The sequence below is a fragment of the Phaseolus vulgaris genome, chromosome 8 (assembly GCF_000499845.2).
Source record: "Phaseolus vulgaris cultivar G19833 chromosome 8, P. vulgaris v2.0, whole genome shotgun sequence".
Classification (NCBI taxonomy): Eukaryota; Viridiplantae; Streptophyta; class Magnoliopsida; order Fabales; family Fabaceae; genus Phaseolus; species Phaseolus vulgaris.
The window spans coordinates 16,029,323-16,090,270 of record NC_023752.2 but is presented as its reverse complement, the minus strand read 5'-3'; the positions used below and the strand labels follow the sequence as shown (position 1 = coordinate 16,090,270).

Genomic DNA, 60,948 nt, shown 5'->3' with positions numbered 1-60,948 from the left:
ATAGATTCAAATGGTTGGTTATTGTTTGTTACTTTGAAAGAAAGGTGTGTAGTTATTTATATTGATGGTACTTGAAGGAGAGATTACAAAAAAAAAAAAGTTTTCTATCAATTGGAATTTAATTTATGATCATAAATTCAAAGTTAGCAATACTGTAATTAAATCTAAGCCATGGCACAAACAGATTTTGTCATATAAACATGAGATATATTCAGTTTACTCAAAAACATTAATTAGTCAAATACTTACCAAATATTCAAGTATTTTAAAAAAAGTGTATGAAGGTTCTGAACTTGGTAAGAAACAGAGCATGTTTTTTTTCAACTTCAGCCACATAGAGAGCAAGTTGATTGTATCCCTTCGTGAAGAAGGACTTTACAATAATGACTTGGGTTTACTTTTTTAAATTGAAATCCAAAGTTATGTTTTTAAGAAATTTAAAACCCAGTTGAAACTCAAAATGGTTGTGTTTTTTAAGAAACTTGGCAACTGTATCATCATTGAAACATAACTATGTTGACACTGTTCTATGTATTTATCACCTACAACAGAGTTAAATATATTGAAAGCGAAAGAAAAGTACAAAACCTGTGGGACATAAAACCATACAATGAATTTTGATTTTAACATGTCTAAAATATTTTCTTTGTCTCTTCAAATTTTAAAATTATTATTTTTCACATCCTACATTCACTTTAAGAAATAAAAAAGCATTTCTCTTATAACTGTTTCAAAATTTTATAGAACTTTTACACATTTACAGTATACCACTTTAAACTATCATAAAACTATATGAAAGATTCAATTATTTAAAAAAAATTATTATTATAAAATTTAATATCTGATACTTCAAATTTCATTAATATCTATCAATGTTTTTAAAAATAATGTTACCATTTCATTTCATTTCGGATTTAGGATTTAGATTACTAATGATTTAGTTGGGTGACCTCTAAAGATTCAATTTACTCCAAATAAAAATATATTTATAAGTTGTCTAAAACAAAATATTTATGATATAAAGTTAATCAAGAGGAAGATCTCAGATTATCAAGTAAAACAAATTCTGATTAAACAGTAATGATTGAGATAAAGAACCATTCCAAAACTATTGTAAATGTTTCTGATTCATGGATATGTTTTATTTGAGTGCATGCCTTGCTGCAGAGTACAATGTGGTCAAGTTCTAAAACAACAACAAGTGAAAAATGAACAGAACCCCCCACTTGTATATCCCAAATTATTACAGTTAAAGTTGCAATTGTCGAAAGACACGCATGGTCCAGCACAGTCTATCCATGGACTCATCATCACAGGTTGCCCTGTCACAAGAACAAACTTCAAATCATTTTTTTAAATATTAAGGAGTGATTAGAACAGGATTCTCCCTACTGATATATTATAAATTGATCTCTAATCTAAAAAGATCTTTACAGAAAGAAATAATTTCAGATCATTCAAATGGGATTTCAGATTTTCAATTATGAACCATGCACAACCTATGACACTATAAAAGACCAGTTCAGAACTGCATTCATATAAAATTTGCTTATATCACTCTCTCTTCAATCAAAATTTGTAAGCATACACACACATACACATGAGATCTAAATCAGATTTTGAATTCTTACCTGATGTCAGGACCAAAGCAGAACAGAAAATTCCCAAAAGAACAAGTTGAAAGAAGAAGACCATTTTGTGAAGATTTCTGGTATGAATTCTTTCTTCTTCTTTGCTTTTTATATTGAAACTCTAATTTTTGTCTCAATATGTAACAATAACAAAATGATGAAGTAAAACCTAAGTTAAATAATAAATTATTTAATTTATATAATATATATATATATATATACACTCCAATTGAATAATAAACTTAAAACGTGTACACTCATTAAATACAATTATTCTTTTTATTTCTCTTCATGTATATTTTAAGGGTTTTTCCATTAGTTAAGAAATGTAATAGTTTTTCTTAATTTTAATAAAATAGTTATGAAATATTTTATTCTTTTATTCTGATCTCAGACATGTGTAAATTATTTCAAAACTGAAAGACGCATAAAAGTATAATAAAAAAATTTATAACCATATTGTTGAAATTCTAAAATAAAAGATAAACTAATAATTTATTTTAAAGATTTGAGACAGATAAAAGAAACGGAGGAAACCGATTATTATTATTATTAAATATTATATACATTTATTACATATTTGACATTTTATACAAATTATTAATTACTGAAATTATTACTTTCTCAGTTGCCAGCTAAAAATAGTCATTACTTCAATATTAATTAATATAAAATTTAATGCTTGAAATGTGTATCAAAGTATTGCGTGTGTCTATACATTTTTTACTACTGATTTTTATTACCATATTATTATTTGAAATATTAGTTTATAAAAAATATTTTGATGTAACAAAATATTCAATACTATTATTATAAGCTTCAGTTTTTTTAAGTTTATGTATTAAAATTAATACAATCATTCTTGGGTAATTGTACTTTCATATATATATAGTTATATAAACTGAATTTTATTAAATACAAATTAAATATAAAATGAATAAATCTTATATAACTAATGGAATCTTCTATAAGAAAATTAATTAATTAATCTAGTTAGTAAAGTTAAATTCGTTAAAAATTTACGTGTTTTTTTAAAAATTATTCCTAATATATATGAAACAAAATATTTTTTTTTAATTATTTTATTATTTATTTAAGACTTAAATATGATTTAAGTTCCTACAATGTCTTTTTTTAGTCCTCACCAAATAATTAAGATAGCAATTAAATTTTAGAATTAAAATAACTAACTATTTTGACTATTTGTAATATATACAACCATTTATTATCTCTCCATAAATAATATTGTACTTACTTTTTTAAAATAAAAATGATTTAAATATGCATTTCGTCTCTGATAAATTAATAAATTTTGTTATCTCTAATAATTTTTTTATTTTTTCGTCACTATTTTTTTGGGTTCCAGATTCGATTTAATATAATATAAAATATTAATATAAATTAAAATTTATGATACCAAAAGTATTATAGAATGAGTTTATAACTTTAAAAATAATATAAATTTTGTTTTAATGTTAAAAAAATAAATATATAGACATAATGCAGAGCAGAGCAGCATCGATGTGGTATTTTTTGAAATGAAATAAGGTTTTTATTTAGAATTGATAATATGGAAATGCATTTCCTTGTCATCATTCAAAATTAGAATAAAAGAAGAAAAAAAATAATACTTTGACACCGTTACCTTCAGTTGCTACTTAAATAAATTATTATTTTATTTAAAAATAGTATTTTTTTTACTATTTTCGATGTCAAACAAACTTTATTTAAAAAGGGATGAATAAGATAAAGACAGGAACTTATGTACGAAATGAATGTGTGGGTGTTTAGTTAGTGGGACGGAGTGGTCCTATTCTAAGACTTTTTCTCTTACTTACTTTCATTTAACAACTTCTATATTAATAAAATATTAAATTAAATTATTTAATTAAATATCCAAATTGAAAGAATTAAGATTAAATATTCAAATTGGTTTATCAAAGAAGAGGTGCTCTATTACGTTTTGATCAAGAATGAATTTGACGTAAATGAGTCTTTCAAAAACTCATTTGCATATAAGTTATTTTTTGGATATTTGATACGTATATGTAGCTCTTTTTGTATTTGATACGGAAGAACTTACATAGAAAAAAAAATGGATTTTCAATAATCAATTTACATCAAAATTTAATATCAGAAACATATCACCGTCAATCTTTCACGAATTAATTTGAATATTTAGTAAAAAAATTATTTTAAGTGGTAAAAGTAATAATTTTTAAATATTTAGAGCAAATGATTTTTTTAAACTAAAAGTATATTTAAATTTGATTAGAATTACCCATGCCGATGGAAACATTTGAAAAAAGTATAATTCTAATTGCAAAGACTTAAATATTAGAATTTATATTAAAAAGTGATGATTTCTTTAAGTGAAGACATAATCTTGAGATGGGAGCACAATAAATTTAATCAATCTTTTAAAAATAAAATTTGGTAAAGATAAAATTTGTCTCAGTTTAAATTTGTGAGGCTATTCGCATCGAATAACAAGTGTTACTCCATTTAACAACTTTTACAATGAGTATTAGGATTTAGGGTTATTGTTCATGAATGAGATACATTAATGGAAACATTTGATCCCTCAACAAATATTAGAGGAAGTTAAATGATTGCAAAAGTGATTTATAACATCAATGAAATTGACTGGTTGCACCAGGTCGGTATTCTCCAATTCCTAGCAAGTCCTGTAAAATTATAGCAAACAACCTCTTCATTTCAACCATCCAAAGGAAGCAATTAAAGAAACAAAAAAGAAAAGAGGATGGCACAAAAACAGAAACTAGATTAAAACAACTGTTACTTGTGGAAGATTTTCATCGTTTTTTAGTGTCGTTAGAAACCAGGGAATGAAATGGTGAGAAATAGTAACGCGAAGCATACTAAGAGATCAAGCATCTAAGTATGTCAAACATAAACCAAGGACCTAACTAACAACTACAAGCAAATAAGCCAATTTTCTATTAAAACTCCAAATTCTTCTCACTCAATTGCTCCTTTTTTTTTTCTCTAATCTCATTTAAAATAAGGAAAGGAAATATGTTATGAAAAGAACGCCAAGAAATATAGAGTTAAAATTAATTGGCAAGAAATATAGAGAAAAGACCTTACTACCTACCTGGAAGTAGAATCAGGATAATTTCATTCTTGTTAGTTAATATTGACCACTTCCAAAATTATTTAACTGTTTTTTAATATTATTTATATTACACAAAACTTCTGATTCACCATTTTCTCTTCAAATTTTGTTATTTCTCCCATTCTTCTCTCTTATCCTTAGTATAACTCTTTCTAATAATTTTGCCTAATGCATGGCCCAAATTTTCTAAGCATGGCACTGAGAAAGACACCAACATTTGCGAACCAAAGATCACAAGTCATACCGCTCCCCTCCCATAAAGCATAAAAAAACATCTGAGGAAAGAAACACATTTTGGATGCAAGTCTATATAGCTGTGCCAATTGCAGATGGACATGGATCATTCTAGTACTTGTTTGCAAGAAATTTCTGTACAAAACTTCTAGAGAAAGAAAATGAAATCAACTCTGCGCCTGAACAGATAAATTTAGGATTGTTGGCTTTTGAAGTTAGAGAACAATTGGAGTAAAATTTTGTTGTGCAGTATTGGTTATAGGAATCTTGTACAGCAACCATACCATTTTTTTTTAAGTTGTGTTGTTGAAATTGTATAATAAATACAAGTAGACACAACACTTCAGATAAAATATTAGATCTTTTTATTAATTGTATCTTTACATATTTATATATCTTATTATTTAAGCATATGTTATATTTTTAATGTTTATAAATTTTACAATTCACAATATAAGCTTTCCAATATACCACATTTTATCTCGATTCACTCGATTCAGCTACAATATATTTGGTAATAACGACTTTTATGTATGTGTAAGCTTTTCAATATAGTACATTGTATCTCGATTCAACTACAATGTGTTTGATAATAACGACTTTTATGTATGTGGTCAAAAGTCGTCTGTCACAAACCCTTTCTTTAAGAGTTAATTGGTACGTGAATTTTTTTGTTCGTTTATAGGAAAACACGACTTCACCGGATAAAAAGGAAGAAGGCACGACTTCTTTATATATAAAAATATTCTTATTGTCCATTTGTGACACGGGAATGGTGCTTCAATAAATTGTTTGTGGGAACTGAAGATGATGGATTTAGAAGTTTGAGAATGGTGGTGGTGCATGACTCGTGGCTTGACGTGTACGGGTGCAAAAGTTTGAGGATGAACTTGTAGTTATGGGTGAAAGAGTGTGACACGCGGCAAAGAATCTTCCAGGTAGTCAACCCTCAACCATCCAATGCATCGCTACCTACTTGCTACTTACTCTACGCTATAACATTCTCCTAACATTTTAAAACATAAATATATTTTACCAGACTAATTATATTATTTTTTATAAATAAAGAAGTCTTAGCTTAATTTCACGATTTTTTATTTAATCACAGTTGAATCGAAATAATGAATCAGAAAAATATAATATGATAAAAGCGGCGTACTTGACAAGCTTTGTTTTTTGCTCTAGTCTCTGCAGTGCTTGGAACATCATGATTTGGCTTCTGGAATCTTTTTTCACGTCGATCACAAGAGCCCCATCCATCCGAGAACCTGCCGCCCCTGATGTAATGAAAATCAACAGAAACAGCAGAAACTGGTGACAAAAGACATAATTTAGAAGATATATGAATTGAAACAACCAAACGAGACACATACTGCATGAGCGCACGAATCACAAACTCAGCACGCTGAACATTGCGATTCTCATCAAACTCAATATTTTTGTCCCTGATTTCATAAGAAATATTGAAGTAACAAGATATCTTTCTCCAACCTAAAAAAAGACATGCCCTGCCATGTTGCATCAGTTGAATCATTTTCACTGTTAAGAGAAGAGAAACTATGTTTACCTGACTTCTTAATGAAAGGATTCCCCGAAATCAAAGTGTAATCAGTTTTCTCCAAAATCTGAACATCGAAGCAACAATGAATTGATTAGGTAAATCCTTCTGAGTGAAGAAAAAAGAAAAAAACAGCATCTCGGGCAACTCTCATATTTTCATATATTTGTGTAAATTTACTATAATGTTATGATATCCAATATGGAGAATATAGATACTATTGCGTTGCTATATGCAAAACTATGAAATTTATTACACCAACTAAAAGCAAAACTCAAACTTGGAGCATCAGGTAACAAGGAATAATCAAAAAATATTAAAAGGATATCAAAGACTATCCTTGAAGTTATCCATATTCTCCTACCCAATAAGTTATGGAAGTAATAAAAACATGTTCCTCAGCAGCTAGGACTAGGAAATCCAAATAAAGAAAGTGGCTAATATCATGCAATGATTTTTTTTTAATCAGCAATAATCATGCAATGATTTGATTTGTTCAGGATAACCACAGATGTTAAAAAGTGTCAAAAATAGGAATCAACCATGAAAAGACTGACATGATTTGTTCATGGCAGACAAAAGACAGAAAGTACGGGAAAAATTCCTTTCTTATAATCTAATTTGATTCTAAGCACTCTTGGCAATAAATAGTTCAAAAAACTGAACATAGCAAAAAAGAAATATTAGTAAAACTTACCCAATTATTAATAAAATTCTCAATGCATTGATAATTGTACAGTGCAGGTCAATATTTCTTAAAACTGCTTCTCAATGTTCAGACACAAAGTTCGCATTAATCCAAAGCTAATCTAGTGATAAAAAAACTAAAGATATCAAAGATAAATAAATTTCAGATAAGCAAATTCACTTCTTCACTACAAATATAAGGTCAAAGTTTTCCATTATAAACAGCATATTATAGGTATAGGTTCAAGCTGAAAACCACTACACAGGGCAGTAGCCACAGACCTACTGATACTCCTGAAACAATGAAACTAAAGGAAACCATAAAGTAAATGATTCATGTTATCCTTTGATTTAGAAAAAATTTGTATTACCAAGTGTTAAATTTAATGACCAAACCAAATTCAGAGCAACCACTCATTTAATGATTCATTTTCAGGACGAGGTAAGAAATACAAAGGCCAAGACATGTCCTGACGGTGCTGTGAGCAATGTTATGTCCTCCTATATAACCCCTAATAATATGAGGGAACCAACAAAAAGCACATGACGCACCCTATTTTCCATCATTTAACCCAAAATACAAACAATCAAATAAATAAAATAAAATCTCATGTAATGGAACTCTAAAAACACGGCTAGTTACACTGTCTACTTACTTCACCACCCCATACGATGTTTCTTTACATGTTTCTCATTACCTATTACATGGTCGACAATTGAACAGCTAAAGATGGATGAAATGTAATGGATTAGAATTGTGAAAGAAGTAAAATGATCATTTCATCATTTAAATATTTTATTGTTGAAGCAGTCTTCTATTTTTTTTAAAGTAAACAATTTGTAAAGATATTCACAAACAACAAATTAGTATCACCTCATAAATCGAAATTCGTATCATCTCATCTCAAAATTAAATAAAATAAATTCTATTAATTTTGTTCCATTCTACTGATTTTAAGACAAAAGTTTGATTTTGCTAATACTATCATTGTATAGATATTTAAATTGTCAAAACTAATTAAATCTCCTTAATCCTCATATGCGACTGTAAAATTGCTTTTCCTATAAAATAAATCAATAATTATAAATTCTATTACTATCCATAAGTGAATGAAAGAGTGCACTGTGATGAACACACTCGTATTAAATTCTAAAAACAAGGGACAAAAAGAATCACTCAGTCCATTCCCCTCAACCACAAGTTCCATGCTTCAAATCTTTCTTCACTTAAAACTTACATACAGTTAATGATCTTATTGTTTTCTTATCACAATTAGAGTTTCACTTTTAAACATAAACTTCAATTCTGAACAGAGTAACATCTCCTACATCTAAGTTTCCACAAAACCAAAACACGAACACTGAAACAAAGTTATCGAGACAATTACCCCCATAGCAGTATTCTGGTACTCCTTAAACAACGAAACCGAAGGAAACATTCCAAGCAAGCTATTCCCGACGCCGTTCTCCTTCTCCTCCGCCTCGTTCCTCACGAAGAACCGCCGCGGCGAGACCTCCGTGTAGCAGCTCAGCTCCTGCGCATCCGGCGACGAGAATTCCTTCGGCGGCGGCGTCCTCTGCACGCTCCTGATCAGCGCGAGCGGGCTGCTCTCTTCGGAGGCACACAACCTCGGGGCCTTCCGCGGCGGGCGGTAGGGCCACGGGTCTTGCACCACCTCGCCGCTGTCGCCGGAGTCGCGGAGGAGCTTCCGGAACTTAGACGGCGGCGGGCAGGGGTAGGAGATCGGGGAAGGGGGCTGGCGCGTTGGGAACTTGGCGGTGGCGAGGGCCTTTATCTTGGAGGAGGAGTGTGAGGCGGAGGCGGAGTCGATCATGGCCCAAAGTGCGGCGTCGTCGAGATCCTTGTCGTCGACCACCACAGGGTACGTTAGCGGTGAGGACATTTTGGGAGAGTTAGGGTTTTGAATTGTGCAAAGGAGGAAAATAGGTTTGAGCTAGGGTTTCTCTGTGAGGTTCAGATTTGGGAAGTTGGAATCGGAGTGAAGAAAATGAAGGTGCATTTTCGGGTGTCTGAAAGAATGCGAATTTTGTGAACAGTAGATGGTAGCAGGCGGGAGGCGCAATTTGAACCGGCGTGGAGAAAGAGGAAACGACGTCGTGCCCTTTGAGAAAAAAAATAACTTTCATTTACTTCGTTTACAAAATTAAATATGTAATTAAACTTAACCATGGTAGACTTGTTCAACTTTAAATAAAAATGTTGAAATAATAGTTTTAAAATAAGTTATTTGAGAAATTGATAAGATTTATTTATTAAAAAACTCTTTGTTATCAAATAGTAAAATAATCATACTAGACAATTTCTTTTAATTTATTTAATTTATTAAGAATCACTTATTTTAAAAAATAAGCACAAATACAAAATTATAAATATGAAACTTCTTAACTATTAATTCCCTACTTTGCTGTTTATTTTCCCTATTTATATTTTGTATTTTCTTGTCATTTTTTTAGATTTACTTTGAAGTTGTTAATGCATATTTGCTCTTTCAATATCTCTCTGTCTCCTGTTACATTGGGCTCATGTCACATGTTCAATTAATATTCTATCAATTGTGTTTTATATGCCTATTGAAGTGCAAAGTTATGAAGTGAACATGAGAGTCATAAAAAAGGGTTTGAACGGAGGCCTTAGGTAATATAGTAGACAAATATGTCATGTGTAACAGCTGTAGAAAAAAAAAAAAAAAAAAAGGAAAGAGACCTCTACCATTTATCCTTTCTCTCTTCTCTCTTTATTTTCTTTTTTATACCATATCTATTTCAAAATTCTTTTTTATACCATATCTATTTCAAAATCTGATCACGTCATGTTTAGGAGTCAAGGTACATTTCTACTCAATTAGATATTTCTCTCAACTTGATTAAACTCATACTAAAATTTGATAATTTTTGGATAACTTGCTCTAGGTTTCTAAATTTTGGAGTGACTCTCCTCTTTGAGGTAGAATTTCTATTAGAATAAGGAATTTCAAGTAAGAGAAGCTAATTTTAGCTTTCAATAGTACCCTAGGCTAGAAGATCTGAATGTGGAGGGGACGTTGTCCCAATATTCAATTTATCTTGCAGGGATGTTGTTTGTTTATATATTGTGTTGTTTGTTTATATATTATTTGAAAGTTAAAAATATTATATTTTTATGGTTTAGTATTTTAAGTGTTATTTTTTTTTTGTTAAATAGGATTTTAGAGGTTGTAGATTGCATTTTGAGTGATATTGTATGATGAAAATGGTATGAAATTGAATTCATACATTTTGGATAATGTATGGACGAATGTTTGTTTGTGTATTAAGTATTGATGCATGTGTGATATCAGAGATTTCCGAGTTTTATTGATGATCTAAGTCACATAGACTAAGATATCAGGTGGTGAGAAGGTGGTGAAAGAGTTCATGCACACCGTGACATATGAGATGCACGACTTGTATTGTATTGAACTTACCCTTGTCCTTTTTCTTGGATTCGCTGGTAATCTTTGGATCAGGTGTTAGTCTCTGGTATGACTTACTTAATACGGGTCTTCCGGAAGACATTAGTTGTTATTATGTTTGTTGAATATCTTGGATGTGTAGATCCATATGAGACTTATGTGATCTTTTATATTGGGATTTGAAGAAGATTGAATAATCCTTAAATTAATTGATTTTCTCTTTGATTGAATTGTGTATATTATAAAAATTTATTTTCATTAGCTTACCCTTAGTTTTCTTGATGTGTTGTGAATTGCGATGATTGTACTATGTACACGAGTAGTTGATCATACAGGAGTTGGAGGTTCCGGAGGGCTTTAGGATGTAGTTTTGAACCTTATATTGTTAATATTAATATTTCTATAAGTCATAATCTTATAATAAAAATATTTTTAAAAACTCCAAATTTATATAAAAATCACTAGAACTTGTATTGTAATTATTAGATTTTTTTTTAGTGTTACATCATGAATTAAATATTCATATTATCATAATAATAGTATCTTGTGCGTCTGAATGAAATATTTTATATAATAGGTTATCAATAAAAATAATGTATTAAGTGAAATAGTTTTTTTTAACTGTTTTTCTCAATTTTCATAAAAAAATTCAATGAGGATCATAAAAACAAAGAAAAAATAGATAAATATAACATGTTATTTATCATGTTCTACTCTAACAAGGTTTAGTTTAATCTCTTCATTATATGAGATTTTTTTTTACTATCTCAAGTAATAATAGAAATATTTTTCATTACCTCTTTAACCTATACTAGCATTAATTTTTATTAAAAATTGAACTTTAAGTCTAATTCCAACACACACCCCTCACATTGGTTGAGATTTGTCAACTTGTGGATGATTATATATTTATGGTTGATCCGATAAGAGGGGGTGACCTAATAAGACTAATAAACTTTCATTAGGATAGACTTTAAATATCTATAGTACCACATTAAGAAGTGAATTTAAGTCTAACTCAATTTTATAAAACTGACTTATAAGATGAAGTTTACATATAAGATGAAGTTTACATATACTTATATATTATGAAATATTTTATCTCTAATCATATAAGATCTCCAACAATTTCTATTTTAAGCTTAACAAACCAATAGTATTATATATTACCCCGATATATATAAGGATTGAAAGAGGTTTCTTAAACTAAGACTCATCACAACCTTGCCAGCTCGGTGATTATACAACTCAAAAACAAGAAAGAAATGGAGTTTGAATATAAGTACAACATACAACCACTCAAATTACTTCTTTATTTTTTTGTTTAAAAACACTTCCCTAATATATGTAAAGGGATGAAGCCTAAAAGTAAGAGTTTGTACGTACCAAGAATTAGAAAGATGAAAAGGATGACAATATCTATTTTTCCAAGACTATTTTGGTGTAGTCCTTGATGTGTCTTGATGTTAATGCATTATAGAGTTTCATATCAATTTTACTAAATTTTCATGTTTCAACAATAGTAATCTTCACAAAAAAGTTCCATCAAAATTATTGAACACGTAGAGACACATGTTTCTAAATAAGCTTGTTGTGCTTATAGTAACTATTTTGAGTGGTCATTATGTTTAATTCTAGTAAGTTCTTTTATTACTACAACGGATTCATGTCTTCTTTTAAATTCTTATATTGTTTTAACATCGTACTTGAATAGATACATTTGATTCAAAAGGTTTGTCATAATTGAACATATGGTGATTTGAGTATAAAAAGCAAGTCTAGTTATTAACATAGGAGCTAGAAACCTCAACGTTTGTTGCTTTTCACGTTTCCCTTTTTTTTTCAATTTTATTAGCCATTTGTGTACGTCATTCTATATTATTTTGAATCAATAATTATAAGTGATGGATTTAGTCATAAATTTATTTGTGTTTGAAATTTGAAACAAATGGTAATAATAAAGATACCAAAATCTTTAAAATTTTACAAGTTACTAACCACTATGAAATATTCCACTAAATCCTTTCGTTACGCTTTTTTTAAACAAGTTGTTAATAAATGTCGATGAAATCAAAATAACTATTTTCATGTTTATCTTTCATTATAAGTTATTATAGATTTTTTGTGCGTATTATATTTCAAGGTTATCACAAAACTTGTATAGTTAAGATGGTTTTACTCTCTTTCAACTTTTTTTTATTGGAACTTAAGTAATAATAACGTGTCATAGAATTTTAATTATTTATTATTACTGCTATTATAATAATAATAATAATAATAATTATTATTATTATTATTATTATAAGATTGTGTTAAAAAAGTTTAAGCTCTTTGAAATAATATACATTTTCCATCAATATTTTTATTATTTTCTTTTTTTAATATGCAATTTTTATTATTTAAAATTTAAACCATTGTTAGGCAACTATCAGACACACTCATCAGTTTGAGATTCAGTTTAGATCTAGAAAAAGAACTCATTGGATGGTTCTAGATATGGTGTCGCTGTGATGAAAGCAAGACTTTGGAACTTGCATATCCACGTTTTCACCTTTCTCCTCCTTTTATAATGGTCTCTTTCTTTTTCAATGATCTTCTCCTTTTTCGATGGTCATTCCAAATCTTGTGGAATGACTCCTCTCTTCTGTAGATTCAAGTATTCCTTCTTCATCTATAAATAGGAGTCTCTAGTTGCTCCAAAAACACACATTTTTTTTCATGTTCTCTCTTTTCTACTTTATCCAAAATACACTTATTTGTTTTTCTCTTCTCTTATATTTCCAGTGTCCTACGTTCTTTTACTCTTAGTCGTTTAGAGTTTACTTGCTAGTTCTAAGATTCTTAGTTTTATCTGAGAAGTTTTTGTTGTATCTTAGGCGACTTACGCAACACACCACAAATAAATCCTTACAGACAATGATAATCTATGTCTCATCTCGACCTGTTCGTGTTTTCAACCTTATTTTTTACACTTTTGAGGTATAACTAATAAGGACAAATATACAAGAATCCAAATACAAAATGTAAGAGATTCATACGTATGAAGAATTAGGATATGATGGAGTGAGATAATTAATAAAATATAGTTGTTTAGGACAATTAATAAAATATGATTCTAGTCATTAAATGAAAAGGAGAAGGAATTAATATGATTAATAATTAAGTATGACTAACTCATTTATAATTTATAAACACACAATAGTAAAATAATGGAAAACCTTAAATGTTTAATACACTGCGATAAAAATTAAATTTAACTGAGGTTATATTTAGTGTTACCAACGATTTTAATTTCCGCTAAGTGTGTTACCCACAATTTGTCCTTCTCCAGGTAGAGCCAACATCGCTATCGGATTACCGACAACTTTTAATAACCCCTGGAAGATGAATTAATTTACAATGGTTCTTTTAACTCCTATTACTTTCGAGGGCGACCAAACTCTTGTAACTTTCGAGAGTTACCAAACTCGTTGTTACTTCTAACGATTCCTAAACCTCTGTTACTTTCAGGGGGGTTCAAACCCCTAATACTTCTCGTGGTTTCAAAATCCCCATTAATTTCATTTGTTGCATTTAGTGGATTGTGTTTTTAATGCACATAACAACTGAAAAAAAAATGGTAAAAGACCAATATTTTAAAATTTTGGTCTTTATAATTGAATATAACATTTAATAAAAAAACAAATAATAAATTTTATAACTTCAAGGTAAAATAATAATGTAAACACCAAAGTTTAAAGGTTAAAACTAGTGAAATATTACAATATTATTTATTTTCTATCATAAAATTAAACATATTCTTTAATTAATGTTCTCGAGTTGCTCATTTATTTCTTAGGAACACTTCTTTGACTAGATACCTAATATATAAAAAAACAATCATAATTAGTAACATCCAAATTATAATATAAAATATATATTAATTTAATTAAAATTTAAATATTATCAGTGATGCATGAAACATAGCAAAGTCACGAGATAATTCTCTTAGACAACATCATTGTCTTCATTTCATTAACTTATTTATGAAGAAACCTATTTTAGAACATAAAATTAATCAAATTGAATAATATTAAAAAAAAAAGATATTTTTCACAAGGTTGAGTCTTACATAGCAAAAAAAAACATTCAATCATAAAATAAATCAAAAGGTGAACATGCCTTAATTAGAATATGACTGTCCATATTTATATTTTACTTTCAAAGCACATGCCATTAATGCAATCTCAATCAATTTTTTTTATTTTTGAGATGCTCAAGTATTGAAAGTACAACAATGGATGAGTTAAGCTTGTAAAATCCAAGTCCTTAATATCACCTATTTGCTAAAAAATGTACCCTAACATTCGAACATCTGGTATCAAATCAAGACCCAATAATGCACTAAGTATTCAATTATTCACTATACAATAATTCTAGTTTTGACTGAACCAATCTCTACTTGAGTTTCCTGCATGCATGGCATTTGATACCTTAACATAACTCTGCTTAACTGAGGCTTACAAATCAAATAAGGAAATTACTCGTTTAATTAAATAACGAGTTAATACCTTATTGCCTTATCCACAAGCACCAAATTTAGTACCACCATTAAACATTTAATCAAATCTCATACTTTCTTAAAAGAGGCACACTGAATAAAAATGCATTTCATTATCTTTCACTTCTTCCAAGTTTCTATGGCTCTTTTTGTGGATTTTTCATAATAACTAATTTAATGACAACTTTCTTTGAAAAAAAGTCTTAGGAAATATAGTTAATGCAGCTTCTTTAAATACATTTCTTAAAGTAAGCATAATTGCATCAATGACACTTGGAGAATAAAACTAATATTTTGGTAAATGTTAATAATGGAAAGAACATTTAAGGAAAATATAGGATGTAGACTTTTAAATTCTTTCAAGACCAACTGAGGAGGAGTTCAAGTACGTTGAGGCATATGTTTATTTATTTTTCACTTAAATCATAAAGGCACAAGGAAAAATGAATGTTATTACTCAAAATTTATAGTATAAGATGTGACAAAACTACAATGGATTTTTTTTAAAAGAAACACTAGAAATATAGTCATATAAGTCAAGGTATTAACTTGAGTGACCTATAAGTAACACAACAATATGCTTGTTAATTAGAAACAAGTAGTAACTCCCAAAGCAAGCATTGCCACATGAAATTTTAATTAAATGTATCATTGTCTTTGACTTAATTCTAACATCTACTTACTTTTAAAGGACTATATGTATCTAATATATACTAACATTTACTTATCTAATGGTAGTTTCAATGATTGATTTTTCAAAGTTGAATGGAGAGGAAATAGTTAAAATGTGACTTACATTGCTAATAGGTGTAAGTTAAAAAAATTATAAAAAATAAAAAATTATGAAACTGATTTTGTAATTATGTATAGGAAGGATAACTTAAAGATGTCCACTATATGAATAAGCATTAAAGTCAAACACTTAGATTGACAAGAACACAAACCTAAACTTCTGACACGTCCACAATGTTCATGACTTTTGATCCTGCCGGTTGACCTGAGCGCAAGAGCCTTGTCACGTCAAAGGTTTCTCCTCCTGGATCGGCTTTGCACCACGTTAGCTTCTGTCCCTCACGCCTCAAATCTTCACGAGAACCTGAAAAAGACAGAGTGGCGCCGCTGCAGCCGATCGCGCTCCGACGCTCAAGTTAGTGACGGAATCACCAAATACTAAGAGAGAATCTCAAAACTCAAGGAACCGTGCGCAGTGAATCTCAGTGTAGCAAGTGTTATGGAAAACGTCCCTCAAAATCTGTTAAGAGTTCCTTATATACCTGAGCGTTTCTCTCTCCTGACGGTTACACCTTTGGACACGTGGCTCACATCCAACTGTACACGTGTCACCATCTGGATCCCTCTCCACTTGAGCGTCACTTCTACTTCTTCAAGCTATTCGACTAAGTTACCCATGTGAGGAGTAACTACAGCTTCCTTGGAGCGCGACCCCTTAAGCGGCGAGTACGGGGTGTCACCATGCACACCTTCTCTGTGGTCTCGCTTGCCGCTATCACGATCTGCTTCACTTGCACATCATGCATGTTCTGGTAAACTGTTCCCTTGCCTCGACCTCTGGCTAGGGAATGATCACCTGATAACCTCGTCCTTCATACCTGTACCCCTTGAAAGCCTTAAGCAAGCCTTCCTGATCTTGCGGCGATGTGCCCCTTTCGGCGGTCTCTAACCATCTGATCTCCTAGCACCCATGTTATGGCGACTATGACGCAAGCCTGGTGACCGCCGGTTACATATACTAGAGATCGGAGAACGCCAAGCAAACAATTGACGACTACACAGACTTCCCGATGTACTTCCCTTCCGTCAGCCAGGTGTCCCATTCAACACGCCTATATTATCGCTTGCTGCCACGTCATTACTTCCGATTACCTGATCGGTACAACTTTTAAAATCATAAGCTAAGGAATCGATACTTGATATTTCTTTTTATAAGGATGATGATGAGGTTCATTCATATGATTGAATTTTGTCCTATACATTAAATGCAATTGACAATTATAGACTTAATTAGAATTGAACTTACATCAATTATAATTAAAATTACATTAAGTCACTAATTTAAGTAAAGACTAATTTATAATTTAAAGAAGTTAGTAGCTAGAACTTTGATGGTTAATGTTAGATACCAATTTAGAAACTACTTTCTAAATTTGTATTAATAATAGAAACTACTTTAGACATCAATAATTTTTTAGTTTATAAAATAGTATCTAACTCAGTTAATATAATGACTAATTATTTTTTGTCTCTAAATTAATTGCTATTTAATGATTTTCTTGTAGTGAGACATTTTTATTAAAGAAAAATAATTATGAAGTTGTCTTGATGTGAATGTCAACACATAAATCATTAAATTAGTGTTTATAAGAAAAATATTAAATAACAACTAATTTAGAGACAAAAAATAATTAGTCATTATATTGACTAAGTTAGATATTATTTTATAAAATAAAAAATTATTGGTATTTAAAGTAGTTTCTATTAATAATAAAAGTTTATAAAATAGTTTTTAAATTAATATCTAACATTAATTATCAAGGTTTTAACTACTAACTACTTTAGATTATAAATTAGTCACAGATTTTGTTAAATACTAATTTTGAGTCTAAAGTAATTAGTAATTAAAACATTGGTAGCTAATATTAAATACCAATTTAGAAACTACTTTATAATCTTTTTTATTAATAATAAAAACTACTTTACATATCAATAATATTTTAATCTATAAAATAATATTTAACTTAACCAATATAATAATTAATTATTTTTTATCTCTAAATTAGTTATTTTTTTTATCAGCAAATTTTTTTTTGGATATTTAATGATTTTTCTCGAACATGAAATGGGAAAAACTTCAACTAGACGGAATTGTTCCAAACTCCATTAAAGTGCAATAGTGAGGGATAAATAAAACTATTTTTCAAGCGGTTTTCTTATATAAGTTTAAGGTTTGGCATCATAGTCTTCAGATAATGTAAAAAATGAAAAGATGCTTTTTGACAATTATGGTAGATGATGTTTTTGACCATTCTTTTTGTATCAGATGTTTATGTTCTGAATTTTTTGTTATAAATCATAAAATCACTTAAAAATATAAAATTTGTGTTGGATAAAAGATGATTTTAAAAAGTAAAATTCAATGTTAATTAATCAATAATATTGAATTTGCATCACACATGTAGCATATATACTAAAATTTACATATTCTAAAATTTACATTAATCAATAATATTGAATTTGCATCACACATGTAGCATATATACTAAAATTTACATATTCTAAAATTTACATGTTAATTTATTAGTGTCGAGTTTTAAAGACCACTCTAAGTAGTTTTGGATTATAAATCAATGTTAATTAATCATTAATTTTTAAAATAATTTTTATTAATGTAGTGTGAGCTTATATTATTTATTTAATTTAATTTAATCTCAACTAAATTAATATTAAATAAAATATATTTTTAATATTAATTTAATTTACATTGGTGTAACAATTATGCTAATGTCTCCATCTTCATCAAGAAAATGCAAACAAATAACATTTATAATAGATAAAAGAGATGAGTATGAATGAAGGAGATGAATGTGCATGAAGATGAGTATAAATGAAGAAGATGAGTGTAAAAAGATATAAGTGTAGATGAATGAGATTAATATAGATGAAGAAAATAAATATAAAAAGATTTATTTCTTAAAAAAGCTAAATCACCTCTATTTTTGTAGTGACCATAGGTTTAACCAAAGTATACATTTTATATAATATAAAATTAAATTTAAAAATAATATACTTTTTAAATTAAAAAATAATAATTGTTTGCGTCTTGCTAAAGTGGAATTAGAGTGTAATAACCTCACGTATATATTTTGATGTTTATATTGTGTTTCATTTATTGAGATGACCTCAATTTGAAGTTTCGGAATTAATTATAAGTAATTTTGTGGAAGAGATAACCGGGAACATGACAATATTACAATAAACTTATTAAATAGAAATTGATTTAAGTAACTATTTTACATATTGAAGATAACTAGTTTTATATTTTACTATTTTTATTAAACGTTTCTAAACTGGTTATTAAATTACTCCAAAATTAATAACCAAGATTTTAAGTGCTTTGAATTTCGGTTTAGGGTTTATATTATTTTAATAACTATATTTCTTTAAACTTAGAGAACACTTATTAAATTTCTATAAACAATTTCTATAAATATCTGGATGTTAGCTAAAAACCAAAAGAAATTCCAGCTTCCCACACAAATTCATGGTTTTGTTGCATTTCATTTGAGTAAAAAAGAAAAGGATACTGATATGTTAACACTACAAATGTGCTCAAACTCATCAAGATAAAACAATGTAAGGAGGAAAGAAGCCTCACTATAATCTCTCACGTGCAAAGTTTATTTACTTATCAAAATTCATCATGAAAAATACAATGGATAGACTTTCAATTTATAGGTGAAGAAGCTTTAGAAAACAAGCAAGAAAAGTAAGATGTGAAAAGGGAAAAAATGGACAGTTTTAGGGTTTGACTAAGTTAAATCTACACCCTAGGTCTGTCCTTCTATAAACTAGATCAAAATCATTTCTTAAAATGATACATACACTCATATTATGTTAAAGACACCTTATTCTAACTTATCTTTGTTATTTGGACCCCGAAAGTGAGCCAAAAATTATTTACAACATATTTTATCTCTTAAGAAGACCAAAAGGAAGAAACACTTGGTGCTTTGATTTATGTCCATCTCATCTGATCGGGTCCATGAGATTCTTGGTGGGGTCTTGAATTGTTTGATTAGATGACTGTTCACCATGTGCTTTGTCTTTTGGTCATCTTCATAGCTACTTGATTTGTATCAATTTCACAAACTAATAAAATAATATTTTAATTATATTTTATTTATTTATTTATAATTTATAATTTTAAATATTATTATATTAATATGGTGTCTATATGTTTTTACTGTGTGCTGTTAAATAAATGTTTTTCAAAAGAAAAAAAAGTCAGATATGGTTTTCTGTTTCTGGATGTTCTTGCTTATGTTAGAAAATTTATTGATTTGTTTTGGCAGAGTGGTCTAACACTTAAGTACTGAATCACTCTACAGAGATGATAAATAAAGAAGAGACTCAGGCTACTGAATTTTTGTGTACAATTGTTGCAATGAGGTTAGAATATGACCTCATGATGTATACTACTTAAACCCCTCAACACTGTCTCTATGAGTTACCTGATTGAGGCTATTAATTCAAGTAAACACAAACAAAATTTCTTGAAATTGCCACATCACATAACGATCTAATGAGAAAAAAATGAATTTACTACATTTGTTACACTCCACTCCTTCCTTCCAGATTTTCAAGAGGGAAACAGCCGCTAAGTTAATTTATGTTATCATTATGTAGGTCCCATGAAGAGAGTGTTCTGTCTCATCCTCCTAGGTAGCCCAAAATTCTGATAACACCTAATTTCACCTCCAAACCCAGCTGTCACAATTACCATTCCCCATGCTGATTGGTTTAGCATGGATGAGGCACCATTGGAACCATCACTTGATGAGTAATTGGAAGAACAAGATGCATTTGATGGAGTAGTTGCAGCAGATATAGAAGCTGAATCACCACCATACCTACCTGATGGGGAGGCTGAAGCAAGAGAATCACCTAATCCATTGTCTGTCCCAGAAATTGCTTCAAGTTCTTCTTCTATGGGAGTGTAGTCACCTTCCATTGTTTGGATGTTAATTTTCTTAGAAGTGGATGACATCAATCTCTTACTGTTCCTAACTGAATCTCCAACTCCAGATTCTGTGCGTGTGATTGCTGCAGGCTCATTCTCTGGGGAGCCCAGGCTACTTTCTGTGGCTTGGTTGCTACTTTTCTTTGGGAGGGGTGGCAACATTTTCTTGCCGTTTGCACTAGGGGCAGGGTCATCTTGTGGACGTTTTGAGTTCTTTTTGGGGTTTTGCCCTGCCACCAATGATGGTGGTGGATCACCCCTAACGCTGCAAGGCCAAGGTATTGCTACTGAAACATCTTTACATGGGAAATGTTCATGAGCTTGGTTTGCAATCACATTCCTTCCTTTTCCATTATAATGCATCTCTTCATGCTTCCAAACATACACTTGTGAGTCTTCACTTGCACTTATGATGTACCTTCCATTTGGACTAAAAGAAGCTGAAATTTGGCTACTCATATTTCGAAAACCTGCTTCCACCAACATATTAATAAATAACAACAACACTATTCTGTTGATTTAGGCATAAAACTCAAGTAATTTTTCAAGTAGCAGATGAAAAAAAATTGACAGTATATATAATGCATCATCCATCACCTATAAACTTTTGGACAACTTGTGTGCCCTCCACAACTCTTGTCCTACAATCGCCTGAAGTAATAAGCACTTGTGATGGGTCACCTGGGGAAAACTGTGAAGAAGATGAAAAGCCCCTTAATTTTCATTCATGAGATAAAAACATCCATAAGAGCTATATTTTTTTTAATACAGATAGAAGAATTTACCTGGAAACCAGTAACCTTTTTCAGCAGATTTTTCTTTTTGTTTCGAAGCTCGATTGTGCTGGATTGAGTTAACTTGTAATCTGGTGAAGATATATAAATGAGAATTGACAACATAGCAGATATTGTTAAATTCCAAAATAATTGAGGATGAGATATACTCAAAAGAATAGAGTAGTGAAGTAATTAACAGTACCTTCTATGGTGTAACTTCGACAGTTCCCTTTTTGTGTACCAACTAGAACACCCTATAAGAATTAAAAAGGGAAAAATAAGCAATCATGAAAGGCACTGTAGATCATGAAATTTATGCGATGCAACGAGGAAGCAATGTGAGACAACAATGCATATAACATACCTGGCCATCAGGGGTGTAAGAAACAGCAGTGACCATTTCATGTATATCAGTCCAATCCACAACGAGACGTGCAGGGATGTTCCACATTCTGATCTTGGCATCAAGAGATCCACTAATGAAATAATCTTCGTCCACGGGGTTGAACTGCACGCAGGTTACTGCCACACCCAATCCAACAACAGATAGCAAAAACCAAAACAACCCACTTAAGTAATGTGCCATATGTATCTCCCAAGAGAAAATAAAAGAAAGATGTATACAAGATCTCACCATAGTCGTTATGTGCAAAGAATTTCAGGCACGACTTAGTTTCCAAATCCCACAACCTCACTGTTTTATCCATGGAAGACGAGAGAAGTACCTGCAAGGAGAAATCCACGTTAAAACTTTTGTATAAAATTTGTGTTTTGCTACAAAAGTTGATGTTCTTGCTGAAATGAAAGGAAGGAACCTGAGATTTGGACCAGGACAAGTCCAAGACCTCATCCAAATGGCCAGTGAAAGAACAATAGGGTCTCTCTGAGAGCGTGAAGACGGTTTCCGGAACCTGAACGTAGTCCGGAATAGAGTCCCCTCTCTTGCTTCCATTCTTTCCTTTCTTTTTCTTATCCGCCGACAATGGCGGCGTCTCCGAGCGCTCAGCGGAAGAAAGCAGCGAGGGATGAATCGGCGTCAAGTTTCCCTCCTCGGGCTTCATGGACATGACTTCACACTCCTGCACCTCCCACACGTGTATGACCTTGTCCTCTCCGGCACTCGCCAAATACCTCCCATCCAAACTGAACTTTAACGTCCACACGCAGCCTTCGTGCGCCTGAAACTCCTGGCACAAGTGCAGCGCCGATAGCTCTTTCTGCGACTTCCCGGTCTGCCGCACGCGCACCCACTCGTTCTTCTCCTTTGCCTCCACCACAGCCGAAGCTGGAGACGGAGCCTCTCGCTCACGCTCCCCAACGAACCCGCTCGCTACGCCCTTTATGTTCTTCAGCAGCGACGCCCCACGCCTCTTGCTCAATCTCAAACTCTTCGAAATGCTCGACGACAGCTTCTTATTGCTGCGCACCACGTTCGCTCGCCGCATTGCTTCCGTCACCACCGCCGAATGCCCCACGGTGCGCTCAAACTCCTCCATCGTCAACTGTTTACCCGTTTGCAAATCGCTTAGCCTATTCCACGTCCCGTCTTCTCCGTATTCTTTCACGATAAACTCCTTCCCCGTGTCCAGATTCTTTATCAAGAAAAATGCCCCTACTCCTGACATTCCTGCCTGCGTCACCACCTGGCGATTCCCCGTATTGGCATTGCCGCCCCCGTCCTTCAGGATGAGGCGAGTCTTGTCGGCGCCAACATGCCGCCGCCGAGTAATCTCCGTAGCGGTTCTGGTCAATCGCTGCTTTGACACCTTTCCGATGAAATCGTGTTTTCGTGATCTCTCCATGGAGAAGATGTCAATGTCGTTCTCCGAACGTGACCGGACAAGGACGAAAACGGGCTGAGAGGGACATGGTCTGTGCTTTGCTGTTTTTTGTCTCGTTGTTTTCTGTTTCTGGACGCGAATTGTTGATTTTACGGCGTAGTTGTTATTGTTAACGACGGTGGGATTGTTGTAGTCGTGGTTGTTTTCGAATTTTTTGGTGATGGCACGGCCGATGGCGGCACTGGTGGCTTTGAGAAGCTCCTTGTTCTCATCGAGGCCCATGCTGCCAAGCAGCTGTCTTCTGCGTTCGGTGATGGATCCCGGTGCTGCCATCCAGATGTCGTAGTTGGGTTTTCCGGTGAAGTTGGCGGTGAAGTTTGACATTCGGGGATTGATGGATTGCATGGAGGACATGGTGGAGGTGAAGGAGAGACGGCTTTCCTCGAAATCGTTTAGCTCCTCGTCGTCGTCGTCGATCAAGTGACGGGGCACGGCAGTGGAGAGGCGGTTGTAGGACTCAAAAAAGTGCTCATCGTCATCGTCGTCGCCGAGGCCGTCCCAGTTCATGGTCATCGTTTTACGGCGCTCCATGGTGGCCATCGGCGAGACGAGGTTCGGATGAAGTGGAGAAGGAATGGGAAATGAATGAAAACGTAAAATTAAATGGAATATATCGTGTTTTTTTTATTATTTTGTTATTTCTACTAGTACTAGTAAAAATATATTAATTATTTTTTAATAATTAATTAATTACTAGTACTAGTGCTACGCTATTTTTTGAAAAAAATAGTTTTTGTGGATTGAGGCTTGGGAGGAAATGAAGGGAATAAATAGAGAGGTCGGTTACCGTTATGGAATTTGGAGGCTAAGAAAAAGTCAACGTATTTCCATTTCTGTCTCACATGTTTTGCTTCTTACGTAAAAAAAGGAAAAAGGATTTGCTGCATCCTGAAATCACACACCTTCTCCAAGGACTCTTTTATAGCCGTTGGATCAATCAGATCTTAAATTGGAATTATAGATTTTCATCATACAACTAAAAATTCATCACTCAATAAATGTGAGCTTTTATATTCTGTGTTGTTGGTGCATGCTTTGCTTTACCTGTCAACGTGCTTTCATGGTAAGTGGTGGCCACGTTAGTTATCAACGGACATAACCCCAACCTAGTAATATTTTATGGCCTCATCACAATAAAAATACACACTTAACAATTTATTAAATTAATTTTTTATAATATTATTATATTATTTGTAAGGGTTCTCAAATGAAAGTATTTTATAGCGTCAAATTTATTTTTTCTATATTTAATGGGGTAATGATACGTTGACAGTATCAGGTTTTTTTCCACTTTCATTTTAGAACTTTATTTAACAATAAAATATTATGTTTAACCAAATAAAATAAATAGAAATAAAATTTTAAAATTTAGTTATGAAATGAAAGTTGAAAAATATGATAGTCTCAATTTATGTTATCCAATTGTAACAAATTATTTTGAATCAATAGGGTGTAGAGAGAAAGAAACTATGGGAAATAGGAAGGGAATTAGGGATGACCGCGAAGGAAGAGTAATATGGTTGAAATTTTTATTAAGATGGAACAAAGAGACAAAAAAGTGGAATGGTTTTACAGCTATTCAAACAAAATTCACTAATTTTGATAATTCAAAACAATAATATATCAATAAACTTTGTATTATTTTTTAATTTAAATTTTTAATATATATTATTGTATCATTAAAGTGGGTTGTAAAAAGAGGTAACCTTTTCTAAGAATGTTAAAGTATTAATTTTCAAAGTAAAAAAAAAAACCTTTATCAAAAGCAAAATATTTTGTTAATACTGGCAGGAATTTCACGTCCATATAACAATTGTGACATGACATTTCATTTAAAAGATGTAATAGAGGATAATATAAAGTTTTTAAATTTTATATGTATTTTTAACTCCTAAAAAATTGAAAACATGGTTACCTTTTGGTGGTTATTTTTTATTAAAAAAAAATAAAAATTAAAAGAGATATTTTAAGGGGTCTCAATCCTTATACAACATATAACAATTTCTTCTTAGAAAAAATTATTGTCAAATTAAAATTGTCCGTTGCTTAATTCCTTTTTGACAACATCCCCTGCACCAACTACTTTCCTGTTGCCGTGCTTGCTCACTAATGGATTCCCTTCATCCACTCCTTTTGCCTTGTTCCTTTCTTCCTAAAACCTGTAGACCCCAAAGTCCTTCTGTTGTATACCACACCTTCTTTGGTCTCTTAGTACATACACTTTAAGCATCTTCTATTTCAATATCATTCATTAGCTTTGTCGTATTGCCCTTGATAACCTTGCAGTCTCTTCCTCCTTTGCATTTTTCAACAAAGTCTTAAACCATCTTTGTTATTGTAGTATGGATCCTTTAACCTGCACTTTGCTTCTAGCCTTCCATGTCCAATTTCCTCTGTCTTTTTTCGTTCTTAAGTCTTCACTGACTTAGCTGCTTTACAACATTGATCTTCTACTGCCACAGTGGAACAAATCTCTGCATAATCAACATTGTCGATTCCAAATTCTCAACTTTCTTCTTCCTTTGCCTGCATCACAGTCAACAAAATCATTCCTCTCTTAGGCTAAGAGGAGTATTAGTTCTTTACATTTAACATAGTAAAAACTCTGAATTATTACTGCAATTTGCATTGTAGAATTGCATAATCATCAAGGTTTCACCTTACCTTGTTAATCTTATTGTTGGGCTTCTTCTTGGGTCATATTTTTACTTTGTGTAACCCTTTTACTCTGGGCCTTGTTCTTTTAGTCCATGCCACTTTTGTTTCTTTTCATTTTCCTTTATATTACCTTTTTTTTTACCTTATTCACACAATAATAATAATAATACAATATCTCTTTCTACTTTACTCTTCCATTTTATCTCTCTGCACTTTTTCCCCGTGTTCTTCATATTTTTTTTTTCCTTTTTCTCTTGCTCACCACCGATCGCTTGTATACTCTTGGTGCCGATGTATTTTTCCTCATCGCATTTTGGAAATCATAATCGTATTATGGTATCAAAGCTCTTCTCTTTGAAGAGCTTTGTTGTGCACTATGAAATTTCTTTCTCTTAATTGATTTCTTGCCCTAATTTCTTTCTTTATTTTTCTTTAGGTATGGCGGAAGAAGATTCAGAGCAACAAACACAGTCCGATCAACAGAGCCAATCGGCGAATAGTTTTCTTTACCTACATCCCAGTGAAAATCTTGATGCCCCCTTGGTGTCACCGGTGCTCGACCCTACAAACTATCATTCTTGGAGTAGATCAGTGGTGAAGACATTGAGTGCGAAGAACAAAATGGAGTTCATTATGGGTTCACATCCCTGCCCAGCAAAGAACCATCCAACGTATTCGGCTTGGCAAATGTGTAACAACATGGTTGTTTCTTGGTTAGTGCATTCTGTCTCCACTCCTATTAGACAGAGTATAATATGGATGAACTTGGCCATATATGTATGGATCGATTTAAAAACTAGATATTCCCAGGGAGATCTTTCTAGAAATTTTGACTTGCAATCTGAAGTAGTCTCTTTAAATCAAGGAGATTTGTCGGTTACAAAATATTTTACTAAACTTAGAATAATTTGGGACGAACTAGACAATTTCAGACCTAATCCTGTGTGTGTTTGTCAAACAAAATTTACTTGCTCTGTTGCTTCGATTATTAGTCAAAGAAAATGTGAGGATTAGGCTATGCAATTATTGCGTGGGTTAAATGAACAGGGTCATAACATCAAGTCTCATGTCCTTTTAATGGAACCTATACCACCCATTCCCAAGATTTTTTCTTTGGTGGCTCAACAAGAGCGTCAACTGGCTAACAACTTCTCTGTGACCAATATTAATAGTGTTAATTCCAATCGAAATAGTGTTCTTGGTGTTTGTATCTTTTGTGGAAAAGATGGCCACACTAAGAATGTGTGTTTTCATAAAGTCAATTTTCTTGGATAAGATAATAGAACTTATAAAAATAATAGAAAAGCGTGTACTCACTATGGTAGAAATGGTCATACGGTTGACACTTGTTACAAAGAACATGGATACCCTTTAGGCAACATTCATGCAGTAATCCAGTAAATCCAGCTCATGTGAACCAGGTGGGATCCTTCACTGTTGATCTCACACACAAAGCAACATACCAATTTCCCACGGGTAACATTTATGCTTTCAATAGTATAAAGAAAACTGGAAATTACTGGATTTTAGATTTAGGGGCAACAGATGATGTTTGCACTTCTTTATCTTCTTTTAATACGTATAAAAGTATAACACCTGTTCAAATTAGTTTAGCAAATGGCCAAAATGTTTTTGCTAAAAATTCTGGCACTATTGTCTTTAATCTCAAATTCTACCTTACTGATGTTTTGTATATTCCCTAATTTTCTTTTAATTTGATTTCCACCTCTAGATTGTGTTCTAATCTTAACTGTAATTTAATTTTTTCATCCATAAACTGTGTGATACAGGACACTCAAACCAAAGAGAGGATTGGTTTAGTTGACGCTAGAGCTGGGTTGTATGTTTTTGAACATTCTACTTTTAAAAATACTGTTGCACCTCATATTGTTCCTGCTTTACATTGTACTAACATAAATTTGTGGCATCATAGAATGGGACATGTTTCAAATGAAAGATTGATTGTTTTGAGCACTAAATACCCTTATATTTCTGCTAAGAAGTTTGATGTTTGTGATACTTGTTCATCTTGCCAAACAGAAAAAGCTTCCTTTTACTTTAAGCAGTTCTTGTTCTTCAAAATCTTTTGAGTTGATTCACATTGATATTTGGGGTCTGTGTTATGTTATTTATATGCAAGGTTTTCCTTATTTTAACTATTGTGGATGATTTCTCTCGCTTTACCTGGACCATTTTTTTTGCACAATAAATCTGAAGTTCGTAATCATATAGTCAGTTTTGTTGCTTATATTGAAAACCACTTTAAAACTACTATTCAAACTATTAGAAATGATAATGGTGCTGAATTTGCTATGAAAGATTTTTTTTCTGCTAAAGGTATAGTTCATCAAACCACCTATGTTGAAACTGTTGAACCAAGTGGTGTTCAAGCTTTGAAGAATCCAAACCCTTTGAAGAATGTTGAAGGCTAGGATGTGCTTGCTGTTGCTGAGCTGTCTTAGATAGGATCTGGGATAGATTGTTTTGTTAGAATGGATGATGGCTTTAAACTAGAGGGGGGTGAATGGTTTAAAGAGGGTTTTCGCAAACTTTTAAGACAAGAATGAAATTATCTCAAGAAACAATTGATAGGGAATCCAGTTTGCCAAATCAACAAGCAAAAACAACAACACCAGAAAAACAATCGGTTGTTTTGCAGAAACAATCGGTTGTTTATACCAGTTTGCAAATATCAAAACTGAATTTAAAGAGTTTAAGGATAGAGAGAATGCACACAGATGTTTATACTGGTTCACTCTAAACCCAGAGCTACATCCAGTCTTCTCAGAAACCACTGAGGAGTTCCAATAAGCAATCAAACCTAGATCACTTACAACACAACCAAGAAAGTGACCTTGATCCCCTCAAGACACACATTTCTCTTGGCCAACACACCAACACTAAGAATGCTAATCTTGATCCCCTCAAGAACACACAACACTTCTCAGCAAACACACAGAAGAAACTTGTTCAACAGAATACAAGGATTACACTTGTTACAGAAGCAAATCTGAAATCAATACAAGCAGAAATCCTATATCACACTCTTTGATCAATCACAAACTCTAAAAATTCTCAGCTCTTTGAAAAACTCAAAAACTTGTATTCAAAAGATTGTTTCTCAAATCTGTTTTTCTGAATTTATTCAAAGATGTTGTTTGTTATCAAATCTTAACAAACTATTTATTGCATTTAAAGATTGGTCAAATCATTAAAGACTGAAGCGTAAACAGTTAGAAAACCATTTAAAGCTCAGTCAAAGCACAAACTATTTTTCTGTTATGGTACCAAAACAAACAATCGGTTGTTTCATCGAATCAATCGGTTGTTTTAGTTTTAACCGCTCAACCATTTGAAAAAAAAATTTCAATCTTTTCTCAAAACATCTAAGTATAAAACAATCGCTTGTTTCGACAAAACAATCGGTTGTTTTTCACTTAGTTTGAAAAAATCTTTTATTTTAAAAGATTGAGAATGTTTATGCTTTGGATTCAATCTAGAGTGGATTACAAAACTCAAATTGCCCCAGATCCTAACTAAGACAGCTTAGCAACCGCAAGCACAGCCAAGCCTTCAACATCCTTCAAAGGGTTTGGATTCTTCAAAGCTTGAACACCACTTGGTTCAACATGTTTATGTAATCCACTCTTGATTGAATCCAAAACATAGGCATTCTCAATCTTTTTAAAAGAAAAGTGTTTTTCAAACTAAGTGAAAAACAACCGATTGTTTTGTCGAAACAACCGATTGTTTTATACTTAGGAGTTTTTAGAAAAGGTTGAAAACTGTTTTTCAAATGGTTGAGCTGTTAAAACCAAAACAATTGATTGATTCGTGGAAACAACCGATTGTTTGTTTTGGTACCATAACAGAAAAATAGTTTGTGCTTTGACTGAGCTTTAAATGGTTTTCTAACACGCTCCAGTCTTTAATGCTTTGACCAATCTTTAAATGAAATAAATAGTTTGTTAAGATTTGATAACAAACAACATCTTTGAATATATTCAGAAAAACAGATTTGAGTTAAAAAAAAAATGTTTTTACACAAGTTTTTGAGATTTTCAAAGAGTTGAGATTGATCAAAGAGTGTGAGATAGGATTTATGCTTGTATTGATTTCAGAATTGCTTCTGTAACAAGTGTAATCCTTGTATCTGTTGAACAAGAATCTTTGTGTGTTTGCTGAGAAGTGTTGTGTGTTCTTGAGGGGATCAAGATCAACATTCTTAGTGTAGGTGTGTTGGCCAAGAGAAGTGTGTGTCTTGAGGGGATCAAGGTCACTTTCTTGGTTGTGCTGTAAGTGATCTAGGTTTGATTGCTTAGTGGTGTTCCTCAGTGGTTTCTGAGAAGACTGGATGTAGCTCTGGGTTTAGAGTGAACTAGTATAAATCTCTGTGTGTTTTTTCTCTATCCCTTAACTCTTTAAATCCAGTTTTTATATTTGTAAACTGGTATAAACAACCGATTGTTTCTGCGAAACAACCAATTGTTTTTCTGGTGTTGTGCTTTTTGCTTTGTGTTTTGAAAAACTGATTTCTTAATCAAGATATTCTCAAAGTAATTTCATTCAAGGCTTAAAAGTTTTCGAAATTCCTCTTTAAACCATTCACCCCCCCTCTAGTTTAAATGCATACATTCTAACTGAAACCCCTGAACAAAATGACATTGTTGAACGCAAACATCAACATCTTTTAAATGTGACTCGTGCCTTACTTTTTCAAGCTCATTTACCTCACTTGTTTTGGAACTTTGTTGTACAACATGCAACTTTCTTAATTAATTGTACTCCTACTCCCCTTTTACAAAAAAATTTCTCCTTATGAAAAACTAAACGATAATCTCTGTGATCTTTCAAATTTACATGTTTTTGGGTGTTTATGCTACTCTAACACTCTCACTTCACATAGAAAGAAATTAGATGAACGTTCTGTTCATGGTGTTTTCCTTGGTTTCCAACATCACACCAAAGGTTATATTTTTCTCAATCTTAAAAATCATAAAATTGAGGTTTCAAGGCATGTTATTTTTCATGAAACTAATTTTCCATATCAATTGACTACTGATGTTCAAGAGAGTCCAAATAATTTGTCTTTACCTCTGCCTCCCAATTATGATTCAAAATGTGATCTCTCTTTTTCCACTACACCTTATACTGTTGAAACTACTACCACCACCAATGTTGAAAATGTTGTTGATTCTCCCCCTCGGCGTTCAACAAGATCAAGGAGACCTCCAGCTTATTTAGAAGATTTTCAAACTGATTTTCCAATTGTACACAATGTAAGTTCTCACTATCCCCTTAGCAATTATGTTTCATACCATGCTTTATGACCTAGTTTTAAGCATATGATTCTTTCTATTTCATCGCATATGGAGCCACACAACTATAATGAAGCTTCCAAATAAACCTGCTGGCAGCAAGCAATGGAAGTTGAATTAGATGCTCTTAACACCAATCAAACATGGCAAATTACTACTCTTCCACTTGGTAAGAAGACTATTGGTTGTAGTTGGATTTATAAAATTAAATACAAATCAGATGGGATTGTAGACCGTTACAAGGCACACTTGGTTGCCAAAGGTTACACTCAGTTGAAAGGTCTTGATTTCTTAAATACTCTTGCACCAGTTGCAAAATTAACTACTCTCTGTCTCCTTCTTGCTTTTGTTGTTGCTCATAACTAGTCTCTTACACAATTGGATGTTAATAATGCATTCCTACATGGAGACTTGCATGAAGAGGTTTACATGCAGCCTCCCCTTGGGCTTCTTCTTCCTAACAACAGTGTTTGTAAACTTCAACAGTCTCTCTATGGCCTTAAGCAAGCTGGAAGACAATGGTATGAAAAGTTGTAAACTTTCTTAATTTCACAAAACTACATTTTATCTTCAATTGATCATTATTTATTCTTAAAACGTCATGACACTAACATTACTATCATTCTTGTTTATGTGGATGATATTGTGCTTACTGGGAATGATCGTGCTAAGATTCTCAATATAGCCAACATGCTGGACCAGACCTTCAAGATCAAGAATTTGGGCGATCTCACCTACTTCTTAGGCCTCGAGGTAGCCCGCAACAGTTCTAGAATTTATCTTAGTCAACGAAAATACACTATTGATCTTCTTCATGAAATGGGTATGCAAGATTGTGCACCTATGCCTACACATATGACACATTTTTCCCGCCTCTCGTCAACTAAAGGTATTCCTCTCAATGAAGACGAAACCTCAGCATACCACAAACTTATTGGGCGATAAATCTACCTTACAAACACTAGACCTGACATTGCCTTGAGCGTTAACAATCTCTGCACCCACCAAGTTTCATCAACAAGTTGCTTTCAGAATATTAAGGTATCTCAAAAGCAACCCTGGTTCTGGTATTTTTCTTTCTAGCAGTAGTCCTATTCATTTAAAAGCTTATAGTGACTCAGATTGGACCACTTGTTCTGACTCTTGAAAATCTATAACTGGTTTCTCTATTTTTTTGGGCGAGTCTTTGATCTCCTGGAAATCTAAGAAGCAACAAACAATTTCTAAGAGCTCCTCTAAAGCATAATATAGAGTTGTAACAGCTACTACTTGTGAGCTTCAATGGTTAACTTACATTCTTCAACACCTTGATCTCGTCTTTACTTCACCAGCCACTCTCTCTGCGATAATAAGACATCCATTCAAGTCGCATCCAACCAGGTTTTCCACGAGAGAACCAAACACATTGAGATCGATTGTCATATTGTAAGAGAAAAACTTAATATCGATCTCCTCAAATTGCTTCCTATTTCTTCTGCCATGCAAACTGCAGATATTCTAACTAAACCCCTGACACCTACTGTTTTCAAAAATCTTAAGTCCAAGCTGGGAATGAAGAATATATATTCCCAGCTTGAGGGAGAATGTTAATCTTATTGTTGGGCTTCTTCTTGGGCCCTATTTTTACTTTGTGTAACCCTTTTACTCTGGGCCTCATTCTTTTAGCCCATGCCTCTTTTGTTTCTTTTCATTTTCCTTTATATTACCTTTTTTGTACCTTATTCACACAACAATAATAATAATACAATATCTCTTTCTACTTTACTATTCCATTTTATCTCTCTACACTCTTTCCCCGTGTTCTTCACGTTCGTTTTTTCCTTTTTCTCTTGCTCACCACCGATTGCTTGTATACTTTTGGTGCTGCTGTATTTTTCCTCATCGCGTTTTGGAAATCATAATCGTATTATACCTATCTTGCCTTTGCCTGCTCCATTATCCTAAGAATTTTCCAACACATATTGCTCCTAATTCTAATTTATTTTCTCTCATTTCTAGTACCAAGGACACCATAAGTACACTATATAGAAAGTCAACTCAGCCCCCACAAACCTAGGTTGGTTGTTATATGTTGTCATTTAAATTTTTTGTTTTGCATAATACAATAATTTTTGTTGTCAGTCATTAGCTAGTTTCAGCCTATCACCACGATTATCCAGTTTCGGTGACCACAACCACTATGTCAACAAACAACCTTAACATCGATCACCACAATTGTAACACGAATAAGAACTCTTTCAATTGTTACACTGTTGAAGATGTGGTTACCCAAGTTGATATATATGGTTATTTTTTGTTTGTTTTAAACAATACCAATTTTTGTTGTTAGTCACCAACTAGTTTCATCCTATAATCATGGTTACCTAATTTTGTTTACTACAATCACCAACTACAACCCGAATTGACTACCACAAGCTATCACTACTTTTATCAAAATGTGGTTGTAAATGAGAAGTTACAATTATTCTATGTCAATAAAAAAGAGAGCAAGAGGATACAATGTTAGATAAAGCAATGTGGTGGACAAAGAGGTGAGTTAAAATCTATTCCAACATCAAAATTAACTAGAGGTTATGTTTATAGGATAAAGAAAATTTTGAAGGGATAACTTTTTCATGGGAGAATGTTACAATGGACTATAAGGTGAAGGGAAGGAAAATGAAAGAAACATAGTCATAGTCAACATACACTCATCTTGTGAGATGGGAAAAAGGGAAAAGTAGTGGGGGGAAATCACGAGGAATAAACAAAAGAGTAATACAAGGTTGTGATGTCTCATGTGGGATTTCATCATTGTTAGGAGTACTAATGAAAGAAAGGGACAAATCACAAGAGCCTGTGGTGGGAGGGAGGGAAATAAGGAAGTTCAATAATTAGTGACAAGCATTTGGAGGATATACTAGTGATGGGAAAAAAGTTCATTTGGTGTAGACCAAATGCAAAAGCAAAAAGTAGACTTGATATAGTAGTGGCAAGGGAAGAATGGTTGGATTTGGAATGGTAGCATGTAAAATTTCATATTATTATCCTATTATTAGGAAAAATGAGCTTCGTGATTTGGGTCCAAAATCATTTAGAGTGCTAGATTGTTGGTTTAAGGAAATAATTTTAAACTCTTTATACAATAGATATGGGATAACATAAAAGTGGAAGAGTTAGGAGGATATGTATTAAAATAAACATTGATAAAAATTAAAGATTGCACTAAAAGAGGAGGGTAAAAATCAATTGTAAAACATTTTGCAATAAGGTAATGGAGGAAATGAACAATTTGGATAAAAAATAAGGATGAGATGAGTGTGAGGGAGGAGGAGGTATTGAAAAAGGAGAGACATGTAGCAACAATTCTAACTGTTAACTAAAATTGTTTTAGCCAAAAGTTCCTTGATATGATTTTTAGGTTTTCTTACTAAAGCATTCAAAGTTAAATTTCCATTGCATAGGGCTAAAGGTGTATTTTATAAGTCAAAAATTGTTAATTTTGTTGCCTTTAAATCTTACATGAATATCAAATAGACATAATAGTTTGTTTCCTAGTACCTCAAACAAATATTTTCTTGATTCACACCAAGGACTTTGGGTGGTTTTTCTAGATTGTTATATCATTCTTTAATCAACACTCTAAATGATCCATGAGATCGGTAACACCCTCATATTACCAATATACAATCCCCCAATCTCAAGTCTAAAAGGCATATAGACTTATATAATTTGTAGAGAGAGAAGTTGTCCAACTAAAAATAAGTTGAAGATTTGAATAATAAGACAAACATTATGACCAAACTAGAATATAATCTTCAAAAAGAGTTGAAAGAAAAAAAAAAGAAAAGCATTTATAGGATAACTTTATTTGGCTGGAAAAAAACTTCATTCCAAGAAGTTGAAGAAAATGTAACAAACAAAATTGTCAAAACATTTGAAGTTGATTTTGCAAGAGCAATAGAATAATTGAAAGTTCTTATGCCTACTATTTTTACAGGACCTTAGAAACAGTTAACCTTCTTCTCTTCTTAGTCTTTTGGGCTATCTCTCTCTGTTGTTTTGGGCTTTTGGTTACTAGATTCACTGATTTGGGTTTGGACTAATTCAACTCTCGACTTCTAGGCTCAAGATTGCTCTCGGGTGGGTGTGTGTATCTGCAAGGGGCTCCGATGATAAAGTCAGAATTATCTTGTTAAATTATCAAATAAAATCACTCTACTTAACTCTTAAGAAGATCACTTATTTATAAAACTCACTTGTTGGGCTTTTGACTTAATTGGATTTTTACTCTTTGCACCTTGCAATATAAATGTTTTGGGCCTATTTATTGGGCTTTGATACAGTGTTTTCTTATTTTATTACTTATTTATTTTAGTTTAGTTTTTCATCATGCTGACGACCTCTCGACCTTTCAGCCTAGCTAGTACACTAGCCCCCCTAGGTATAAAGAATTTGGAAAAGACAAATGTCGATAAGAACAATGAGCTTTTTTTAATTTAACTTGACATTTAATATTCTTATCTTTAAGAGATTCGGTGTATTAAATGCACTTTGTACGAAAAGATTGTATCGTTTTGCGTGAATGATGATTACCGTGTCGTTGACGTGAAGGGTTTTTAATCCTTGACCATTGGATGCATTAAAATTCAACAATTCAGATTTTGTGTCGTTTCGTTTGAAGGGGTTTTGTACCATTATAAATATCTGTTTCTTAATCACTTTACCCTACTTGTATTTTTGTATCCGAGAAATATTAGTAACCATTCTTAAAGGGCATTATGTCTTCCTCATGCTCGGTTTCCGGTTCTGATTAGATTTTGGGGTTTTCGAGCACGAGCAATGGAGCTGTCGGGAGAATTGAAGACATAGCTAGGAATATTTCGGTCGCTTCAGCTACCAATGTATCACTTGTAAATAATAAGGCTTGTGGTGGTGTAAGTTCAAGCGATGAAGCTCAGGATCTTAAGGCTGAAGAAGGAGCCAAAAGGGCAGAAGAAAACTAGAGTCTCTGACATGGCTATGAATGGGTTGATTATAGAGTTCGTGAGTATTTCTCTCGGTATCGTAGCCCTTCGTAGTTTTTGTATCGAATATCTTAATTTATTCTCCCGAAGCCACTGAGGAAATTATTTCTTTTCGGCGTTATCGAGCTATTGACAATGTTTGTCATGCCCGTGAAGGTGAAACTTGAGATTTTTTATTTATTTATATGAATGTCTTTTTACAGAAATTCACATTTGATTTCCACTTGATGAATTTCAAATGGGTGTTCTTTGTATTCTTAATGTCGCCCCTACTCAATTACATCCTAATAGTTGGGCTTCTATGCAAGCCTTTCATGTTGTATGTAAATTTCTTTCGTTATCTCCTAACCCTAAAGTCTTTCTTTATTTCTATAGTTCTCGGCCTAGTAAATATTCTGGTTGGATATCTTTGATTAGCCGGTCGAAGGCATGTTTGCTTTCTCTTTTTACTTTTTTGTACAAAAATTTTAAAGGTTTTTTTTTTCAAAATTCTTATTGGAAAAATCGGGAATAAATATTTTTATGACAAAAATGTCCCAAAATGTCATTTCTACTGGACTAGTAGTCCTTTAATGTTTAACTCCTAGTCACAGCATTCAATGAAGCCGGAAGACCTTCAAGTCCTTTTGGTTCTCGATCACTTGTCCCAAAAGCTTCCCACTCATGCTCTGTTGTGAATCTATCTTTCCCTTAAACTAGAAGGGGATTTTATCGGTGCTTTATTCAAGTTTTTCTTCCTTAATAAGAGAGTTTTAACTTTGCTAAGTTTCCTCTCGGATTTCAGGTTTAATGGCTGCCACAAATCCTAAAGGTCAAGCTTATTTTCAAAGACTTCTCAATAAACCTGGTAGCTCCGCTCCTCAACCAAGAAAGGAAGCTAAGGTTGTAGAGTCAATCTCTCGGGTTGAAGCCATTCTTGATAATACTAATGTTGTTGTTGTAGAACCTCCAAAGAAGAGTAGAAAAAGAGACAAGGGTAGTAGGCGATCTCATTTTTCGTTAAGACGTCATCGTCATGGTGTAGGCAATTCTTCTCAACCACTTATAGAAAGTTTATTCGGTGCTTCTACACGCTTTTCCAATTTTGTTCACACTAATTTGGATGGACTATTAAGGCATATGTTTCTATAAGAAAATGTGTCTTCTTTGGCGGATGCAGCTATTGAACTTTTAACTTAATGTTTGCTGGTTTGAAAAAGACTCATAGAAGAGGATGTTAACGGTGTTTCTACCATCGAACATGAAAATATAAAGAAGGAGCTTGTTGAGTCCGGCAAAAGTCTTGAGTCTGCACTTGAAGCTAACGTTTTTTGACCAATCAAATCGAAGAGATTTCAGATGTTCATTCACATTGCAATGTCGAGAAGGAATCTCTGAAGGATGAAATTGATGCTTTGACTGCCGAAAGATTATCTTTGCAAGTTGAAATTCAAAAGTTGAAAGGAGGTTGGGCTGATTTATCTACTTATAAACAAGTTGATTTCAAGAAGATAAATCAGATAGAGAAGGACTTAGATGAAGCTCAAAATTTTGTAGTGGAAAAACATAAACTGGGTTTTTCTAAGGCTCACTAACAAGCTAAATATTTTTATAAGATTCCTTTGAATGAAGGGAACTTTGATGTCCGCAAAGATTTTCATAATGACAAACTCATTCTGATTGATGGCATTCCGTATGATGAAGGTCAGGAAGAAGAAACTATGAATGCTTATGACAATGTAGATGTTTGAATGATTAAAGTTAGTTTCTTCTTTCTTTTTGAAGTATCTCTCGGTTTTTAATTACTAGTTTTTTTTTTATCTTGCTCAATCTTTATCAACTGTTTTAGCCTTGTTAGTTTTAATATGAATGTTTTAATCTCTTCGTCATTCATCCTCGGATCCAAATCCACCATTGCAACGATATTTCTTTCCTCCACCCTTCTTCTCGACATCCTTGGTTCTTGGACCATCCTAAGGCTCGCCATGTAACATTCTCGTGCAACCCTTTGATCAACATAAATAGTTGCGATTTCCTTGGAAATTTCATTGCCTAGTGTGTTGTTGACACTATGGCTCCTAGCTTGTTTAATGAAGACCTTCCCAAAAGAGCATTGTATGAAGTGCACACATCAACCACCAAATATCTAACTTTGATTGTTTTTGTTACATTTCCCATCCCAAACGTTGTTTTCAAATCTATGTACCCCTCTGTATCAACTCTTTCACTCGAGAATCCGATGATTTGTTCTCGGTAAGGTGTCATACCTTCTTCCCTTAAATTCAACTTCTGAAAAGTTTCCCAAAATCAAATATCAACTGAACTTCCTTGATCTACCAAAGTCTTCATAACTGCATACTTTGTTATCTCCACTATAATCACCATTCGATCATCTTGTTTAGGGTAAATGTCTTGAAAATCTTCATCAGTAAATACTATCGATGGCATACTTCTTTTCTTGAAAACAAAATTCACCATTCGAGCATTCCTCAAATGCTTCTTTCTTGTGGATGATGACACTCTTCCTCCAGCAAACCCTCCAGAAATGGTATTAATAAAACCCCTAATAGGTCTACCTAGACTTCTTTCACAACTTCTTCTTCTTTGAGGACTATGATGGCTCCTCTAATCTTGTCTTTCCATCCTTCCTTCCCTTCTTTCATCTCTCATTTCAAACCGCTCCTCCTTTCTACTAGTGTACACCCTTCCTCTCAGTTATGGACTTCTTCTATTTCTTATAGCTTCATCTCTCACAAAGCGTCTCAATTGTCCAGCTTAAATCAACTATTATATTCAATCCTTCAAGGCTACACATTCTTCTGTGTGATGTTCGTGATTTTTGTGATATTGACAATGCTTGCTTAGATCAACTCTCTCTGGTGTTCTTTCCTTCCTAGGTGCTAGTATTATCTATGTAGTCATTTCTTTTTGTAATATTCTTGCTTTGTTGGTACTTAATGGAATATAATGTGGAAACTTCTGTCCACAAGGTCCTTCTGTAATCCTTCTATACAACTGACCTCATTCCCTCTCATTATGTTTCTTTTCAACTCCACCATCTACTCTCACATGATTTTGAAAATCCCTCAACTCTTCCATTTGCACAAACTTCGCTACACCTTGCCTTAACTCATCGAGATTAGTCGTTGGTTTTTTGCAAAGGCTATCAGCAAAAGGCCCCAGTCTTAAAGTCGTGATCATATGATGCATCATAACTTTTGGGATTAGATTGTGAATACTCAATGCCACCTCCCCAAAACGCTCCATAAACATTGAGCGATTCTCCCTTTTCATGCCTTATATTCACCAGTGCTATTGAAGTTAGGTGATGTGGTCGAGTTGTAACAAATTGGACTCCAAACTTCTCAACAAGTGTATCGAAACAATCAATGGATAGCAGCGATAAACAAGTAAACCAAGTTAAAGTTGCTGATTTTAAAGTTGTTGGAAATACTCGACATAAAATGGAATCATTCCAGGTGTATAAGCTTATTTGTGTTGTATAGACTGCTATATGCTCATCAGGGTCTATGCTTCCATCATACTTGTCCATAGTCGGATTCTTCCAATTATCTGGTAGTGGAGTTTCTATGATTGCCTCAGAGAAGGGATGTCTTCTCACAGATATTCCAAAAGAGTGCCTGATGTCTTAGGTTGCTTCCTCCTTGTCGCTTCAAAACTTGCTTCATTATATGTTCTCTGAAGGATACGTGCTCTCGGCTGAATAGTTTCAAACAATGTTGTACTTAAAACTATTTCTTCATTCAACTTTCGCTTTATGTACGCATTCTCTGCTATCAACATACTCAATTCTTCTTCATTATTTTTCTTCAAAATTTCAAATTCTTGTTGCAGTCTCATCATTATAGCAACTAATAATGTATTTTGGTTCTCTTCTTGTCCTCCCATATGATCTTCTCCTCGAATTTCCATTCTCTAATTAACTCGTTTCTCGGCCCCACTGTGGGCGCTAAAATGTTCTTACAGGACCTTAGAAGCAGTTAACATTCTTCTTCTCTTCTCAGTCTTTCGGGCGATCTCTCTCTGTTGTTTTGGGCTTTCAGTTACTGAATTCACTGATTTGGGCCTGGACTAATTCAACTCTCAGCTTCTGGGCTCATGATTGCTCTCGGGTAGGTGGGGGTGTGTACCTGCAAGAGGCTTCGATGATAAAATCAGAATCAACTTGTTAAATTATCAAATAAAATCACTCTACTTACCTCTTAAGAAGATCACCTATTTATAACACTCACTTGTTGGGCTTTTGACTTAATTGGGCTTTTACTCTTTGCACCTTACAATTATTAAATATACTGTAAATGTTTTGGGCCTATTTATTAGGTTGTGGTACGATGTTTCCTTATTTAATTATTTATTTATTTTAGTTTAGTTTTTCATCATGTTGACGTCCTCTCGACCTTTCGGCCTAGCCAATACGCCTACCTTTGACACATCAAGTCTTTGATCCTTTCAAAGTAGTCATCGGTAGTCAAAATGTTGATGAAAAAGACTAAACAAAAAACATTCACATCGTCATTTGTATTTTTTTTATTTGTTGTGTGGAGTTCCAACTATTAAGACTTTGCATTGTAAAAGTTATATTTATATTTAAGGAGATAAATGTATCAAGTTTTAACATAAGTACATTGAACATTTACCAATTATTTCAATTATAATGCTTTCATGTGTACCAACTAAAAATGTTATACAACATTCACATGGATAATTCATGCTTCAAAATATACTAATTTAGTGATGACAACTTCTACATGTGAATAATGAGGTCTTATGGTTGATGACCTTTATTGTATGATCGTTGAGGCGATCATGAGGTCTTACAGTTGATGATCTTTTGAGTAAGATCATTAAGATGATTATGAGTTATTATGGTTGATGACCTTTTTTGTAGGATCGACGATCATGAGGTCTTACGATTGATGGCCTAGGTTGTATGGTTGATGATCTATGTCTTATGATGAATCTTTTTTACGACAAGTGTACTGAGTCAAAAGTAATAATTTATCCCTAAGGACAAATATTGAACCCACACGGAACAATTATTTAAAATCCTAATAGTAACATTCACTAAGTATAAGAATATGTACAATAATTTGATTTAATTTGATATTGACAATAGTTTGCATGAAAATCAAATAAAAGCAAAGTAAATGAGTAAAAGATATCAATTAAGAAAATTGGGGATGGGTTAATCTTTCTTACTCGTCTGCAGTTTTAAACATATAACATTCCATATTGATTGACATTATGCACATATAAAAATCATTCATATCGATTCCTCACATACAAAATTATTAATAGAGTCTCCTATATATCAATTCCTCGCATATTTATAAAAACTCTCTATCATTACGAACAAATGTTATAAAACTCTCTATCTAGTCACTCGCCCTGGGAGCGTATCTGCCTTCCTCTCGTACCACGCACATAGTTCACCCCTGTTCGTGGCCCTCTCCTGGGTCGTATCTATCCCAGGGATTCTCTAGAGGTGGCGTGGGTACTTCACGAGTCAGGTTACCCCCTACTGGTACTGGGACTATGGCCTTGAAGCCACCTCTCTCTTCTCTTTATTACTATTATGAGATACTGGGGCCCGAGGCCTCCTCGCCTGTGGCCTCTTACTGTGCCGCCCCCTCCACGGTCTTCCCTACCCGTGGGTATCGGGGGGTGACATTATCGACGCCTCAACCTGGCGACGCCCACACTTGGTGACGCCCAAAGTGGTCAATCTATTGCCTTTCTTCCTTGGGGCCCCTTGGTGGGTCCCACCATATGTTTGACTTTGACTTTGGTCAACGCCCGGGGACGGGTCGGTACAATATCAATCATCAATCAAGAACGAAATATTATAGATAAACATCCACTTCAATACATAAGAGTTTGAACATATTACTCTCAATTCTTTCATTATAAAATGAATTAGAAAATAAGAAAAAAATGTTTAGAGGGAATAGACACTTTCATTAGACAATAAATTAGAAAATAAAGAAAAAATATGTTTAGAGGGAATAGACACTTTCATTAGACAATAAATTAGAAAATAAGAAAAAATATGTTTAGAGGGGTTAGACAATAAATTAGAAAATAAGGAAAAAAAATATGTTTAGAGGGATGCACATTGGAATTAGAAGGGTGGGTGAACCAAATTAGCTAAAGGAGCACGGCAAGAAAAACATTAAACAACAACTACATTTAGAGATAGAAAATAATGAATCACTATATTAACTAAATTATATATTATCTCAGAGACTAAAAAATTATTGGTATATAAAGTGGTTTCTATTATTAATAAAAAATTATAAAATAGTTTTTAAATTAGCTACCAAGATTTTAAGTACTAATATTTTTATTTTGAATTAGTTTTTAAAATACTAATAAAGACTAATTTAAGAGCTAAAATTTATTTAAATGTAAAATATGTTAGTGAGTAAAAGCTGCAATGAATTTTAGGTTTTTTAATAACCTTTCTGATAGATACAATTTAGCTTTATATAAAAATGACAAATGATTATATAATTATATTTTTTCAGTATTAAGAATTGAACCCATGTCATAAAATTTATATAGCCAACTATTGAGGTATACTTTCTTGTTCTCCATAATATTATCTGAGTTTGGAATGCATTTTGTTAATTGTTTGAATTATTTATACATTTCATGTACTTACATTCACATGTTGTTGACATTACCTGTGAATGTGAAAGATATATTGGAACACAATATATCTTTATTTGTTCAAATGTTCTGTTTGAATTAATGCAAATTTGTTTGAATGAAATAACCAAAAATGGATTGTCCTTCCAACACTGTGATGATATATAGTCTTAGTACATATGTTCTTCATAACACCTTTTTACAAATTGAAACCACTAAGGGATAAAGTGCAAATTTATGTTAATAGTTGATATCGAATAATTTTTTTATTAATATCATTGAGAGTTTTTTTCAACTAACATCGATCAAAACGTAAGTAAGATATTTCTTAAGAGTTTTTATTGACATCAATAACATTATGTTTTGGATGATATTGGCTAGAGTTGTTTAGCCGTTGAAATAATTATTCTCTTTTTGATATTGTTTGGATTAGTCATCATTCAATATGCAAGCTAAATTTATTTTTTGATTTTTATTTGTCTGAGTTTTCACAAATATGATGGAGCTATTTTTCAATAGATATCAATTATATTTTTTTTCAAGTTAAGTATATATAGTGTTTTTTTTCAATGTTTACAAAATTGAAACAATAATGTTTGTATTTGATATTTTATATTTAATAGTAGTTGAAATATTTTATCCAAATAAATAAAATTAAAAATCAATAAACTTAAACTCTCTTCATATATAAAAAAATATTTAAAAAATTAAAGACATTTAAATTTAATTTATTTAAATTTTCTAGAAATGGTAAAATTTTCTCTTCAAATACATATAAAGATAAGGTTTCCATTAATTTAGAAGAGTAAGGTGAAATATGGTCAATTTATAGATGCTTTTCTACATGCTCTGTTTGCTAGAAATGAACAAAATAAGTTGATATAAATAAATGAATACAGTGAAGATAAGGGAAAAATAAAGTAAGAATTTTACACTCCCAGTAACTTAGTTACTTCAACCTTAGTCATATGATTAAGTAGACATATTAAGATTCATACCCAAATAATCTTCATCAAAATCCGGTTTTAAATATTATTAGATTATAATATTTATTTTGATATGTTTAATAAAATAATTTCAGATCACTCAGAATCAAGGTTAAAGATAGTAACTAAAAACAAAATTATAACAGAGAATTTAAGCTCTAAAATAATTAACATTTTAAATATATAATTAACCTTAATAATATAATTTTAACGAACTTAAATATTTATGAAATTAGAACATAATTCATATGAAAAAAAAGACATTAATTCTCTGGACATTACTTCTATTTTTGTCATAAATCTAATGATTGCAGCACTTATCACTCAACTGTTGTTTATGTGAATTTTACTACCTTACTGATTGTTAAACTTTTAACAGGATGATGATGTATCATGAAAAAAAAATAAAAAAAAAATAAAAATAAAAATAAAATATAAAATATATATATATATATATATATATATATATATAAAGTAAAACAATGTAAACTTTAAAGAAATTTAAAATGGATTTTTTTTTAAAAATGGTGACGTTATTAATTTGCCCGACATTTTACAAATTGGTAAAATATGGCAAAATATTTTTTTCAATAGTAAACTGTGTGAAAAAAATTAGAAAAGTTCAGCAAATTATGTGGTTAAATGTGTAAATAAGCCTAATTTTTAAAATTGTCAGTTCTAAAAGAATAGGGAAATTTATAATATTTATTATTTATGAAATAATATTATTTAATAATATTTTGATAAATGTAATAATACAATTTAATACAAAACATTCAATTTTGAAAATAATAGCTCATGATAGAAAAGAGTATATTTTTAGGCATAACATTCACAAGAATAATCTTAGGAGGAGTAATGTAGGACATGTGTCTGGATGTAAGTTACATGTCCAAATTTATTGGGGTCATTACTTCCTCAATCTCCATATATTTTGTCCTTCATTATAATTATGAAAGTTTTCATTTTATAATAGATTATACAATTTAAAAGTTATTTTTAATTTTTTGAATGGTAAAATTTGATGTTTTTTTTAATTATACAATTTATAAACTTTTTTTAAGAAAAAAATATTTTTATTATATAATTTAAAAATAAAAAATAATTTTAAGATTATATAATTTTGACTTTTTTTTAGATTTAACAATCTGAAAGACAATTTTTAACTTTCAAATTATACAATTTAAAAAAAAAATAGAAATCTGCATACTTATGGAATGAAGGACAAAAATATGGGAGGTAGAGGAAGAAACATCTTTATTGTGAGATAATGAATTTAGACTTGGTGAAAAGTGTGACCCAACTTTTATATTGGGCTAAGGTTTTAGACGAATCTGAAATAGTTTCTCTATAACATATTTCTTTTACCACCTCCATACCTTATTTTTACACTTTCATAAGTGTAGAAAAAGTCTAAATTATCCACAGATTAAAATATTTTGGATTGGATATTTCACAAATCTGATACAATAAATTCAAAATTATATTTTAGATTGAATTGCATAATTCAAAATATATTTCTAACTCTAAAAGTACATTTCAAATTATATAATTCAAAACATATATATTTTATATGATATGTTTTTAGATTATATAATTAAAAAATCATGTTAAATTATTTGAACTGAGATATATTTTCAGATTACAAAATCTATAAATACAATCTAAATTAATGAATCTATAAAGATTATGTAATCAAAAAATATATTCTGAATTATCTAATGAGATAATATATATTTCTAAATTATAGAATTTATAAATTCATTAATGTATTCTAAAATATATTTTTAGATTACGGGAATCTAAAACAAATGCAGAACATGTTCCACTATTCTACAATCTACAAATATAAAATAAAATATTTATATTTTAGACTCTTCCAATACATCATGAGAGTGCACGATGAGGATGAAAAAGTAATTGTCTTACCCTAATTTGAGTTTTTTTAATGAGGGTCGTGGCGGTAACTAACACATACAATTGTTACATATATTCTAATAAGTATAAGTGTGGACAATTTTTTAGTAAATATTTTTAGAAGAGAAAAATAAAATAAAAAATAATATTCTTTTGCATGTTAAAATTAGTTTATGTATTGATTTATATAATACTCTCATATAATTTTTAAAAATTTTATTTTTAATTTGTATATAAATTCCTTCTAGTTTATAAAAAAATATTATTTTATTATATTTCCCTCCTCTAAAAGACCTAATATTCGTTCAGCTATATAGTGCCAGATGTCATGATGTGGCATAGTATCTTCATAACGTGCAAAAGTGTATATTCAAGACATGCAAGTATGGAGATCTTTGAATCATGGCAAAGTGGATATTCATAAAACTTTAGCATTACTTTTACAAATACTATATAATTTCAAATAAAATATCCTATTTTTTTTTAAGAAATAAAAATGAGTTTAATTTTTTTAAAAGATGAGACGATTTGAAGAATTGGATTGAGCTAAAAACAAGATTAGTGTTCATACTTAAACTAATCTAATATATAACCCAAAAATGAATGTGGTATTTGGTTATGAGCTGCTTGCAGCATTTGACCATTTGAATAAAAGAATCATTTGGACAATTATTGATATTGAAATATAATAAAAAGAAAAGTTGAATTTGAAATGCATGTCTTTACATGATTTGGTGTTGGTAGGTGTTGTTGAAGGAATATTACATTTTAGCAATAAAGCCCAACAGGTGAAGACAGTAAAGATAATTCTCAACCTAACCAAATTGATCTTATGGTGTTTTATTTGTTATGAATGTGAGGATGAACATAGTAATAAATTGGTTAGGTTTGTCTTAAAGTTGTTTAATTGATTTAGTTGGTACAAGGCAAGAGATCCAATGAAACCCAACTACTTTGCAATTAGGTTAAAAAACCATTCTCTTACATTTTTCTTTTATATATATATATATATATATATATATGGTTATTGGAAAAATACAACACTAGTTGTTAAACTTCAACCCTAAATGTTTATTTAATGAGTTTTTTTTTACCATAGCTGGTTATGCCATAAGTACAAGAATAAATAATTCGTGAAAGTGTATGTTGTTGTTATAATAGTTTCTAAAATAAAATTAAAAAAAAACATAAATCTACTAAAAAAACATTAAATAGAATCTAATTTAAAAAAAAACAATTAGTTCTATATTAATAAATTAGAAACTATTTTAAAAACTATATTTTTTAATTTTTAAATTAATTTTTATTATTGATAAATAGTTTGTAAATTGGTATATAATATTAGCTACTAAGTTTTTTTCATTTTTTCTACCAAATTTATAATCTAAATAATTGGTAGTTAAGACCTTGATATTTAATTAGATATCAATTTATAAACTATTTATTAATAATAAAAACTAATTTAGAAACCTATAGTTTTTTAGTCTCTAAAATGATTTCTAATTTAGTCAATATAGTAACTAATCAATTTTGGTTTCTAAAACTGATTTTTATTTAATGATTTTCGTGTAGTGATGTTTGGAAATTTTAGATTTTGTTTACTTTAATTTTTTTTATTTTAAAACCATATTTATTATTACAAATTAAGTGTCTGAACTAGGAACGAAGCTGAAAAAGATATTTATTTTATGACTTAAATGGAAATTTATTTTATTAATCTATTTTCATTTTTCTTAATTTTAAGACTCATATAACATTGAGTTACAATTTCAGGAAATAAATTGATTATTTGTTCTAATTAATATAACTATGAAATTTGTTAAAGCAAGAGAAAGAAGAGTTTGTATTAATAAATTCTATTGACAAACTTATCAAAATATATAATAAATTAAAGAAAATTATAAAAGCCACGAGATATATTATATGAGTATAACTTCTCCATAAAGTGTTTGATAGAAGAAGAGATATTTTGGTTAAATAATTATTAGAACACGAGAATTTATTTTGATTTATATGTCACATATATATCACTTTTAGAATTTAATTAATTAAATGTGTATATTATGAAGTGTATGTCGGACTTCACATTATAATTTTGTTTAAACGAACTCAAACTATACACATTTTTAATGCAATATTTTGTTAAGAATCCTTTGTACGACTTACACAAAGGCATGATCAATACTTGGGTAGGGATTGGGTATACAATCACTAAAAGGTTAAGATATCACACTTTCATATTTAACTATTTTCATGTGATTAAGTCATGTTTATATATAAAAACATTTATGTCTAAAGGGAGAAAAAAGAAATTGAGGCTTCATTACTAAAGGAAAGAAAAAACCCTTTAATTGACCAATTGTTAATAATTGTATAAGTAGGTTTATTATTTGTTTAAATTTTCATTATTGCAACATGGAAATTTTATACAAATAAATATAGAGAGGACATTATAATTTGATTGGCTAAGATGGTTTACTTCATGTAGTTTAATTAGTTGAAAAGATGATTTGCTAAGAAGCTTCGTTTTAATTAATCCAAAGTCTTCGCTACTGAACTCATCTATAAAATGAAAATAGTATTGCTAGTTTAATTGCGTATAGTTAAGCTAAATTAGGAGGAAAGTTAACAAGATACTCTTTAAAAGTGTTTTGTTATCGATTAAAATTTATTAAAAACATTAAAAGTGATTAAATAATATTTATATCTCAGCATATAAATTCATTTTTCAAACCAAATCATGCACATAGAAATACATACATATGAAACAAAAAATAAAGCAAAAGAGATTGTGTTATATTCATTTATGTAGAATCAAATTCACTGCATGACAGTGCAAGAACATAATTATTCATGTTCCCAGCAATAATAACAACTGTTTCTGCTCCCTTCTTTTTGGAATTCGAAGATATCTTCTCCAAGTGTAATCAAGAAGGAAGAATATCAGAAAGAAAACGATAACCAAACTCAATACTTTAACTAATTAAGATGAATCTTGACTTTGTTTTTTGTGTTCAAAATAATATCAGAATCAATTCTCTTCCTTTAGAACATGGCTGATGGATAAACATGCAGCACCAACATCTTAACTGGAACAAAAGTAAACTGGTCGGAACAGTAGTAAAGTTAGAAATTCTACAACTGCCACTCACACAAACTTCACATTAATCTTTTCAAATCCCTTTATCTTTTCGGCTTACACCTTAACAAATAGCTCTTAGAATATATGTGTATACTAATTATTAGATCTCAACAGAAACAGACAAAAGGTCAAAGACAAATCAATTAACCATACCAAAATGAAAATTGATGATGCTGACCAAAATTTTGCACCTGCTATGACTTATGCACATGGAAACTGCATTCCATTTTCTTGGTTGTATCCAGGTATCCTTCACTTCGAGTTAGAAACTAATCTTTGAGACACATAAATAAATTCAAGAAAAACTGTATGGTGCATGTGGGTTTTGCACCAAAATTATTGCATCATTTCTGATCATGTCTTCGAACTTTCTTGGTGCTTTGTTGCGATCCAGAAAGTGGACTAATATGTTGGGTTGGGAACACTAATTCGAACACCTCTTTTGACAGATCAAGTGGGTGTCTGCAGTTGCAGTGATTGAAACAAGATCCTTTTCTTTTCAGAGATGGTTTAGTTTTTCTTGGTGCAGGTGGGCACTGAGAGGGCACCAGAATCTTGTGGTCCAAAGAAGTTGGAGTTTTGAAACCATCATCTTCTTCGTCTTCCTCCTCTTTGAGTTTTTCTTCTGATGATGGAGTAGTACTTGATGCTGAATCATCTTGTTTGGGAACTGTTACTCTACAGATCTGTTGATTTTCTTCTTTATCTTGATTGCTATCTTTTGTGGTTTGTGAATACCTAGAGTTGGAACTGCTTGAAAGGTTTTCAATGTTCTTCTCACTTTGGAACTCCAACATGGATCTCTTCAGAATCTCGAAATCGCTCTCTTTGTGATCTTTGGTGAGGAACTCTGGATTTGACATTTTCAAGAGTGTGTGATGCTCCCTTTTGAAGTGCATGAAGTGAAGCTAACACTGATTCTGCTGCGGCTGAAGAACAAAAGAATGAAGAAGAGCAGAAGAAAGAACAGATAAGAAAGAAGGGGTTAGGGAGGTGTTTATAGAGAAATCCAACGGTGGGAATATAACCATGAAATCACAATCTCTTCCTTTTCATTTAATGATTTCTCTTTAGCTTCTTTGATGCACTTTTGGGGATGTGTTTCTCTTACCATCTGGGTTTGTGTCCCACAAAGAGTGAACCTTGTGAGTTTTATAATATATGCCTTGGATCTTATACCAATTCTTCAAGGATAAAGATACTTGTACAAACTTATGACTCTTCTTAAACTCATACCATGTCACTCTCTCACTACTTAAATAAATGATTTATGTAACCATCTTTTTCTCTCACTATACCAGCTCCTTCTTTCTCACCAAATTATTCTGCAATTTTTCAATGGATATTTTCTCTTGATTATGCAGTATATAACAAGGGTTGACTACCAAAAACAAATAATAGTATATATATAGTTAAATTTGTCTTTCAATTTACTTGTATAACCTTAATCTAATACAAAATTATTTTGTTAGTAATTATAGATTATCTAGTAATCATATTGTAGTAAAATTTGATGTAAATGTAGTGTAGTATATAGACTAATTTAATTTTAGTCACATAAAAGCTTTACCAGCAGAACTATAATCTAATGATAAATTATCGATAAATGACATTTTATTCTAAAATAGTGTATCTATTTGTTTTTTTTTTTTGGTAACATAAACTTATGATTTGAGAATTTGCTTAAAAAATTAACTGTTAAATAACTGGCGCAAAAAGATTACAATATTTCATATATATTTGAGTTTGGTCCATAGCTCTTTTGAGTCAAACAAATTGATTTTGCTAATTGAGGGTGTATTTGACAAAAGTAGGGAATAAGTTAGTTAAAAATTAAAAAGTTAGTTGGGTCAAAGTTGAAAGCTTAAAACTGATGAACTAAATTAAAAACATTTGGCAAAAGCTAATTGTTAAACAATGGGATAAAATTGTATAAAAGAAGGGTCACAAAACAACAATTTTTAAATGCAATATTGATGTGGTATTTCAACAACCGTCACTATAATAAAATGACGATACAAGTAGCTAAAATTAACTACTTCAGTAAGTTTAGTTAAATAAACTTTTATTACTTATTAAATAAATGAAAAGAATTTAATAATAATCTCCTGAAACATATTCCAAAATAAAAAAGTTTTAACATACATATAAAAATTTGATTTATTAATTAGATAACTTTTTCAGTGACCATGATCATTATTCTTTATTATTTTAGTGATTAATTTTTTTTATTAACCTTTTATCATCTTGAATTTTAGTAACTAATTTTTTTACAATTTTCGATCACAAATTTGTAATTAATTAAGAAAATGGTTGTTAAGTGATTTGTGACTAAAGTTTTTAGTGATAATTTTGATGATATGGTTAAATTTTATTTTTTTTAATATATGTTTACACATAACTAGTTTGAATTAGTAACATTTTTTTTCTATGTGATTTCTAAATTAAGACTTAGAAAAGTAGTGACAGTTAAGGTTTATGGAGTTCTCATGGGTTTGAATTAGATATAACAGTTGTAATGTGAAACTTTGGTTTGCTTTTCTGATATATAGTAACTTTAATGCATCTATGCACGTGATTCTCTTTTTTTGGGACCATTTAGTCACAACTCTGCAACTGTTACGGAATGCCCTTTAGATCCATTGCTATATTTGATACATATATCATCACCACTCCGATATACTTTGTTTCACTTGCAAGCAATATAGTTGAAGAGCTAAAGGTGCCCAAAATTTGACTTTAATAGAAGGTCTACATCATTATATTCATTTATAGGCTTTTTCAAAGTGTTGTATTTTATGGCAAAAACATAAAAGCAAAACTACAACCATTCCAGAAACCCCAGCTCAATTTCCAAGGATACTTAGATTCGATCACATTACTTTTTCATCAGCTTATGTTTTTTAATCAGTTTTAAATTTGTTTTTCATCATTTTTCTGCCATCTTCTTTAGTTAGATGAATAAAGAAAATGAAAACAAACACAAAAACTGACAAAAGCCATGGAAGAGGTTGTTCATTATTTATTATTTAACAATCATTAAAGTATCCAAGGTTGGATCACATCATGTGACTACAAATTCAACATCTCTCTGTGACATCACCTAACCAAATTAATGGATTTTTTTTAAGTCAATGACCTCTCCTATCCCTAATGAACATATTCCATTTTTTTTTCCTTTTCTGGGGCCAAAGAACTACACCCTCATAGGTTGGTGTGTTCTAGATTAAATAAATACCTTGATTAAAGTCTAATGAGGAACCCTAATTAGAAATTTTACTGATACCCAGATGAAGAATTTGGCTCACGTATGATTTTTCACCTGAAAGATTTTTCATTTTGTATGGTTTTACTTGGAAGGTAGTTCTCAATGTAGTTTTGTTGTGTGTGTTTGTGTATTGGATTCTTTCCATCATTGTAGTCGTCGTTTTCTACTTTGCCTTGGAGTAACAGGCAAAGAAACAAAAGTCATGGTGCCCCATTCTTCCTCTTAATTCATGGATTGGTGACTTTGGATTCCTTCACTGAAAATAGAAGCAATTTCAGATTTGGTGAACTTCCAAAGCTAGCATAGCTGTCCCCTAACATACTATATAACTACCATCATATCTATAGTAGCTACCTTGGCAACCTCATAAATTTCAAATACTCAGTTTTTATTTCTTTTAATCTCTCAAAAACCAACATTGTAATAAAGTGCATGGTTTTCATCATAAACAACTTAATTACCTCTTCCTGCTTCTTTTTCATTCTTTATGATTCAAACAGTTGGCTTCACATCAATAACACTTACAAATCACTGTAAAAAAATCATTAAAAAAACTAATTTTAAAAACTAAAATAATTAATTATTATTTAATTAAATTAAAAACAATTTTATAAACTAAAATAATTATTAATATTTAAAATAGTTTTTATTAGTATTTAAATTTATGTTTAATTAACTACCAAAATTTTAGATACAAGTTTTAAAATATAAAATAATTAGTAGTTAAAATATTTATAACTAATTAGATACCAATTTAAAAATTATTTACTAATAATAGAAATTATTTCAGATAATTAATTATTTATTACACTACAAGGAAATCATTAAATAGAAACTAATTTTAGAGATAAAAAATAATTAGTTACCAGATTGACTAAATTAGAGACCATTTTAGAGACTAAAGCAATTTTTGGTTTCTAAATTAGTTTTTATTATTATTAAATAGTTTCTAAATTGGTATCTAATTAGCTACCAAGATCTTTGCTACCAAATATATAATCTAAATGATTGGTAGTTAAAACTTTTGTAGCTATACCTATTTAGAAACTATTTAATAATAATAGAAACTAATTTAGAAAAAAAAAATTATTTTAGTATCTAAGATGATCTCTAATTTAATGAGCAACTAATTAATTAGTTTTTGTCTCTAAAATTGATTTCTGTTCAATGATTTTCATGTAGTTTTGTCGGTCAAAATAAATTTTATTTAATAATTTTTTTGTAATAATTTATTTAGTTTAATTTTTCAACAATTATATAATCTTACTGTTCCAGACTAATTAACTATTTCAACCTAGAAAACATAATTAATCTAATAAACCAAAGAAGGAGAATCATTGAAATGATGATTTTGTTTTTTTGAAGTTTTCAGATTTGGTGGCTAATTAATCGTGGTAGAGTGATTAGTTGTTGGTAACGGTAGAAACTTGCATTAATTAAAAGGAGAGCACCGCTGCATGGTTTTAAGCACAGTTACAAATCATGTTATGGCTAATGATTTTGCCTATATGTAGCTTCATTTTTTTTTTCACCAACCCTCCCTCCACTTTGACTCAACCATATCTGTTGCAAATTTGTAGAAAGTTTGGCCAACGTTTAACACACGTTATCACATTTTTTACTGTTTCCAAGTTTTTGAGAAAAAGTTACAATTCTAGAAACTTAGTTTCTCTACGCATCTAGAAAAACAAATAGTGATAACTAGAATGAATTCCATTTCATGCAATTTAGGCATGCTAGCATCATGCTATTTTTATACGTGACATGTTCGATTTGACAAAAATTGTTAGAACATTTTTTGAAGATAAATTATTGTAAATAATTCATAGGGGTTAAAGTTTTCCATAAGTGGCCAAATGAGTCTTATTCTGTATATTTTAAAGCATACAAAAACAAAAAGAGAACTATTATCACTAACATTCGATAACGTGCATTTATTTAATTCTTTACTATAATCTAGTATAAGGATGAAAGGAAGCTTGGTTACACGAACTAATTCAGCTTGATTTGTTTAATTTCATATTTTAGACTGGTTACAGATATAAACATTTAAATATACTTGCAATTTGCAGATTCGTGTTTAAACTATAGGCTTGCAATTTGCAGATTCATATTAAGATGTATTTTTTTGTTTTTTTTTTAATGTGATGATATTAATATATGATAGTGATTTGTTTTTATCTTTACAATTCTTTTTGAGATTTTATTTTTTTAGTTTAGTTTCCGTAACAAGTTCTACCTTAAAACACTTTTCAAAGGCCTAATTTAAAATGAAAGTTTATTGTAATGGCCAATAATGAAATATTTTACAGAAACTAGAATACAATAATCTCTATATTACAAACGATGTTAGAAAGTGGACTTTAAGCCTAACTCAACCCCATAAAACCGGTTCATAGGGTTGAGGTTTGCACCCACTTATATACTATGAAAGGCTCTCATCTCTAGTCGATGTGGGATCTCCAACACACCCCCCTCACGCCGAGAGTGATAGATAGAAGCTCGTGCGTGAGACTATATATTATGGGTGGTCCGATAGCGGCCCGATAGCGGGTGACATGATAGGCCCAACACAAACACTCGCTAGGATAAGCTCGAAATGGCTCTGATACCATGTTACGAAAGTGGACTTTAAGCCTAACTCAACCCCATAAAACCGGCTCGATAAGGTGAGGTTTGCACCCACTTATATACAATGAAAGGCTCTAATCTCTAGTCGATGTGGGATCTCCAACACACCCCCCTCACGCCGAGACTGCCAACTCGTGCGTGGGACTATATATTTTGGGTGGTCAGCAACAGAGATAGAGTACTTATTTGATAAAAGAAAAGTAGAAAGTTTTGCGTACCATTGACGACCAGCTTGACGAAAACCATACAAAGACCGTTGAAGCTTGCAGACATGCTGGGGAGAAGGAAGAGAGAGGCCAGGTGGGGGGGTCATGTATACCTCTTCATGGAGATCACCGTGAAGAAAGGCATTATTGACATCAAGTTGTTTTAAAACCCAATTTTTGGTAGTGGCAACAGCAAGGAGAAGGCGAACGGTAGTGAGTTTAGCAACAGGTGCAAAAGTGTCTAAGAAATCAAGTCCTTCAACTTGGGTGAACCCTTTGGCAACAACTCTAGCTTTGTGACGCTCAACAGTGCCATCAGAATGATATTTGATTTTATATACCCATTTACAACCAATAAATAAAAAATAAATATTCTAGAGGGACTGAACTAAAATAAGAAATTTCAAAACAAGTTAAAATTTTAAAAAACCCAAATTTAAAATAAATTTATTAGAACCAAATAGATTTGAGGTTACGAAGGAGAAGAGGAGGTCTACCCCGTGTACGGCGAATTTGGCAGAGGAAGGAATTGCAGACTTAGAGACTCAAATCTCGACGCCAGCGGAAGGGAATAAAGGGGGTGTTCACGGTTCTTCAAAGTCTGTATCGAGGGTGGAGGATTCGTTGGGAGAGTCACAAGAGGGGGAGGCAAATCAGTCATCAAAGCAACACTTCCTTGTAGTCGCAAAGACAAACACAAGCAAAAGCAAAGCCAATTTCACTCGGATTCGAAATCTTGCAGAATCAAAGATACATATCTTCCGTTTGGCAAGCAAAAGAAAAAGGGGATCCAACTGGTCGAGGATGAAGCGAACTACCAAAAAAAGCACGTCTGCAGTTCGATCACTTCTAATTCGTTTGAAACGATGGATAGGAGAGTGTTCTGGGTGGGAGAATCAAGCAAGAGTAGTAAGCGGGACGAACATAAGAATATAAGGTCAGCTCTATCTCAAATTAGTAATTTTTTTTCTGATACGGCCATTGATAACTGTAATCGTTTATTTTGGTTGAAACATGGAAGCCTTGAAACAATTAGAGTGTGGGAGTTGGGCAAACAGTTAGGGGCTTCTTGTGGGGAAGAAGGAAAAGTTATGGTAAGCCTAGAGGAATTGGAAAAAAGGGATAGGTTTATGAAACTTAAAAGGGAAGCAGGGGAGGTTTTAGGTTGTTAATGAGAATTCTCTCTTTAAATGTGAGAGGGTTTGGGAACCCTGTAAAGTGGAGGTATGTTAAGGAAATTATTAGAAAGGAGGGGATTAAAATGTTATGTTTACAAGAAGTAAGAATGAGTAATTTCAGTCTAGATTTATGCTGTAAGCTATGGGGCGATAATGACATTGATTTCTTATACAGTGAGCCAGTAAACGGGTCAGGGGGTATTCTTATGATTTGGCACAAAGTGTTCTTATAGTGCAATAGTAAAATCAGTAACAAAAGGTTCATAGTGTTCTTTGGATTATCTAAGGAGAAAAATATCCCTGTTGTTATCGTAAACGTGTATTCTTCCTGTATTATACACGAGAAAACACAAATGTGGTCAGAATTATAGGAGATTAGGCAAAGGGAACCTTGTAGTTCTTGGTGCATATTGGGGGACTTCAACTCCATAAGAAATGAGAAGGAACGAAGGGGGGTTAATAAAGTATGCGGTAATAAGAGAGAAATGCAAGGTTTCAATAACTTCGTTGATAATATGGAAATGGTGGATATACCTTGTATTGGAAGAAAATATACTTGGTATAGACCTAATGGCAAAGCAAAGAGTAGGCTTGACAGGTTTTTGATGTGCTTTGAATGGTTACAACACTGGCCAGGTAGTAAGCAATACGTTACAGAGAGACAAATATCTGATCATTGTGCGTTAGTGTTAAAATCAAATGTGGCAGATTGGGGTCCAAAACCTTTTAGGTTTCTTGACATTTGGCAGGAAGACAAAGAGTTTGTTAACTTTGTAAAAAGCAAGTTACCTGGTTCAAGGTAACGAAATTTTGGTGTTAAAAGAGAAACTAAAAATGCTAAAGAGTGACCTAAAAGGTTGGAATACAGATGTTTTTGGGTATACTGAAAAGTCTAAACTTGAGATCTGGAGGAAAATACAAGAGTTGGATTCAAGAGATGATGAGGAAGGTTTGGATGAAAACAAGATCATGGTAAGAAGAGAACTCTTAAGCCAGTTACAGGTTATAAATGAGAGAAATGAATCCCTATTACAGCAAAAATCAAGAGCATTATGGATTAAGCAGGGGGACTTAAACTCTAATTCTTTCACACTTCTATCAAATGGAGAAGGATGAGGAATGAAATAAAAGGTATGAATTGTAATCTATCTGGGAGCTGGGTGGAAGAACCAAACAAGGTAAAAGAGATGGTTTTGGATTTCTACAAAAACAAGATGTCGGCCACCGAAGATATCGGAGTTAGGTTGGACAATGTGGTTTTCAAGGAGATATCTGATTCTGAAAATAGATTCTTGACTAATCCGTTTGATGAAAAAGAAATAAAGGAAGCCATCTGGAATTGTGATAGTCATAAAAGTCCTGGCCCAGATGGAGTAACCTTCAGCTTCATTAAAAGTAATTGGAATATCTTAGAAAAAGACATGTTGGGAGCTGTAAAATTCTTTCATAAAGAGGGGATGATCCCGAAGGGTTGTAATGCGTCTTTTATAACGTTGATCCCAAAATCGGAGAATCCCCAATCCCTTGAAGAGTATAAACCTATTTCTCTTGTTGGTTGTTTGTATAAGATTCTGACGAAAGTGCTAGCTAATAGGATTAAAAGGGTCATTGCCAACGTAATAGATGAGTCACAATCGGCTTTTCTGTCTAATAGAGGTTTGTTAGATAGTGTTCTCGTATTGAATGAGGTTGTGGACGATCTGAAAAAAAGGAGAAAGAGTGGGGTGGTAGTGAAACTTGACTTTGAGAAGACGTATGATTCGGTAAGTTGGGATTTTTTATTTTATATGATGGGAAGACTAGGTTTCTGCGGGAAATGGGTTCAATGGATTAGAGCATGCCTTGAATCAACTACAGTCTCGGTTTTGGTAAATGGTAGTCCAACAAAGGAATTCAAACCAACTAGAGGCCTTAGACAAGGGGACCCGCTGGCGCCGTTCTTGTTCCTGATTGTGGCACAAGGATTAGCTGGGTTAGCAAAGCAAGCCACAAGAAAGAACCTGCTTTTGGGTATTAAAGTGGGGGGTAAAAAGGTGGAGGTAAATTTACTACAATTTGCGGATGATACCCTTTTCATATGTGAACCAAATGTGCAGAACATCATGTGTATCAAGGCTACTCTAAGATTTTTCGAATTAAGCTTAGGTCTTAAAGTTAACTTTCACAAGAGCAAGATTGGGGCAATTGGAGTAGATAGGTACGAGGTGAAAATGTATTCTGAAATTCTCCATTGTGGTCTAATGAATATCCCATTCACCTACCTAGGGTTACCTATAAGTGGCAATCCATCTAGATGTTCTTTCTGGGAACCAGTGTTATTAAAGATAAGAAAGAAGCTGTCTGTATGGAAGGGTAGGAATTTATCATTTGCGGGAAGAGTCTGCCTTATAAAATCTGTTATCAATGTCGTTCCACTCTTTTATCTATCCTTCTTTAAAGCTCCAACTGTAGTGTGTAAGGAAATTACTAAGCTACAGCGAAAATTCCTGTGGGGGTGGGGAAAGGAAGGGAGGAAAATCGCTTGGACTAGTTGGGAAAATATCTGTAAAGCGAAAGAAGAGGGTGGTCTTGGCATTAAACGTATCGACTTGTTTAATAAGACTCTCTTGGCAAAATGGCTATGGAGATTAGATTCCACTGAGTGTGGACATTGGAAGGAGGTCTTGGAATCTAAGTATGATTTGAGGAGGTTATTGAATTCATGTACACCAAATCGAAATAAGTTCACATCTAGATGTTGGAATGATTTATCTAAAGTTGGTCTATCAGACCAAGGCGACAACTGGTTTAAACAAAATACAAATTGGAAAGTTGGAAAAGGGGACAAGATCAAATTTTGGGAAGATGAATGGCTAGCTATTGGCCAACTCAAAGCAAGGTATGAAAGAATGTACAACAACTCTGTGCTTAAAGACAAGACTATCGGAAGTTTTGGTAGATGGAATATAGATCGGTGGGAGTGGATGTTCAGTTGGAGAAGAGAATGGTTTGAATGGGAGAAGACTTTGGTAGATGATTTCATGTCAATAATATCACTGGTGTCATTTCAACCAGATAATGAGGATGTAAGGTTATGGAACGACCCCCCATCATACTCTTTCTCGGTTAAATCTGCTTATAATAAGCTAGTTAATCACAGGCAAGGGGGGGTATCAGTGTTTGGTTCTCTCTGGGATCTGAAGGCAATGCCTTCAACTTTGTTCTTTGTATGGAGAGCCCTTTCGAATATGATTGCGACAAAACAGAAGCTGCGTAAGAGGGGTGTGCCACTAAGGGATACTTTATGTGTTTTATGCGGAAGGGAAGAGGAGACTTCTACGCATATCCTTCTCTTATGTAGGGAGTCAAGTAAAGTGTGGAATATGTGCTTTAGTTGGTTGGGAATTTGTTCGGTGAATCACAACGTGTTGAATAATCACTTCTAACAATTTTCTAGCATCTGTTTTAATAAGGAAGGCAATAGACTTTGGATGAGTTTGTGGGTCTCAATTGTATGGACTATATGGAAGCATAGAAATAGGGTCACCTTTAATCAAGCAAATGTAGATGTAGATGAAATTTATACTATGGCACAAGTACAATCATGGGTTTGGATGAAACATAAAGATAAGAGAGTCACTTTCTCCTTTTCGGATTGGATTCTATCACCTTTTACCTGCATCAATATGGTAACAAGGTAAGTGCGGTATCTCTATAATTTTGTTCGCCTAACCTTTTACATATTTTTGTTCGCAAATTACAGGAGTCTGGATAATCTTCTTTACTTGATGAATGTTATGGTTGGACGTTTTGTAATATGCTTGTAGAAGTTATCTGTCTTGATTCAATGTTTTAGACTTGTGCGGTGGGAAGGTTGTCTTTTCTTGATGCAGGCTCAGCCGTGGGGAGCAGAATTTTGCCCAGTAAAAGGGAGTAGAAAGAGAGGAAGTACTTTGAAGGAAGAGGAGCTGTTTTACGTTTTTTATTGTTATGTAAGGTGGAGGAAGAAAGAATCACTTTTTTGTGGGGAGGCTTTGGCATGAAGCTGAAGACTAAGCTGGAAGTGGCTTTAAGATTAATGTTATTATAAGAATTTCTGAACTGGTGTAGCTACGAAGGGTTATTTCACTATATGCTTCGGTGATAGTCTGAGTGAGAATTGTAACCTAGTAATAGGGCTCTATGCAACCACTGGTAATATTTTAGTTGGGATGTTAGAGTACAACTTTTCCAGGAGTAGCTAAAAGAGAAAGGAAAGTTTGAAGTGTGCATCTATACTAGGTAATAGGACACCATTATGTTGGTGTAAAGACTATTATGCAGGCTGCTGGGGTTGTTTGTTTTCTTGGAGCCAATGTGTGTTTGGTTATGTAGGTTATTTTAAAATAGTTG

General features: G+C 32.0%; 2 protein-coding genes and 1 long non-coding RNA gene across 3 annotated transcripts; all 3 read right to left on the bottom strand.

Annotated features, from left to right (window-relative positions):
- Positions 1 to 1,084: 1,084 nt before the first annotated feature.
- LOC137826137 (uncharacterized) lies at positions 1,085 to 1,770 on the bottom strand. Its single transcript, XR_011083416.1, has 2 exons — positions 1,632 to 1,770; positions 1,085 to 1,322 (listed from the first exon to the last, which is right to left on the bottom strand). It is a non-coding gene; the product is annotated as an uncharacterized lncRNA (long non-coding RNA).
- A 2,325-nt stretch (positions 1,771 to 4,095) lies between these two features.
- On the bottom strand, positions 4,096 to 9,394 carry LOC137827028 (uncharacterized). Its single transcript, XM_068633221.1, has 5 exons — positions 8,638 to 9,394; positions 6,572 to 6,629; positions 6,378 to 6,495; positions 6,164 to 6,281; positions 4,096 to 4,318 (listed from the first exon to the last, which is right to left on the bottom strand). Exons 1-5 carry the CDS (start codon positions 9,151 to 9,153, stop codon positions 4,265 to 4,267), a joined length of 864 nt encoding a protein of 287 aa, XP_068489322.1. The 5' UTR covers positions 9,154 to 9,394; the 3' UTR covers positions 4,096 to 4,264.
- Positions 9,395 to 20,370: 10,976 nt separating this feature from the next.
- LOC137826881 (uncharacterized) lies at positions 20,371 to 24,358 on the bottom strand. Its single transcript, XM_068633036.1, has 7 exons — positions 22,591 to 24,358; positions 22,410 to 22,500; positions 22,140 to 22,297; positions 21,978 to 22,029; positions 21,785 to 21,864; positions 21,597 to 21,690; positions 20,371 to 21,469 (listed from the first exon to the last, which is right to left on the bottom strand). Exons 1-7 carry the CDS (start codon positions 24,154 to 24,156, stop codon positions 20,658 to 20,660), a joined length of 2,853 nt encoding a protein of 950 aa, XP_068489137.1. The 5' UTR covers positions 24,157 to 24,358; the 3' UTR covers positions 20,371 to 20,657.
- Between the last annotated feature and the right edge of the window lie 36,590 nt (positions 24,359 to 60,948).

What these genes read in the sequence shown, in the direction of transcription:
- LOC137827028 (XM_068633221.1), bottom strand. Translation starts at nt 9,153, where the DNA reads ATGTCCTCACCGCTAACGTACCCTGTGGTGGTCGACGACAAGGATCTC. An exon ending in ACCAGAATACTGCTATGGGG is followed by an intron (nt 6,630 to 8,637) that starts GTAATTGTCTCG and finishes TTCGATGTTCAG; the next exon opens with ATTTTGGAGAAAACTGATTA. An exon ending in GTGATTCGTGCGCTCATGCA is followed by an intron (nt 6,282 to 6,377) that starts GTATGTGTCTCG and finishes TCATTACATCAG; the next exon opens with GGGCGGCAGGTTCTCGGATG.
- LOC137826881 (XM_068633036.1), bottom strand. Translation starts at nt 24,156, where the DNA reads ATGGCCACCATGGAGCGCCGTAAAACGATGACCATGAACTGGGACGGC. An exon ending in CTTACACCCCTGATGGCCAG is followed by an intron (nt 22,030 to 22,139) that starts GTATGTTATATG and finishes TAATTCTTATAG; the next exon opens with GGTGTTCTAGTTGGTACACA. An exon ending in AGTTGTCCAAAAGTTTATAG is followed by an intron (nt 21,470 to 21,596) that starts GTGATGGATGAT and finishes TGGTGGAAGCAG; the next exon opens with GTTTTCGAAATATGAGTAGC.